Raw genomic sequence first — 69,026 nt, 5'->3', positions numbered from 1 at the left:
GCAGAGAGCCAGGCCCAGCCCCAGGGGCCCAGCAGGGAGCCCCCCCCCCTCAGCCCCAGGAGAGGAGGGGGCGCAGGCATTACAGTTACAGGTCATTTTGTAAACAAGGGCCCCCAGAAACATCCTCATCTCCTTCAGACACATCTCTCAGGGCTTCCTAGAGAGAGATCTTCTTTTTTTTGGGGGGGGGGAGAGAAGCCATGTTTTTAATAAATAAATAAATAACCTGCCTCTCACTGGATCAAAGTACAGAACAAATAATAGGAATAATAAATGTTACACTGTTATTGTTATTATAATATTATGGTAATATCACTCATTGATTCTCTGAACTTCCAATAGACATTCAAAATCTGGGGAGTTTCACCCTTCCTTCGCTGCCACCCCGACAAAAGGTGCCTTTTCAAAAGGTGACCCTACCCAAAATATCAAGGCCATCCCTCCAAAGAACACCAGAGCCATGGATAACGCTTCCTTCCTTCCTTCCTTCTCTGGGGAAGGAGGCTCCTTGACCCTGGCCAGTCTTTCATGGCTTCTTCTCCAGAGATCCTTCTGGCTCCAACCACTGAGCAGATCAGTGTCTTCAACTCTCCTGTCAATGTATGGTGACCCCATGAATGGCGTGAGGTTTTCTTAGGCGAGGAAGATTCAGACATGGTTTTGCCAGTTTCTGCCTCTGAAATAAAGCCTACAGCACCAGGTATTCATTGGTGGTCACCCATCTAAGCACAAACCAGGGCTGACCATGTTTAGCACCCAAAATCAGACGAGATCTGGTGCCTTTAGAGTATTTGACCATTATACAGAACCCCTTAATTGAACATTCTGGTGCACACGGACGTCTAAGTCAGTCAGGGTTTGATAGTTCAGAAGAAAAGACCATGAAAGATGAAAATACATTTTACTCTGACCACAGATAATTCAGGCTGAAGACAGAAATACTGAGCTTTCCAAGATTTGGTCTACATCCTTAGATGCATAGAGCGAAGTAGACCACATCTACAAAAACTCATGCTACAATGTCTTTCACGCCGTTAGTCTCCAAGGTGCTCCAAGATCCCATACTGATATTTCAGCCTAATACCACCATGGAGTTTATCACATGGAAAGCAAATTGGTAAAATCCAGTGCAGAAATGGGATTTTATAATCCAGGTACGTATTGTTTGTCAAATGTGTTGGCATGAAAGAGAAATAATATGAAAATAACCCAAATGGAAAGCTCTTTTGTACTTAAATGCGGGGTTATTCAACTTTCTGTTCAGGTTAACCCCAAACGTCATCTGAAAAACAAATGCAGGTTGTTTCAGTTTAAATTTAGTTTCTGCACAGGATTCATCCCATGTGATAAACTCCATATGGCTGCATCCGCAGTGCAGAAATAATCTGGTTTGACACCCCTTGAACTGCCATGGGCCAGTGCTATAGAATTCTGGGAATGGTGGTTTGGTGCCACAACAAACTACCATTCCTAGAATACCATAGCACTGACCCATGGCAGTTCAAGTGGTGTCAAACCAGATTATTTCTGCACTGCGGATGCAGCTCTAGTCTGAATTATAAAGCATGCCGTTGGATGATCTCTTCCATTACCAGGGGCCCATTCACACAGCATATTTGCTGCACTGTTATTCCACTTTAACTGCCATGGTTCTGTCCCTAAGGAGTCTTGGACTTGATAGTTGAGGGAAGGACATGTAGGATTCCCAGCAAGAGAGTTCTTGTATCTCAACCTGATTACAAATTCCAGAATTCCACAGGACAGGGCCGTGGCAGTTAAAATGGAATTGTTGTCGTGTGCCTTCAAGTCGTTTCTGATTTATGGCAACCCAAATATAAACCTATCATGGGGTATTTGTGGCGAGATTTGTTCAGAGGAGATTTGCCATTGCCCTCCCCTGAGGCTGAGAGTGTGTGACATGCCTAAGATCACCCAATGGGTTTCCATGGCCAAGCTGGGATTCAAACCCTGGTCTCCAGAGTCATAGTCCAGTGCTCAAACAAATACACCAGTCTGACAATACTATTATAGTCTTATAACTGTGTAGTGTAAATGAGCCCCAGTGTTGAAGTAAAAGTCATCTTGCTGTCCAGTCTGTTTTGAGTATAAATGGATTGCTGTCAGATTGATCAGATTTGCACATTTTTGAAACTTCACAAAGGAATATTTCAATTTGAAGTAAAACTTACATAGTAGGGGTAGCAAAGCCATTTTTCAGCCTAAGGGAAGGACAAGATGGAACCTCTTCTGCCATTTCTAGTCCAATATGTTACCCAGAATCCCAACAGATTGGCATGAACATAAAGAAAGACGTTCCTGCTATTGGGTCCTACAGTCTGTACAAGTTGAGTCTTCCTTATCTGAAATACTTAGGACCAGTGATTTAGATTTGGTAGTTTTTCAAATTTTGGAATAATTTGGAGTATCTATAATAAGATATAGGAGCCAGCATGGCATAGTGTTGAGTGTTGTACAATGGACTTTATGGCACTGGCGGGGGGGGAGGATTTTAAGCAGGCATTTTCCTGTTTAAACCCAGACAGTCGCACAATCGCAATGAAGATTTTCACATGACGTCATGATTAAAGAGGACTTATGCCAGGAAGAACCGGGATTTCCCTGTGAATGATTTGTTGCTGGAGCATTCCTAATTCTTCCCAGGATAAGTCCTTGCTAAATGTGATGTGTGTGGAAAATCTTTGCTGCGATTGCGTGACTGTCCTGGGAAAATGCCTGTTTAAACCCCCAATTTTTCCCCATGGGATAAAGTCCTATGACTCTGGAGGCCAGGGTTCGATTCCCAGCTCGGTCATGAAACCCATTGGGCTAGTCACATGCTCTCAGCCTCAAAGGAAGTCAATGGCAAACCTCCTCTAAACAAATCTTACTAAGAAAACCCCATCGTATGTTTGCTTTAGAGTCGCCGTAAATTGGAAATGACTTGAAGGCACACAACTGCAAATGAGGTATGTTGGAGATAGCCTAAACACCAAATCTATTTATTTTTTCATATAGCTTTATATATAGCTTAAAGGTCATTTTATACATATTATTTTTGATAATTTTGTGCATGAAACAAAGTTTATGTACCTTAAATTATCATAAAGGAACTGTGTCGCTATCTCAGCCACCCATGTGGATAATTTTGGATTCTGGAATATTTTGGAATTCCGGGTAAGAGAGACTCAATCTGTATTGGACAAACAAGACCAAGACGGAGAAAGAGATAAGGAAGGAATGGAAGAACTTGCAGACGGTGGGTGGAGAACAACAGGCAATGGGAAATTAGGCAATACAGATAGTGGGATGGGAAAGTACACAGGTCTGAGGTGTGGGGATTTGTAAGAACAGGGCTTAGTAAACAGAGAGGAGGAGGCTGTAGTAGGTGTCACCAGCCTGGCAGAAGGCACAGAGCTGGGTGTGGGAAGAGAGAGAGAGAGAGAGAGGGCAGGCAGCAGATGAACCTTTTCACGAACAGAACTGAGTGAAAGGGGAGGGAGGGAGGTGATCCAAAAGTAGAAGCATCATCATAAAGGGCGGGGACATTGTGTTTTTGTGGTGTATTTTGTGCTATCAGTACTTCCAGACCAGCTATCACTTGTCTCCTCTATGAGTAAATGCATTGAAATGTCAAAGTAATGAAAATATTCCTCCAGCTTGCAGGAAAGGGGGCTTGGTGAAAATACTCAGTAACAAGTCTTGGGAGAGATCCTGAATTTGGACGGATTCATAGAATGAGGTGGCCAAATGGCAACCCAGACCTTCTAACACTTAAATTTAAGCAGAGTCATAAAACTGGAGTGGCAAAAACATGGCTGCTTCCACTTATTCCTTTGGTGGGCTTTTTGTTCCCCACTCCTGTTCATTTGCCCAACTTCAGATAGGCACAGGAGGGGGGCAAGCGTGGAGAAGAAGAGGTGAATGCCAGTGCAACTACTTCATTTCTCTTCTTCTTGTTGTTGTTGCTTTTGTTGTTATTCCACATTTTTCCAAGTTTCGGACTCAAGGTGGTTTAGAACATAGATTAAAATCCCCATATACAAAAGTTAGAAAGTTATTAAACTATCAAATGATTGCACCTTTCTCCTCAGGTTGGATAACAATTTTAAAAAATTAGATTAAAAACAAAATCTTTTTAAAATATATTTTAAAAAAACCAAATGAATTACAATACCAATAAAAAGAAATACTGTACATTTTAAATTTTAGATGTGTAGGTTTTTAAATGCTAGTGGATAGTTTTAAGCCTCTTCGTTTTATGTTTAGATTTAAGGTTTTTTTATTGTACTGAGTTTTAATTTTAATTTAATTTAAAATTTTAACTTTTAGAGACACTATCTGGAAATCCTTTGTGGACTGAATACACTGTATTTTATTTTAAAAAATATATAAAACAAGACATAAGCATTTGTAATCCCTTCAGCAATACAGAAGCGTACATTGCAAGGGACCTGTGTAAGAGAGAAGGATAGGAAATAATGGGCTAACTTATGGTAAGACACTCTTAGCAGGGAGCTACAGAGGCTAGGAGCAGCCACTGAGAAGGCTGTTTTTTGAGGAGGAGTGTGTTAGACTCTGGCAGCTTTCTCTGTGTTTCCACAAGCTTGCAATACTCTTTTATTGTTAGTTTACTTTTGGGGGGGGAGGTCTTCCTTATTTTGAGAAGAGGGTATCCTCTTTTCACTGTTCCAGTACAGTTTAAGTTCCCCTTATCCAGAATTCTCAAATCCAAAATACTCCAAAATCCAAAATGGTCCACACAGATGGCAAAGATAGCGACACCTTTGCTTTCTGATAGTTCAGTGCACACAAACTTTGTTTTATGCACAACATTATCTAAAATATTGTGTATAACATTACCTTCAAGCTATGTTTATAAGGTGTACATGAAACATAAATGAGGTTCATGTTTAGTCCAATTCTGCGTGGTCTGATGGTTTGAGTGTTGGACTCTGGAGACTAGGATTCAATCCCCAGCTTGGCCATGAAACCTGCTGAGTGATCTTGAGCATGTCACATGCTGTCAGCCTCAGTGAAAGGCATTGCAAACTTCCCCTGAACAAATCTTGCCAAGAAACCCCCATGATAGGGACACTATAGGGTTACCATAAATCAGAAGCGACTTGAAGACACATAACAACAACCATCTATATCCAAGATATCCTGTTATGTATATACAAATATTCCAAGATATAAAAAATCCAAAACATTTCTGGTCCTAAGCATTTCGGACAAGGGGGACTCAGCCCGTAATCTTCCATTCAAAGAAGCTGATTAGGTTTACATGTGCTCATCCAGTACGTTAAGAACTTCCAGCTCATTCACAGGGTCTCTTCTAACAACAACAACAACAATACATCTAATTGTTTTGCACTTTATTATAACCACTTTACATTCCATGGCTTTTCTGACATTGCACCTTGTTGAACATGCTGACAACTGTGCTTTGTAGCTTGTCATACACTTCATGTTAACTGGCACTTGGGTCATATTTGTTGCATTTTATAATACTGCATGCTGCATCATGACTGTGTTGCACTGTATTGCCTTGTGCACAACAACCATTCGCATTGGAAGCTGCCTTCGGATGAAATGTGCAACAGCACTTGGGATGCACACTTTATTCTTTGCCTCATGTTGAAAGCTCAGTTTTGTTAGTTTCCTTTTCCTTTTGGCCTATGAAATTTATATTATGTCCTACATAGCTGGAAGAGCATGGAGGACAGGATTTGCATGGAAATCCAATGGACTATTTTACTAGAGGAAACACACACACACACACACACACACACCAGGGAGAGGGTTGTGTCTGGAATTTTGGCAAGGTCTATAAACTAACAAAATGGCAAAGAAAACAAAGGGGAAAATCCACATGGACATTTGCAGTGAATAACCTTGCTCTGCTCTGTATTACACCATGTGTGACGAGCAATGCTGTCATTCAGTACACAGTATTGTGCAGTGCCGTCTTAAAAATGTGGATGTTAGTCCTGTGCACATATTTATTTTATTCATGTGTATCTCATTCAGGGATTCCAAAACAATCACATCCGTCAATGCAACACGTCTGGACCTGTTAGATTTCAGCAAGGTTAACGCATTATGTCCTTTCACATAACTTAGAACTCCCATTTAGGCACTGTGAACACACTGTGACTGCATCCACACTGCAGAAATAATCCAGTTTGACACTACTGTATTTTAACTGCCATGGCTCAATGCTGTGGAATGCTGGGAACTGTAGTTTATTGTGGTACCAGAGCTCCCTGTCAGAGAAAGCTAAATGTCTCACAAAATTACAGTTTCCAGCATTCCATAGTACTGTATTGAGACATGGCAGTTAAAGTTATGTCAAAGTGGATTATTTCTGTTCTGTGGACAGCTCCTGAGAGATACTTTACTGTAACGACACAGCAGACTGAACTCTTAAGATATAGAAGACAAGCAACAGCCACTGTCATGTGATAGTTTTTGCTTTGCAGTGTATGTTTCTTTTGGTGTTATGTTGTGCTCTTGTAATAATAAAGTAAACTTGCCTAGTCTGAGTATATATGGTTTTCCTGAAGATTTTCTGTTTATCTGTTTCAGGTATTATATTACAGTGAATGCTCAACATTTGGTAAGTGAGGCTACTTCTATGTGAATGTTGACATTCCCAGATGAATTTCTGCAGATGCTCCCAAACTCAAGAGATACACTGGTGAGTACTGACAGTCAGCTACATGTGATTTTAATTGTTCATTATTGGATGTTCAACAAGTAGGAAAATGTATGACCAGAGAATTAGAGGTAAAGAAATGTGATATGTGTTCCAAAGCAGGAATAAGGAACCTGAGAGTCTCTAAATATTGTTGGACTGTGTTTAGTCCCATTGTCCCTGGTCATTAATCCTGCTGGATGGGGCTGATGGGAGATACAACAGCACCTAGAGGGGCACAGATTTTAAACTCCTCTTCTAGACTAAAGCATTCAACTCCTTTATGCCAGGGACTTCCTCTGAAAAATTATTAAATACCTCCAAAGATCATTCATTTCAGTGTTTCTCATACATTATGGCAAGATCATGTCCATTATCACCTGTTACTACTTCATTGTATGTGTAGCCATTCAATTTTTATTGGGATGCTGGAGTATGTATCCTTTTTCTAAAGAAGGATTGGATACCTTGAGTGGGCCCATGGGGCTCTTTTCCACCTCCTGGGCCCATCACAGGCTACACCAGCCTAGCACTAAAATTGGAAATGACCCATAGTCCACTTCTAGTTTCAAAAAAACTTTTAAAAGCTTTAAAAAAAAACACAGAGAGAAACATAGCATGGTACACAGAATCTGTGTTCCTTGGTTTAAATGGAGAAGTTAACTTTCTGGAGCACAATGTTTAACCAATATATATACATATACATAAACATTGAAACCCATCCACACTTGCCATTAAATATAATTGCCTATATAGTATTATTAATCTTGAGTAGAACCATTGAATCAATGGGGTATACCCATGTGTTCACTCCCCATTCAGCAACTGATTCAGAGGCTCTACTTTAGACAGGGCTAACCAAAAGGGTGCAAGCTAATGTATTTTCCACATCCTCATGATGGCACAGCAAGGTCTTGGGAGACTCTTACACTGTGAGGCAGTGGCGTCACTAAGGTTGACATCACCCGGTGTGGTAACACATGTTGTCACTCTCCCACTGACCTCCTCTCATGCCACACCATTCAGAATCCTTCGTAATGCTTTTTGTACTGATGTTACTCATAAATCAGAATTCCCATATATCACTGAATAGAATGGTAATAGTTGTGATGTAAACAACTAGCAAAGTGAAAATTATATCTTTAAATTACAATGTCATACACACAGACTAAATGAATTTACATGTACATAGTTTCATGTGGTTAAAGTGAAAATCTGGTAGGATATGGTTTTTTACAGATTTTTTTTTAAAAAAATAAAATTAAAAATGTTAAAGAATTTTTAAAAAAAAATTTTTTTAATGAGAGTCTCTCCTTTCTCCTCCCACTGAGCATCACCCCACTCACACCATCTCTTCAGTGTTTTAAAGGGATGCCAGTGAACACCACAGTCTGCTCTGCCAAAAGTCAGATGTTTGGGGAGCAATGGTGCCATGCCCCTTATGGTGTCACCTGGTGTGACCCACACACTCCACACACACCCTGGTGACACTCCAGCTGTGAGGTGTAGTTGGGCTTAGCTGCAGCAGTGACCATGTACTTTGTTATTATTGTATTCCAGCTGAGTGAGCTCAGAGGCACGCATGTACCACCCCTGCCTAGAACTGCTATTCCATTCATTTCAGTGGAGAAAATCAATTTATGTGCATATTCCTTTGCACACACAGAATGTGCATCTAAAAACTAGAAAACTAGAAAAAATGTGTCAAAATACTGTAAAACAAAATTTCCTATTGTGTCTTTGCACAATGGGATGCCTTTTTCTTTGCAAGAAAGGAATAAGGAGTTGGAGAAAACACAAGCAGACGCTTTGGTTTGCAAGAGCAACAGCTACAGCCAAAAAAACCCCAGCAGCAGCCCAGTTGTTCTTTGCAAGAGTGAGTGAGACAGGACCCAGTGCTCCAGCAAAGCACTGTTCGTGGTGCTGAAATCTTGCCACAAGGGCAATTCCTGGAAACGCTTCACAGAGGACACCAAGCCTCAGCTCAGCACTCAGCTCTCTAAAAAAACTAAAAGCACTCCCAATCCAGAAAAAGGACGGCACTTTTCTAACCAACTAATAAAACAAAGAGAATGACACAGAGGGGATTCCCCACACCCTTCTTTCTTAGAAAAGCACTTAGAGCAGATTGTGCTCCAATAAACATCTTCAGGGTGGTTTGAAACATGGTGTGTGGGTGGATTTCCCTCTACTCTTTCAAAGAGCATTTAAGAAGCAGAGATGATTATAATCCCCTGTAATGATTGTGAATCTCTTAATCCTTGGACTAAAAAATGTTTTTAAAAAAATCCAAAGTGACATAAACACTCTAAGGTAGGCTTGGAAATAAGTCTACTAAAGTTAAGCTGTCAGCAAAACTCACTCATAACTAAAAGCCACTAGGTTACTTACTCACATATTTGAATATAAATCAGTCATTGTGTAAAGAAGGAAATGCCCAAAATCTAAGTGATAGTTCTTTGCATGGTCACCTAAAACAGTGCTTCTCTGGCAGTTTGATGTCAGGGGGCAGCAATTTTTTGCCAATATGATGAAGACCACTATCATATTTCTGGCCATTAGTTGCAACTATTTATTTCATTCTTGGAATACCTCCAGAGACTGACACTGGTCCATGAACCACCACTGACCTAGGTGTCATTAATGTGTACCACAGGTAACTAAATTCTATGCATGTTTTCCTGGGTAAGGGTCTCATTCAGCTTCATGGCCCACTTCTGAGCAAGGACTGCAGTGTAAGTGGCTTTTTAAAAGTCTGTCTTGAAAAAGAAGCCTAATTTCATTATTTCATTAATAGTAACCTATCTGAACTCTCTCACTCTTGTTTTGATCAGGGCGGGCAAAGTATAACCTGCACCCTTACCAACAGGGAATTCCATGATTTGGGGGTCACACATTCCAGGATAACTGAATGCAGCTGAAAGGGATCTTCGTATTTAGGCAGCGTTATATAGGCGAAGGCATTCCTTTAGATAACCTAACCCCAAGCCACTTAAGGCTTTAAAACCAGAACTTTGAATTGATCCAGAAACCTATTCATAGCTAAATATAGACTACTTATACATTGTTGTGATCATGAGCATGCATTCTTGCTTTTGTAAATGTAAAACTAATTGGTATCTCATGGAGATTGTCATTAAAATGTGAAGGAAATTGGACCACACAAGCCTTAAGTAAGCTGTGGCAATTAAAGCTGTGTCAAACTGTATTAATTCTGCAAGATTACTGTATTAAGTCTGTAGATGCACCTTACTTACTTCGGGACTAAAAATTTGGGGAATGGAGGAAAATTCCATACAGGGCCAGAATTCTTGTTTTAGGACAATGTTCCCCCCCCCCTTACACCCCAAAAGTTTTTCTCTCCCCCCTCCCCTTACACCCCAAGAGTTCCCATCCCAGGGAAACCCACCTAGCTCCAACAGTAAACATGATTTTAGATAGCACATGTCTTTTCAGAAAGAACTTGGGTGAGATTTGAAGCGTGCTCTGAGTTGGTCTAGTAGTTCTCTTTTGCATTTTGTGTTTCAGTTAATTCAATCCTTCCTTGTTGATCTGTTGTTGTTTTAACTTTGATGGCACTGTTGTTTTTGTTGCTTTATTTCCATTTTAAATTATACGACATCACTTGGTTGTAAAGTGATCAGATTTCCCTCAAAGAGCAGGAGACATTGTTAGGAGGATGGACAGTCATATAAAGCTGCAATGGGGTAAAAGCAGGGGTTGGCAACCTGCGGCCCGCAGGCCGGATGCGGCCCGGCGAGGCCTTGGGACCGGCCCCAGCCCGGTCCTGCCGCCTATTGCCGCCAGGGCCTTTGGCCTCTCGCGCACAGGGGCAAGGGGGGCAATTGTCTATAGACGCCTCAGAAACATACATTTATATTAACATTTTTAAAAAATCAGCAATTTTTTTTGCGTGTCCTCCACTTTTTTAAAAAAAGTGTCCACCATTTGAAAATGTTGTCCTACATTTGTCCCGGTTTATTTATTTATTTATTTAAAAATTTTAAATTGTTTAATTATTTATTTTTGGGCTTCGGCCCCCCAGTTGTCTGAGGGACAGCAACCCGGCCCCCGGCTCAAAAAGGTTGCCTACCCTTGGGTAAAAGGAAAAGATGGATTAGCAGTTCCAAATGTGAATGACAAAGGCTGAGTAAGCCCTCTAAAACCCCTTCCCCAAAGCGAATACTCTCCAAACACAAAGAAGATGGATGCATTTCCCTGCATTCCCCAAGTGTCCAGATCAATCACATAGGAAACACAGTTGGGATCACCCGACACAGTACAAACAAGGTATTCTTGAAGGATCCTGTCCAGTCCCATCCTAAACATGTCACCCTGACATGCTTGCCTAGAGAAAAAAACATCAGGCCAGGAAACCTGGGAGCTTGAAATGGTGCTGCAAAGTCAGAGGTACTGCTCAACTTTAGCTAAAGAGAAGGTCTTGAATGAGACAGCTGGGGCCTTATTGCTTGTCTTTCAAGGAGAGCCACTCCAATTAGATTTTTGCCAAGGCCTTCCTAATGCTTGATATCCATCTAGCACTTTCAGAAGACAATCAAGGTAATGGACAAGGAAAGGAGTTTGGCCAGAGCTGTAATCTAAGTCATTTCTCTGGAGAGAAGAGAAGATCCTTGAGTCTTTAACCCTTTTGAGGAAAGTCTCTGCACAACTAATCTTTCATTAATTCCATCTGAGATTCTGCCTAACCTTGAAGCTTTTTAATATATTCCTTTTGATCCCCCCTAAACCTATGGGGAGATAGAATAGTGCTTTTAAATTTCAGATTGATGTCAGGACGCATGCAACATTTAAACAGCATACCTCCAAACTGACTTGAAGCAGCTTTATTTTGGCCTGTCTGTTTGAGCCCTAAGTTAGCCTCCTCTCTGTTCTTTTCTTTCTACCAAGCAAAGACTTGTTATTCAAGCAGGCGTTTGGCTGTTAACTGGTTCTTGCATGACAGTCGTTATTGTTTTACGTGGGTGAGGTATTTTTATCCTAATTGCTATGCTTTAAAAATTTAAAAACTGATTTTTAAAAGAACTGCTCTTTTTTTAAAAAAAACAAACTTTTAGTGTATATCATTTTTTTTCTGTCACTGTTTGGTTTTGTTTTTTAAAATAACACAATTTTCACACACACAACACAAAGTATTTTAAAAGATGGGCAGAGGAGAACAATTTTTCTAAAACTCTACCCATCTTTGCTATAGGTCTGCCTAACTGCTTGTTCTGACCTTACCCACTTCTTTACCAATACCCCCCCCCAAATTAAGTAAAGGTTAACGTTCAGGTTTTCCCCTTTGACAATGGGCGCTGCTCATCTCTGTTACTACACCAAAGAGCCAGCATTTTCAAAGACAACTCTGTGGTCATGTGGCCAGCATGAGAGCACAGAACACTGTTACATTCCCACTGAAGTGGTACCTATTTATCTATGTCCATTGGCATGCTTTTGAACTGCTAGGTTGGCAGAAGCTGGGATTAGTAATGGGAACTCAACCCATCATCTAGCACTGGGGCCTCAAACTGTCAACAAAGTCAGCGTCTTGACTGCTTGAACCATTGTATTCCCCCCCCCCATTACTTCCAATAAAATGTGGTCTTGACAAAAAAATCTGAATTTAGCATTTTAAATTTTTTTAATTCGTTTTACAAATTACCATGATACACTTCATTAAATCCTAGTCCATCACTCAAACCACTGTACTTCACTGATTCTCCTAAGAAGCTGTATTGTATGACAAAAACTGAGGTCTTCTTTTATCTACAAAGAAGTTGCTGTCACACATCCACGTGTGACAAAGGAAGAGAATGAAAATCCAGGTCATGGTTTACAAAGGCAATAAATGTTCTGCAATTTCCATTCTTGCCTGTTACAAAATAAGACTACAATGAGGGAAACTCAGGTTCAGTCCTCACTCAGTTCCAGAGCTCATTGGTGTCCTGTTATGCCTTCCCAAACTGACCTGTCTCACAGGGTTGTTGTTGAAACTGGAGCAGGGGAATAGAACAATGCACCATCATCCCAAGTTCTTTGGAGGAAGAATGACATTAGAACAAGTGACCCACAGTGGCAGCAGAGGAAATGCAGACAGGCATGGTGGTAAAGAAATGGCAACAGGTAAGGGTTTTTTGAAAATTCATATTATTTATTTATTTATTTATTTAGGTATTTATACCCCACCCTTCAGCCCTAATGGCTCTCAGAGCGGCTTACAATTATTATTTTTAATCAGACAGTTCCCTGCCCTCAGGCTTACAATCTAAAAGACACAAAACAAAAGGAGAAGGGAATGGTGGAGGGAAAGGAGAAGGGAAATATTAACCTCATTATGTCCCAACTCTGGTACGGGATGTACTGGACATCATCCAGACATGATGATTCCAGTACAGGGCGGGCAGGTAGGCAGGAGAAGGGGAATGGGCCTTTTGGCCCATGCAGACAAGGCCTTATTTTCACACTTGTATACCATGATGGCTACTGTCGTCAGTGGTTTTGAAACAAGATGAAATACAGCTGGCCTTCCATATCTGTGGCTCTGACATTTGCAGATTTGATTATCTGCAGATTTGATTACTATGTTCTCTCTAGGAATCTCTAGGTCCTCTAGTGCAATTCTGCCAGAAGTTGACCATACAGTTGCACTGGAGGACCTAGAAATCACTCTAGAAAACATTTCTCTAGGCATCTGTAGGTCCTCCAGCATGACTCTATAGTCAACTTCTGGCAGATGTTGGCCACAGCATTGCACTGGATGGCCTAGAGATTCCTAGAGAGGTGTTCTCATGGGTAAAAATATTAGTGGCTTTTTATTTGCCATTTTCCTATTTTCATGGGGGCCCTGTGCACCTAATCCCAGCAATTGTGGAGAGCCCACTGTATATTTGTTGAGGAAAATTAGTCTAGAAGAGGTGTAGCTATTTGGAAAGGACAACATGAAGGAAATCCCCTCCGGACATGAATTCTGCCTCCTAATGATATTTTCCTCCAATCTCCATGTTTCTAGCATTCCATAGAGTGAGACAACTGGAAGTCAACTCTTACATTTGCTGTGTTACCATTCCTTTGGTAACTTTGCCTACCCTTTTTCTTTGGATGACCAAACTATAGTTTTAATGCTCCAGCAAAGCGAAGTTACTGCAATGCCAGAGATACGAGGAGCAGAATTCTTATATAGAGGAAGAGGTAACATACCACCATTTGCCTCCCCATGGCTAAACCCCTGCAAACAACTGACTCATAATGATTGAAATGATTGGTCTGTCCAGACTGAGGATGGGCAACCTTTTTCTTCCAAGGACTGCATTCATTTAGGAGTTATCTGTCTCAAGCCTCTTACCAGTGGTAGGTAGTGCTGAAAGCAGCGGAAGGTGGTGGTAAAGCCAATTTTAATTCCTCTTTCTTCACCCCATTTCTCTTTTCTTTTCTTTTTTTTAACTGTCTTCTGTCTTTCTCCCTCGCCTTCACCATGCAACAGACAGAGAGACAAATTATTCCCGCCAGAGATCCCAACAGATCTTGCTCAGAGGGCTTTTAAAATTGGGCAACCATTGTCAATACTTGATCTAAGCCAATATTTTTTTCTCCTTTTCCCTATCCCATCCCTTTCTCCTTTGGTGTCATATCATTTTAGAGTATAAGCCTGAGAGCAGAAACTGTCATGTCTTGTTCTTATTGATATGTATTCTGTTCTAAGATCCTTTCCAGTGGCTGAGTGGGTCAGAAATGTTACAGAGAAAAAATAAACAACACGCTACCTACTGATCCTTTTTCTTCTGGGTTACATCTTTAAGAGCTAAGACCAAGTGTTAGCAGAAGTCTGATACATGTTGCAGCTCATGCATATGCAAAACTTTTAGTCAAGGAGGCAAAATAATGACCCAAACTGAGATGTTCTGCACTGAATGCAGAATTTTACCATCAGGTTATGGACAATAGATACCAAGGTTCCCAAAACTCTGATTTGTTGTTGTTGTGTGACTTCATGTCATTTATGGTCACTCTAAGGTGTTTTCTTGGAGAGATTTGTTCAGAGGAGATTTGCCTGAGGCTGAGGGGGTGTTACTACCCCAAAGTCATCCAGTGGGTTTCCACGGTCAAGTGGGGATTGGAACCCTGGTCTCCCAGAGTCATAGTCCAATACTCAAACTACACCATGCTGGCTCTTGACTCTCATATTGGACCCAAATGCTGATTTACTAGAAAATCTATTTTTAAACCCAGCTTCAAATATATTCTGATTTGTTCTCAGTTCTCCATTGTTCATTCTTTCTCCAGACCATGAGAATTCATTTATCCATCCTCCTAGAGATGGATGAGAATTTCATTCCATTTGTTATATGATAAGAATTTATCAAACAATTGCAAATTTATTCATGAACTTAAAATGTTGGTTTTTTTAAAAAATCAAGTGTGCAAGAAAGTTAAACTGGTTGATTCACCCATCGCTCACATACAGCTGAGTGCTCAGCTCTTAACATCTGGGTTTGAATCCCAATGTATTCAGCTATGTTTGTAAAGCTGAGTTAGAGTTGCCACCTTTTTTTCTGACAGGTTCCACATGTTTTAACCGCTATAGGGCTACATACATTCCATGCTGGGAATAGCTCTGTCTATTTAATTTGGCAAATGTAGATGGATGAAAATTTCACTGAGTTAATTTTTGATAGGAATTTAGAGAAATATGCAAATTTCTTCTTCAAGGAAGCAGAAGGCATTTCAGATTTAAAAAATGATTACAGGGAAAATTAAAGTTGGCAGACACGCCTATATTTTCATCCCTTTCTCAATTATGATTATAGCCATAACTTCTTCCTGTGTAGTTTTCATTCTCCTCTGAAGATCTCAGGAATTTTCACAATTGGTCTTGCGTGGCATTAGCCACAATGGCTCCCTTGATCACGAATCACAGAATCATAGAATCCTAGAGTTGAAAGAGACCGCAAGGGCCATCCAGTCCAACCCCATTCTGCCATGCAGGGACGCTCAATCAAAGCATCCCCAACAGATGGCCATCCAGCCTCTGCTTAAAGACCTCCCAAGAAAGAGACTCCACTACTCTCCTAATGTTTAGGTGGAATCTCTTTTCCTGTAGCTTGCATCTAAAAGGAACAGTTTGGGAGGTTAATGGAGCAAGGATTTCAGCAAGGAACTAGTGGCCTGATGAATGCTTTTAAGATGGCCATCTATATGGAAAAGACAGCTTGTTGTTGTTGTTGTGTGCCTTCAAGTCATTTCTGATGTATGGCAATCCTAAGGCAATCTATCATGAGGTTTTCTTGACAAGATTTGTTCAAAGAAGGTTTGTCATTGCCTTCCCCTGGAGCTGGAGCGTATGACTTGTCCAAGGTCATCCAGTGGGTTTCATGGCCAAGCTGGGAATTGAACCCTGGTCTCCATAATCATAGTCCAACACTCAAACCACCACACTATGCTGGTCTTGCTTGGAAAATAAATGCATGGAGACACAAATATAATCTGACTGAAGATATGAGAACTGCCTTCCTTTGGAAGTTTAAGCAGAGAACTAGGGAAGGGGAGCTAGCCAGTGATTCTTTGGAATATGGAGTCTCCCTTGTTTCTGCCGTGGATTCTCATCCCTTTCTTTTCTCAAAGACTGTTTCCAACTATGGTTTTCTGGAATCTAATAACATAGGTTTTTGTAATATTGCGAGCTTATACAGATTCCCACAGAAGTCCATGATGGCTTGGTCACTGTCTCATCTGGCCAATTGATAGGAGGTTTTCTTTAAAAAAAGAAATACTAAGCCTAACATTTATTGTGATGGTGGTGTGCCTTCAAATCATTTCCAATATATGGCAAACCTATCACAAGATTTTCTTGCCATCCTCAGGCTGAGAGTATGTGACTTGCTCAAGGTCACCCACTGTGTCTCCATGGCTGAGTGGAAATTTGAACCTTGGTGTCCTGGAGTCCTAGTGCAGCACTTAACCCACTACACCACACCGTCTCTCTAGCCTTAAATGGATTATAATTAAACTATTTTAGCAATAAGCTAAATCCTAAAACCAGAGTGATTTTTAAAACTCATTGCTATTTGGCTACATTCAGAACCCTTGCCACTGGTGGGTTCTGTGTGAATGACGTGATGGATCCATTCCAGGTTACAATCCAAATGTTAAAGAAGCCATCCAAGGGGCTGAATCCCACCCTCAAAATAGGTTCAGCCCCTTGGATGGCTTTGAACTAAACCTCAAGAGGAATGCAGTGACCTGCTGGTGTGAGAGCCACCAGGGGCCACTCTATCAGATACTATTGTATTTAGCTAAAGACAGGTTATGATGCTTGGCCTTGAATGGTTTCTGTGGTGGAAATGTTCATTACCAGATGAAGGTAGTGCATGAAGACCTTTCTTCCCCTCTACATTTGCTGCCTTCCAAGTTGCACTGAGCTTCGTCTTACTTGGGGTTAGGAATCAAGGAGAACAGCAGCGTCCTCATCTCTGTTCTATATCCCATCTATCCACCTCTTGTTTGAACATCTGCCAAAAATAAGTCAGAAATATTCTAAATTTGTTATGATGGCACAAAGGCAATGATTACATTCCCTAGCCCTCTGGTTCCCCTGGAGGAACAGTGTCCATCATTGTCAGTGGCAGGATACTGTTGGCCTTGGGGGAGTGGATTCACATCTTCTTACATAACCCTCCTAGAACAAACACAATGACAGCATGCCTCCACTTTGGGTGATATCCAAGTTCCCAAAAGATCTCCAAACATCTTTGGATGGAATACTGATAAATTTAGGGCAATCATTATCAGCAGATAAAGCCACCTCTGGAAAGAAACAGGATTGCTCCTTAACAGCTACGTGGAAACAATGGAAGCTATAAAAACAATGTCCTTTGCTTTGTTTCGAAGAGGGGGAACCACATTCACCTGATATTTATCAGGTGCTAAATATCATTTTCCACAGAAAGAGACTATGTGGGATCTTGAACCACAAATGAAGTACGCTGGTGGAACAAGCCAAGGATATGTGGTTAGCAATGTGTGTGTGTATTCAGAAGTAGCTCTGGTTGACCATACGGCAAAATGCAACGAAATTCTAAATCCACAAAAGAGCGATACCTTTATGCTGAAGATTAATCATACAAGCTTTCAAATTTTTACTGCCTCTTCATCAGGCAAAGATGTTAAAAATCATACAGGAGAAAAAAAAGTTAAGATGTTAAAGTCACAGGACTACATTCTGTCTCAGATGTTGTTGGCTAAGATGGTACTGTGGGATTTCAGTGCAGGCAGAGGCTAGTCCATATGAGGACCAGGGTCAAAGAACAATGAAAGATAGATAATAAAATTTGAAAATGACCTGTACTAACATCTGCACAAAACTCATCACTGGGAAGCTGTATTCAGTTCGCTGGGGCACAGTGTGGAACAAGTCTGAATTAAAGCCTTTACCAGAGTCTGAAATAAACTGCTGTGGTTAAAAAAAATGGATACCATTATCTGATTATGTGAATGTTCATCTTCTCTCTTGGTAGAAGGGACATTAGTACCTTGGAAGCTTGGTGGTGTCCATCTCCATGCCACACCCTGCTGTGTTCCCACCCATAAATAGTTTGAAACTTATTTTTTTAAAAGGCACCAAATGGCACCCATGCCTTCTTCCGACTCAGCTCTTGTTTTTTAAAAATATGTTTCCTATGCCTACAATGGCCTGGGGGAGAGTATAAAAACATTGCAAAAATTATCTTGATTCTTTCCAGCTGGTGCAGACAGTCATTATTAAGCAAAATTTAGCAAAAGAAAATAAAGAAAAAGCTTTTTAAAAAATCTGGGAATGCTGACGGGTTTTAAATTGTTCTGTTGTAAAGCAAAGAGAGGGCCATATGAGTAGTACAAAAGTGATGTGAGATTAAATTTGTGAGTAAGCGAATGCTATTTTGAAATAACGGAGGCAATTCCAGACTCTGCTCAGGTTTCATCTATAAAGTATACTGTGAGCTGTGTTTCTTATTCCATGAGATGATAGGATTTTCGCTTAGGACCTCTTTAAGTGGGAGACAGTTTCATTTTTAGTAACATGGAGCATGTTGGGGAGAGACTGTCAACTGGATTGGAACAGAGCAATGGGGAAAGGGTGTTTAATGTTAGTTGTTGTTTTGTGGTTCTGTGTCTTCAAGTCATTCTGATTTATAATATCATGGGGTTTTCTTCGGGGGGAGGGGGGTTGTCATTGCCATCCTATGAGGCTGAGAGTGTAACTTGCTCAAGGTTTTAAAATCATAGAATTGGAAGAGACCACAAGGGCCATCCAGTCCACCATCCCCCTGCCATGCAGGAATATACAATCAAAGCAGCCCCGACAGATGGCTATCTAGCCTCTGCGTAAAAACCTCCAAAGAAGGAGATTCCACCACTCTCTGAGGGAAGATGTTCCACTGTCAAACAGCTTTTACTGTCAGAAAGTTCTTCCTAATGTTGAATTTTATCTCTTTTCCCGTAGTTTGAATCCATTGCTCCATGTATTAGTCTCTGGAGAGGATAGCTTTCTCCATCTTCAATATCATATCCCTCGAAATGTTTAAACATGGTTATCATGTCACCCCTTAACCTTCTCTTCTCCAGGCTAAACGTACTCAGTTCTCTAAGTCACTCATGGTAAGGCATGGTTTCCAGACCTTTCACTGTTTTGGTCGCCCTCCTGTAAACACGCTCCAGCTTGTCAACATACTTTTTGAATTGTGGTGTCTAAGATTGGACACAATATTCCAGGTGAGGTCTGACCAAAGCAGAATAGAATGGCACTATTAGTTGCCTCAGTCTAGACACTACACTCCTCTTGGTGCAACCTAGGGATCATATTGGCTTTTTTAGCTGCTGCATCACATTGTTGGCTCATGTTCAGCTTCTCCACACTGTTCTTTCATCCATTGGAGTGGAGAAGTATTTCCCTCTCCCACAATTGACAAATAGCAGACAGGGAGGGAATTTTGAGGAAGGATTCTCCCACAACTGTTGCTTCAATCCAGTTGGTAGCCTCTCTCCCTCCATTTAATTAAAAAAGAAAATGCCAAATAAGCTGCTTAGGCTCTCTTCCACACTACAGCATTATGGTGTTTTGATTCTATATTAATTGCTATGTCAACATCCTGTGGAATCCTGGGGGCTTGCAGATTGGTCAGAGGCAACAGAGGAGATCCTAGGTCTGTGATGGCGAACCTATGGCATGCGTGCCACGGGTGGTGCGCGACACCATTTCGCCAGGCACAGGGTGAGGGAGAAGGCAGAAGAGGCACACGCGTGCCCGTTTTACCTCCTGTCTGCTATTTTCAGGCCTCCCTGAAAAACGCACTCAGCACGAGCCAGAGGCTCGTGCATCTGGCTCCTCCTCCCACCCTTCTTCCTCCCCGCCGGCTTCCCTTTCCTCCACATGAATGGGCCCCTTGGAGTCCATTCAGGCGGAGGAAAGGACCGAGGAGGAGAGGGCGCAGGCGCCTCCTCCTGCTCCCCGCAGGGCTTTGCCAGACCTGAGGTGCCCTTTGGAGGACACCACAGGTCTGGTGAAGCCCCTCAGAGAGGAGCAGAGGCCATGGGCTTCCTCCTCTTCCTCCCCGCGGAGCTTTGCCAGACCTGAGATGTCCTTCAGAGAACACCTCAGGTCTGGCAAAGCCCTGAGGAAAGGAGCTGGGGCCACGGACCTCCTCCTCCTCCTCCCCGCGAAGCTTCGCCAGACCTGAGGTATCCTTTGGAGGACACCTCAGGACTAGCAAAGCCCTGAGGAAAGGAGCAGGGGCTGTGGGCTTCTTCCTCCCCGTGGGGCTTTGCCAGACCTGAGGTGTCCTTTGAAAGGCACCTCAGGTCTGGCAAAAGCCCCTCAGAGAGGTCTGGCAAAGCCCTGAGGAGAGGAGCAAGGGCTGCGGGCCCGTTGCTTCTGCCTCCCACAGGCCTTTACTGGTCCCCAGCTGTCTCTGAGAGACAACTGGAGGCCAAGGGAAGGGCAGGAGGAGCAGGCGCACGCCTGTCACCCCTCCCCCAATTTCCCTCGACTTCTAACTGTCTCTCAGAGACAGCTGGAGGCCGGGAAAGAGCGTGGAGGAAAGCCCTGTCTCAGAGGCCCTGTCCCGGAGGGTGGAAACCCCACCCCTGGAGGTTGGAAACCACGCCTCTGGCACACAGCACCACCCCCAGATGGCAGAAGCTCCACCCCCAGCATGGCGAACTGAAAAGGTTCGCCAGCATTATCCTAGGTAGAGGTCTCTCAGATCCCAAGGTTCCATAGGATGGAATAATGGCCAAGTGGAATCATAGCACTATCATTATGTAGTGGAAAAGGGCTCCATGTCATGTATAGCTTGGGCCCTGTCAGCTACATAACCCACAAAATGTAATCCTTGAAGCTTGTCTTCTCGTAGTTTACTGCCACCCTACAGAAATAAAGCACTTTGAAACCACTTTAACTTCCATGGCTCAATGCTATGGGGTTCTGTGATTTGTAGTTTGGTGGGGCATCAGATCTCTCTGACAAGAAAGGATAAATACTCACAAAACTACATATTCCAGAATTCTGCAGCATTGATCCATGGCAGACTCACCAGTGATGCTTTGATGGTAGAGAGAGGCTGATTTGTTTGGGCTTGCCCCCACAATGCAATTATTCTTTTAAGATAATGGTGCTGCAGTTTTGCCCATCCAAATGTTTGGGACTGCCGTTCCCAGCATTCCTGCCACTGGCCATGTTGCCTGCTGGGACTTCATGTCCAAAACAACTGGAGGACCAAAATTTCACAGCCACTCTTAAATCACATAGTGCCTTTGGCAGCAAATATGGAGGGGATATGCCTCCAGAGCACCAGCCTCCCCCTTATTCTCAGGAGGGGGCTGTTCCTTTATGAATTATCTCACCCAAATGTCTAATTAAACAAGCTGTGCCAGGAGACAGACTATGCATTTCAAGGCGCTTGCCTATAGAATGACTGCGCCATTCTCTCCTGTGGTGTGTGTATACTTTGTTGTTTTAATGCACTATTATCTTTGGTCAAACAAATTCCACAGGCTTATGTAAAACAAACAAAACATTTTTTTAAAAACATCCCTCAACCTTGAAAGATGACAGGCTAATATAATTAATCTGCACATCACTGGCAACATAGCTCTGTCATACCCTCTTCAGCATTTGAAAAGGCTGTTGTCTGTCTCAGGGTGCATCTTCACTGCAGAAATAATCTGGTTTGACAAAGCGGTGTCAAACCGGATTATTTCTGCAGTGAGGACACAGCCTCAGGCCCCAATCGACCAGACTCATTTGTAAAATGGGAACATGGATGGTTGGAGGTGAGCTAACCTCTCTTGCATAGCATGGCTGCCATGAGATAAAGCAAGCCCATGAGGGCCCAGGACTGTGTATCACAGCCTTCTGTCTACGTTATTATGAGGCAATTTGCCCTGGACATCTGGACCATCCATGGCATTTTGGTGATTGCGTCAGACTAGGGGTCCTTTCACACCACACAAATATAATGCTATATTCCACTTGAACAGCTGTGATTTATAGGCCTGTTACAGACTGCCAAAATAAAGCTGCTTTGGGCCTCTCTGGAGGTATGCTGTTTAAATGATGCATGCATCCTAAGAATCCGGAAGCTGCACTCCAATGCTTAGGAATGGAGTGTGGCTTTGGCACGACCTCTCGACTCTTAGAACCCATGCATCATTTAAATAGCACACCTCCAAAGAGGCCCGAAGCAACTTTATTTTGGCAGTCTGTAACAGGCCAAAGTTTGATCACAGGCACCAGAGCAGCTCCCTGGCTGAGAATTCTCAAGGCCTCTCCCTCAACTTCACATCCCAGGATTCCATGGGATGTTGCCATGGCAGTTGAACTGGCATCGTAACACTATAATTGCATGTTCTGAATGGGCCTCAGGATATGACATCTAGACACCCCAAGGCTGTTTTGGCACTGCAGAAATAATTCAGTTGGACATCACTTTTAACTGCCGTGGCTCACTGCTATGGAACATTGGGAATTATAGTTTTGTGAGACATTTAGCCTTCCCTGTCAGAGAGCTCAGGTACCACAACAAACTAGAAAAACCACAATTCCATAGCACGGAGCCATGGCAGTTTAAAGTGATGTCAAACTGGATTATTTATTAGTGCAGATACAATCTATCTAAATATTCATTGTACTACAGCTGGACACTTGACTTTTTCCTGTTTTATTTTTTGATTGCTGGGGCAGGATCTCCTTCTCCTTGTTCCTGGGGCAAAGCACCTCTCCCTGGGCATAAAAACACAACAATTTCCTACTCTTTGATGACATTCCACATCAACAGTCTAATGAAATCACCTCACTGCTTAATGGGAGGGCCAGCCCATTTGGGTTAATAAAATCTATGCCCAATCAATAATAAAATCACTAAAATGGGAGCCCTGTGTGGATTTGTCTGTTTTGTGCTTTGCTTGCTTTGTGATGGTGTTACCATCCAAGGTTTTGTAAACTCTGGGGGCCAAATTTTCTCACATATAGCCAAACCTGTCATGGTCTACACCATCTCAAGAAAACAAAATGGAAATCTACCCCCAGTTTTGTAAAAGCTCCGTTTGGTAGAAAGCTGTGCAGGAGATTCACTTTATTTCAAAGTGGAAACCTTGCTCCAGGAGGTTTCCAGGAGCAGCAGTTCTTTATCTGACTAAAAATTAAAAATCAATAGGGGCATCCAAGGTAGTCCACGACCTACAAAAACAGCCTGCTGGGCCCATGCACCTCGCAGGCAGTGTGATTTTGACCCCGGATATAACACAACTCAGCTGCATCCTCTGCAGTGCCTGCTTTGTGTTCAGTGGCTGCTGGAATAGCAGGAGGTCCAGCTGAGCACTAGGGGGACATCTTGCTTTGTGAAGTATCTGTCTGACCTCAGGTGAAATGGATGGAATTAAAGAGGGCGAGGTTGCACAACTAGCAATGCAGAAGAAATCCCAGATGATACAAGAGGATGCACATCCCCTTGTACATAACACAGGGCCAGCCCTACTCTTAAACAGAGCAAAGTGACCACCTGCAGGCTTTGGATTCCATGAAAAGTGCAGAAGTTCCCTGTACTTTTAACAGATGTTTAAAAGAGGGGATTTCAGCAGGTGTTGCTTGTCACACCACTAGGTAAGAAGTAACACCTACTTAAATTCCCTCTGCAACCAACTGAACTGAATCTAGAAACTTCAGAGGCAAATTGGTCTTGGATTTGGTCATCTCCCCCCATGTCACACGCTGCAGTAGTAAGGGAAGGTACGTTGAAAATGAAACACAAATGGTACTTGATTCCCATACAGATTTCAAGGATTACAAAGAACACTTTACCAAAGCATTGCAGGAGATGTACAACCCCAGGGTCATGTGCTCACATGTGGCTGGGAATGTCCTAAAATAAAAGCATTCTGGAATGATGTTTTAAAACAGATCTCTCATATTACTAACCAATCTGTTGGTTTCTGCCAGGGTCCTTTATTGTTGAACATTTTAAATATTATTAAACAAAGGCAATATCCATTTGAAATAGGTACAGACATTTAATCTCATTTCTAATAGCAGCAGCCAGAATGGAAATTATGCAATGCTGGAAGACTGAAAATCTCAAGTTGGAAAGCTGGCGGAGAAGGGTGTGGGACCTTTGGTTGATGGACAAACTCTCATGCAACATTCAGTCCTGTACTAATTATAAGAAAAACACCACTTTCCAAGATAACTTGTCTGTGTTGATGATATAAACACTAATATACATCAACTGAAACCCCTGGCTTCTCGTGATGACTGTTGAAAAGACATGTTGAATCTTGACCACCTCGTTCCAAGTTCATGTCCAGAGACAACTACCTGTTAATAAGCGTTTTACATGATTGTACACTCCTGCAACTGCGGCAATCTAAATATAATGGTTGGCTGACTTTTCCTATAGAGCAGTGGTCCGCAAACTGTGCCCTTTAAGAGAGTTTGGACTTCAGCTCCCAAAAGCCTCAACCATGTTGGTCAATAATCTGGGATTCTGGGAGCTAAAGTCTAAAATCCCTTAAAGAGCAGGGATTTCACACCCAAAAGCTTTGCATTGTTTGTACTGTTTATCGGTATGGATTTTGTTTTTGTGCAAGGAGAGAAACTCCAGGCATTTCCTCAACCCAGGAAACAAACAAGCAAACAAAAATCATCTGCCTATGAATAGTGTCATTTTGCTTCGGCCAAACAAATAAAGCAAAAACGGCAATTAATTGGGCATATGATTATCACACACAATTGCACAAATAAAGTGATATCGGAAATGCATTGTCGTTGAAATCCCAATAGTAAAAAGGTGTGCGTTAATGCTTCTTTGTGACCACTTTAATGGCGGGTTTTGTGTGACGTCGTGTGAAATCGTTTCACGTAATTACACAATTTTCCTAGGATATTCACAAGATAAACTCCCAATCTCCTTTGTGTGATAAACTTGAGAGCCAAAGCCATTTTGTCTATCCATTTGCACCAAGACCATCATCTGCCATGTTGTCTCAGCTGAGCCCTATCTTGAGGAAAATGTTATGAGCAACACCTGCTGACATTCCCTTTGCTGTGCTGTGTGTTGTGTGCCTTCAGGTAGTTTCCAATTTATGATGATCCTAGGGCAGCCCTATCGTAGGGTTTTCTTGGCAAGATTTGTTCAGAGGAGGTTTGCCATTGCCTTCCCCTGAGGCTGAGAGCTTGTGGCTTACCAAAGATCATCCAGTGGGTATCCTGGATGAGCAGGGATTCAAACACTGGTCTCCAGAGTCATAGTCCAATACTCAAATTATTATGGCGGGTTGCTACACAACCATTAAAGGCACAGGAGCCCTCTGCAGTTTTCACTCTGGAAATCTATTAACCTACTCAGTTGAGAGCAGGATCTTTTGACCTCTACCTTTTCTTTACTGATAGCCTTACCTAGTGTAAAGTTTGTCCATGTGCAGCAGCAGTTCAGTTACACAAATTCTTTACCTCAAGGCAAAATCATAGTTGGGACATGTATTTTTCGAAAGCATTTGCACTGAAGTATGTGTGTTCTTTTAGCACAGGGTGAGTACTCTGTGGCTTGGGAAATTACTTTTATGAGTGTAAATTGTGTAATTTCTTATAGAGACCCTGCTTCCAGCAACTCATGGCTGTTTGTTACTCCCAAAATTGTTTATTTATTTGATTTATATTCCACCTTTCTCTCACAAATAGTGTACAAGGCACCTTACAATAATCCAAAAAGATGCCACTAAAATATTAATTTACAAAAGTTAAAAAGGAATGCAATGTCTGTATTAAAACAGTTAAAAACTTTAAAACATATTCAAAACATAATTTCAATAAAAAATTAAAACTTCACACCACTTACACACATACTACAGTCCACATTTAGAATTAGAATTCAGAGATCAAAACCCTGCCTAAATAAAAACATCCAGAAAACTTATCCAGGGGTGACTTTGGGGGCAGCAATGTTGGCCAGATGGCAAAATACAGTATCATTCAAAATCAACAAAATTGGACCAATCCAAAATGCACACTATACATGTTACAAGCATTCAAAGCTCCACTGGTGTGTAGGGTATGCTAACACTATCCACCTGGCAATAGCATTGTCTAGCCCACATTTTATTAGCTGTTTTGCAAGAATATCATGGGAACATTATCAAAGGCCTTCCTGAAATCAAATTATGCTAAATCAAAAGCATCCCCTTCATTTACCAAGCTTGTAACTTTCAGAAACAGAGATAAGATTAGTCTGGCATGACTTGTTTTTTATGTCAGGCTGACTGCACAGTAATTATTGGCGTTCTCTTTTTTCACCTTGTTGAAGATGGGGGGACATTTGCCCTCCTCCAGTCTGGTGGGACCTCTGCCAGGAATTCTCAAAGAAGTGGTTCTGAGATTACTTCTGCCAGTTCTATTAATATCCTTGGATACAGTTCATATGGCCCTGGAGACTTGAATTGAGGCCCAAGACAGACGGGAGGGATGGGGGCGTGTCCGCGGTGATTCTAGGGTTAAAGAGCATGCAGCAACCGCACACTCCCGAACCCTAGTCTGTATGGACGACACCATCATGGCAGCCTCCCATCCATACGGGGCTGCCATGATGATGCAAGCGCGGCGCTGCATCTGCATGTTTGGGCGCTGCGCTTGCATCATTGACGTGACACAGTGCACAATGATGCATTGGTGGCGGTGCCCACGTGCACCAGAAAGAACCCACACTATTTGGTTTCTGCAGGCTCCCTCTGCTGGGAAAACAAGCAGCTCCAGACCACTCCTTTAGGATGGTCTGTCGAGACCCTAATTTAGAGTAGTATTCCTGTACTACCTCTTTACCTATTCCATTTCCCCTACTGTATCATCTGCTCCATTTTTCCCAGGTTGAGCATTGTTCTCTTTTTTGGAGAAGACCAAGGCAAAGAAGGTGTTAAGTAGTTCTACCTTTTCTCTGTTCCCTGTTAGCTTTTCACCGTTTTCTCCACGCTGCAGCCCTACCATTTCGTATGGATGTAACAAAAAAAAAAAATTTCTTTAAACACCTCCATTTCCCCTCATCATTGGAACTGGTTGTAATTGTGCCTGTAATATTTCACTTTTAAGAAATCCCCACGCATCAGTTCTCTTTGAGAGAGAACTCTCTTCTCTTCTCTTTTAGTACCCTGATTATAGGATCAACCCCCCCCCCCCCTTATTTCCCCAAGTTTACTGAAATCAGTTCTCATAAAGTCTAAAATGTGTCTATGCTTAGCTTCTCTTTTCCACTGTATAACAAACTCCAGGTGAACACAGTCATTCCCACCTAAGAATCCTGCCACTTCCATTAACTAATAATAAATAATAAAGTTTTTATTTGTACCCCGCTCCTTCCCAAGATCAGGACGGCTTCCAATCAGACAATTAAAACAAAATAAATACATATACATAAAACAACCAAATACAATAAAAACAGGCTAAAATGCCCCATTAGCCCAACCTCTTGGCCACGAAAGAGGAGGGAGGCCCACAGGATTTTTAGTCGGGGAATGCCTGTTGGAACAGGAAGGTTTTCAGGTCCTTCCTGAATTGAACCGGGGTGGTAGTCGAGCGGAGCTCAGTGGGCAGCGTATTCCAAAGGGCTGGGGCAGCGGTGGAAAATGTCCTCCGTGTGGTGGAGGATAATCTAGCCCCAGGCACCTTCAGTAATTGCTGCCCAGACGTTCTGAGGATGCGAGGCGGAATGTACGGGGAGAGGCGGTCCTTTAGGTATCCTGGGCCTAAGCCATTTAGGGCTTTATAGGTAATCACCAACGCCTTATATTGAGCCCGGAAGCGGATGGGCAGCCAATGGAGATCTTTCAATACCGGTGTTATGTGGCTGGTCCTGGAAACGCCAGTGACCAGCCGGGCTGCCATGTTCTGCACCATTTGCAGCTTCCGAGTTTGGTATATGGGTTGCCCCATGTAGAGTACATTGCAGAAATCCAATCTCGAGGTTACCAGAGCATGTACAACAGTTTCTAGGTCCCTCTGGGCCAGGTATGGGCAAACTACAGGCCCAAACAGACAGGCCAAAATAAAGCTGCTTTGGATCACTCTGGAGGTATGCTGTTTAAATGACACATGCACCTTAACAGGCCAGAAGCTGTGCCAAAGCTGCGTTCTAGTCCTTAGGACTGGAACGTGGCTTTGATGTGGCTTCCAGCCTCTTAGGACGCATGCAGCATTTAAACAGCATACCTCCAAAGTGACCTGAAGCAGCTTTATTTTGACCTGTCTGTTCAGATCTCAAACAGTTGATCCCCTTGTTGCCTCTTCCACTTGCTGGGCAATTAAATTGTCTGCAAGGGGAATACGGAATTTGTTGGACCTTTCATTTTTGGCAGAATTTGATTTCCAGCAAATGTCAGTTGAAATCACCCATCCTCACCCATGTGTGGTCATCTGTTCCAAGAAGTTATCATCCAAGTCCTCAGTCTGGCTTGGGGCTCTGTAGTAAATCCCCACAGTGATATCACTGTTGTTTCTCTGCCCCTTAATTTTTACCTAGATTCTCTCAACCTGGCTTCCAGGATTTAAGTAATGGATATCTTCACAGATGTAAATATCCCTGACACATCTGCCAGACTTTCTGTCCCCAAATAAGGCAGGAGGCAGGTTGTGAAGGGGAAACTGAGGCCACTAAGCAAAGATTTTCTGCATATGGTAGACTAAGGAGTTTCTATGTACTATGGTTCTGAAGTTTTGTTTAAGAGAATGTGGGCCATGCCTACTGAAAACGTAGCAGTGAATTCAGTGGCTGGAAAAGATTTAAAATAGTTAGGAAAAAAATCTGCTGTGCCCTACATAGCTGCTTGCTCCCCATGCCTTGACTAGCAAAACCAGAGTAAAAACTATTCAGCAAAATAAAATTTGCAGAATAAATTATGCAGAACCAACATGCAAATTTGTTGAATATGGGTTGCCAAGTGCCACTTTAGTCCATAGAGAATTTGAATAGCCTAAGTACAGAATTATCTCATACAGTATATGCATTCACACACACATACAAAACACAAAAACACACACATCTATATGGCTCACATTGCATACACATAGGCCTAACCAGACTGTACCAGTATCAGCTCATGCACTATTAGCTAGCTCCCTGTCCCCACACTAGCTATAAACTTAGTAACAGGTTTTCACTTTTCTCCATACCAATCCTTTCCTTCTCTGCCCTAATGTCTTTCCTAGTTCTCTCATATTTCTGGCAGTGAACAAAAATGAAGAAATACTGTGCAGAATTGGCTGTCTGCATGCTATCAATCAGGTGACATCTCTCCAGAAAACACATCTCTTTGAAACATGCCCTGGAAAAAAAAGCCATTAGATATAATTATCTGAAAATGTTTTTAAAATGCAAAGACACACAGCATTATTTAGCAAGAAAATCTCTGCTTAGAGGCCTCTCCCTTTCACAACCTGCCTCCTGCCTTATCTGGGACAGAAGCCTATTCCCAGAAGACTGGCAGAGCTCAGATTATCTCCCACAGAAACACGCATTGCTGAGTCAGGCCCACCGGGGTTTCATGCTTCTGGTAGAAAAAGAACTGGAGGGGACCTCAATGCAGATGCACAAACTGGTAAACCACCCCCGTCAGCAGGTGCGTCAGTTGGGAATCCTGGACTGAGACCAGGCACCTGAAATGAACTAATGGTGCAACAAGCTGCCTGGTGCTTATTTGTTGTGGTGGGAAGGAGCAGCAGGAACAGTCGGTCACGAGAACAACATTCCCAATGCCTATAAAACCAGAAACTTCTCTGCCAGAGAGCAGAATTGAAAATACAGTTTTCAAGATGCTTTCTGGGTACGTAGATGATATAGGAGAGAAAACATTAATACACATACACATATACATATGTACAATGGGCTTTTCTTATCTGCAGGCTTGCCATCTGCAGATTTGAACTTCTACAGACAGCAAGCCCCATTCATAGGAAGATGTAAACAGTGGGTCTCCAGAAGGATTATATTGGAAGTGGTTGTTTAGCTTATATGATAAGATGACCATGGTCCAAAACACACTGCAGAAATAATCCAGTTTGAGACCGCTTTAACTGCCCTGGCTCAGTGCTAGGGAATCATAGGAACTGTAGTTTATTGTGGCACTGGAGCTGTCTAACAGAGAAGGCTAAATGTCTCAAAAAACTACAGTTCCCAAAATTCCCTAACATCGAGCCAGGGCAGTAAAGCACTCAAACTGGATTATTTCTGCAGTGTGTTTTGGACCCATGTTGGTGGTTTTAACCAAGCTGGTTAAAACAAAAGTGTATAGTTCATAGAGTTCAAAATGATTTTTCCAAATGGGGAAATGGGCATTACAATGGTCAATACAAATCAGTGTAAGCATATGTAAAGTTGATGTATAAAGAGGCAAAAAGTTTAAACTTCACATATACCCTGGTGATGTCCAAACAGATGGCATCTAACTAGAAAAGAGATATGGTTTTCACCATATGTTAACACCATATGTGGCTCCTGTGACAAAAACCCCCACACGTTCCATACAGGGATAATTAGGAAAATAACTTTGTAAACCTTGCTTCTTACAGAATGCCTTTGTACAAATCTATGTTGCCATCAAGCTTGGAATGTGGTATAAAATTCTTCTGGCCACTGTAGTAATACCACATGTGGCAAGTTTAAAATGGCAGCTTCTCAAATTCAGCCAAAGGACATTGGGAGAGGCACTACAGTAGGCAATACCCCCCATGAAAACTCAGTATCTGATAAGTTCTGCTATTAATAAACATATATAGGCCCTCCAACATTTCACAGATGAAAAGGAGAACATGGAAGGGTCAAGCAACATCAGAGTGGGGTCAATATGAAGAACATTATAAATGGGGAAGAACACACAAGCTAGGAGAGACCACAGCAGTTTGCTTTTGCCTAAGCCTACTGGGAAGGCCAAGGTTCCACTGTCTGTTGGGTTAACTGAGTCCAAACTACTGTTGCACTTTGAAGTAATTAAAGCAATTTGAAGTAATTAAAGCAATATGAGGGTAAAGAGGGAGTGTGAAGGGGGGGCGAGAAATTGGGACATTTTTAAAGCAGGTGAAAAAGTGGAAAAACAAAAGATGAATCTGGACTGTCCCTTCCAAATTGGAACAATTAGAGTGTATGCATTGTTGTTTCCAAGTCATTTTTGACTTATGGTGACCCATAGGGTTTTCTTAGCATGTTTCTTCAGAGAGAGTTTGCCACTGCCATCCTCTGAGGCTGAGAGCATGTTACTGAGATCATGAGGTCACTTAGTGGGCTTTTATGCTCAAGTGGCAATTGTAACCTGATATCCATAGTCCTAGTCCCACACTCAAGCCACTACAACACATTGGCACTGTCTCTCTCTCTCTCTCTCTCTCACACACACACACAGAATTGGCCATTGGTATTCGCTGGGGTTTGGTTCCAGGACCCCTGTGGATACCAAAATCTGTGGATGCTCAAGTCCCGTTAAATAGTAAAGTGGTGTCCCTTATATAAAATGGCAAAATCAAGTGTTGCTTTTTGGAATGTATATATATTTAAAATATTTTCAAGCCATGGATGGTTGCATCTGTGGATAAAAAATCCAACAGATATGGAAGGCTGACTGTATATCCATCACAATGTCATGCAAAACTATAACCAGGGGGCTGTGCTTGAAAAGTGATTCAAAGTCTCTTCCCACTCTTAAATTCTGTGACTAAGGAGGGCTAAAAAAGTCAGACTGGTTGAGCAAGTTTAGCTTGGCGGCTAGCCTCCATTGTTAGTGAAACTGCAGGCTGATATATTTAATGGCTCTTCTTATCAATGGCCAGGATAGGGATTCATGAGACCAGAAAACAAAAGGGCAGACTGGCATTTTTTGAAGGTAGACACAAAAGAGATTTAGAAAGCTGAATCTGGACTCTGAAAAAGCTGACATCATTCTGGGTGCCAGATGTTCTCAATACGCAAAGCTGGATGCTGTAATATTATCTATACTTAACCTGTATACAGTATTTGTAAATAAACACAAACACTACAAATTGCCACAAACATTTAATGACTTCATTCCACAGAAGAACAAATTTGAGTGAACATCGCACAGTAGATTTTCACGACTCTGAGATCTGAGGCACCTATAATAAAATTTCTAGAAAAATTTCACAGTAAGACTTTGATGAGGCCAGGCAATAAAACAATGGCTTTATCAGGAACAAAGTAAGTGTACAGTAGGAGAAAAACCTAAAGGAAGATGAAAAAGAGTACAGGTAAGGAGAGGGACATGTTCTAGTTAATATCATGATGTTGTTGTATGAGAACATTAGTTACACAAAGGCACACCGGGAAAAGAAGCAAATTAAGAATATCGCTTCTGCAACACAAAAACTGGCAGTTTCCATTAAGGAAGAAATAGGCATAAAGAAAAACATGGTGGTTTTATTAACAACATCAGAGATTAATTTTAGAAAACACACAAAGGTTGCCTATAGAGTCAACAGCATCCAAATTGAGCAGTATAACCCAGAAATAGATGTTTTGGATGTTATTGCCTCTTAAAACCCAGTTTATCTAAGATGGTAACATAAATGGATGGCTTTTATTGCTTTCCATCCCATCTAGTTCTAGAATTCATATTCTTGGGTGGCTACATTTGTGTTTTTCAAAGTAGTTATCTTTTAAGGCCAATAACTGCATGTCTCAGCATTTTATACTCTCAAATTAAGGTGAAATCTTTTGACACCTCCCACCCCATCAGTCTTTACAAACACATAATTACTACTAAGACCAACTGAAAGCAATACTAAGACCAATATGGCCAGCAGCAATGCTGGCTGGGAAATGCTGGCTGGTATAATACAGTGGACCCTTGTTATACGCTGGGGTTTGGTTCCAAGATCCCCCGTGTATAACAAAATCCGTGTATGCTCAAGTCCCATTAAATATAATGACATAGCAAAATGGTGCCCCTAATAAAAAATGGAAAATCAAGGTAAATTTATACTTTTTTGGAACATTTTCAAACTGTGTATGCTTGAATCCGTGTATAAGAAGGGCCGACTGTATTTGACAGTCTATGCTTGCAGGTTTACAGTACTAACAAAAGAAAGATGTGTAAGAAGAAAATGACAATTGAAATAACTGTGTCCTCAACACCAGATGGATGGAACTAGGTTGATCTTCTATTACCATGATGTTTAAGGAGGATGGTATAGCCTTGCAATGCCTTTTTATATGTACAGGAGCACTTAAAAATACTTCTTGCAGTTTTAAGTGACAATCAGTTCTGGAAATCTACCAGCTAATGTTCAAGGTCCCTTTCCCCGTATTTTAGTTAGGAGGGTATGTCTCTACACAACTTAATGTGTCTCTGTGTTTCTCTGCAATATGGTGAAGGTCATAAATTGGAAACCTTTGGAGATAGAATATGGCCCCCGCTTGTCCATTATCTATCCAGCGTCATCTAGGGGGGCCTGAGACAGAGCGCCCTCCCTCCCTAAACTGTCATCTTTCGGCCGTTGAGGGAGGGAGCGGCCGGCCCACGTCATCAGGGGCTGGCCTGAAGACAGAGCGCCTCCCTCCATAACTGTCATCTTTCGGCCGTTGAGGAGAGAGCGGCGGCCCAGCGTCATCAGGGGCTGGCCTGAAGACAGAGCGCCCTCCCTCCTAACTGTCATCTTTCGGCCGTTGAGGGAGAGAGCGGGCCGGCCCAGCGTCATCAGGGGCTGCCTGAAGACGAGCGCCTCCCTCCATAACTGTCATCTTTCGGCCGTTGAGGGAGAGAGCGGGCGGCCCAGCGTCATCAGGGGCTGGCCTGAAGACAGAGCGCCCTCCCTCCATAACTGTCATCTTTCGGCCGTTGAGGGAGGGAGCGGGCGGCCCAGCGTCATCAGGGGCTGGCCTGAAGACAGAGCGCCCTCCTCCATAATGTCATCTTTCGGCCGTTGAGGGAGGGAGCGGGCCGGCCCAGCGTCATCAGGGGCTGGCCTGAGACAGAGCGCCCTCCCTCCATAACTGTCATCTTTCGGCCGTTGAGGGAGGAGCGGGCGGCCCAGCGTCATCAGGGCTGGCCTGAAGACAGAGCGCCCTCCCTCCATAACTGTCATCTTTCGGCCGTTGAGGGAGAGAGCGGGCCGGCCCAGCGTCATCAGGGGCTGGCCTGAAGACAGAGCGCCCTCCCTCCATAACTGTTCATCTTTCGGCCGTTGAGGGGAGAGCGGGCCGGCCAGCGGTCATCAGGGGCTGGCCTGAAGACAGAGCGCCCTCCCTCCATACTGTCAACTTTCGGCCGTTGGGGAAGAGCGGGCCGGCCCGCGTCATCAGGGGCTGGCCTGAAGACAGAGCGCCCTCCCTCCATAACTGTCATCTTTCGGCTTGAGGGAGGAGCGGGCCGGCCCGAGTCTACAGGGGCTGGCCTGAAGACAGAGCGCCTCCCTCACATAATGTCATCTTTCGGCCGTTGAGGGAGGACGGCGGCCCAGCGTCATCAGGGGCTGGCTGAAGACAGGAGCCCTCCTCCCTAACTGTCATCTTTCGGCCGTTGAGGAGGGAGCGGGCCGGCCCAGCGTCATCAGGGGGGCCTGAAGACAGAGCGCCCTCCCTCCATAACTGTCATCTTTCGGCCGTTGAGGGGGAGCGGGCCGCCCAGCGTCATCAGGGCTGGCCTGAAGACAGGACCCTCCCTCCATAACTGTCATCTTTCGGCCGTTGAGGGGAGAGACGGGCCGGCCCAGCGTCATCAGGGGCTGGCCTGAAGACAGACGCCCTCCCTCCATAACTGTCATCTTTCGGCCGTTGGGGAGAGAGCGGGCCGGCCAGCGTCATCACGGGGCTGGCCTGAAGACAGAGCGCCCTCCCTCCATAACTGTCATCTTTCGGCCGTTGAGGGAGGGCGGGCCGGCCCAGCGTCATCAGGGGCTGGCCTGAAGACAGAGCGCCCTCCTCCATAACTGTCATCTTTCGGCCGTTGAGGGAGAGAGCGGGCCGGCCCAGCGTCCTCAGGGGCTGGCCTGAAGCAGACGCCCTCCCTCCATAACTGTCATCTTTCGGCCGTTGAGGGAGAGAGCGGGCCGGCCCAGCGTCATCGGCTGGCCTGAAGACAGGCGCCCTCCCTCCATAACTGTCATCTTTCGGCCGTTGAGGGAGAGAGCGGGCCGGCCAGCGTCATCAGGGCTGGCCTGAAGACAGAGCGCCCTCCCTCCATAACTGTCATTTTCGGCCGTTGAGGGAGAGAGCGGGCGGCCCAGCGTCATCAGGGGCTGGCCTGAAGACAAGCGCCCCCCTCCATAACTGTCATCTTTGCCGTTGAGGGAGAGAACGGCCGGCCCAGCGTCTCAGGGCTGCCTGAAATACAGTGTATCTTAATTGTAGATTTTCTTGTACTGTTATATATTTTCTTGTACACGGCTATGATCTATTTGGAATAGCGGTTATAAAATAAAACATATTATTATATTATATTATTATCCAAACCCACTTGGACAAGTCACACAGTTGCAGCCTTAGAAACCCCTGTGAGAGGGTCACTTAGGGTTGCCATTAGACAGGACTTGAAGACACACAACACCACCATCTTTTAATAGTGGCGTTTCAGAAACCATGTACCGGGGCTGCTTTTCACAGACGCCCAGTGGGCTCTTCCCTTATGCGAGGGATCCATTCCGGACCCCCCCCCCCCCAGCATAAGGGAAACACGTATGGTGGAGCCCATTAAAAATAATGGGGCTCATGCCTGTGGTGCAGTGCGATGTGAACGCCAGGGCAACATTGTTCTTCCAGCATGCACCATTGTTTTTCTGGCGCAGCTTTCAGCATATGCTGAAAACCACATATGATCGGGTGCACCGTTAAGAAAAGCTGGACTAAACAAATTCATTTTCATTGCTGTTGTTAGCTGCTCTTGTTTGACCTTGATTCATGGCAACTCTATGGATGAGACATCTCCAAGTCCCTGCCCTCCACTGCTCGCTTAGGCTCTGCAGATTCAGGACTGACTGAATATGTCCATCTAGTATGCAGTCTTCCTCTCTTTCTACTTCCCTCCACCTTTCCTAGCATTATTGTCTTTCTCAATGGTCATGCCTTCTCCTGATGTGCCTAATTGCAACAGCCTCCGTTTTGTAATGTTGGCTTCCAGGGAAATTTCAGGCCTGATGTTTTCAAGGACCCATTTGCTTGTCTTCCTGGCCATCCATGGTATCCTCAGCACTCTTCTCCCGCACCGCATCTCAAAAGAATTAATTTTCTTCCTCTCTCGCATCCATACATGTAATAGGGAAAACAATGGCTGGATGATTCTGGCTTTGTGCTCAGTGTTATTTTACTCTTTAGGTCTTGTCTAGTTCTTTCATGGCTTCCCTTTCCCATTTCTAGTTCTCTATTTCTTGACAGCAGTTTCCTTTTGTTTGATCCAAGGCAATGGTGTGGACTACGACTCTGGGCACAGGGTTCAAATCCCACCTGGCCATGAAACCCTTGGGGAGTTGGAGGAAGGATCTCCCTGCCTCCGGCCAGGCAGGAAACATAAAACTGCCAAGAGAAACAGAGGCAAAAATACACTTTAGTACGCTAATATATTATTATTTATATTATATATCATTACTGTATTATAATTTTATATTATTTATTTATATTCATTATTATTGTATTTATTATATTTATTTTTTATTTATATTTAATTTTATATTCTTATTATATTTAATATTTTTATATTTTTATATTTATTTTTCTGCGGCCTGTTTTGGGCCTGGCTTTCTAGTGGAGGAGGAGGAGGCGGAGACAGGAGGCGGAAAGGGCTAGGGTAGTAACCATGCGGACGCACTTCCGCCGAGGGCGGCGGCGGCGGCGGCCACTCTAGCCGCGAGTCTCTCTGGTTTTTGCGGGTCTTCCGCCCCGCCCCCTTTTCCCCTTGGCGCGAGCGCCGCGCGGGAGAGAGGGAGAGCCGCAGAGGAGGCCCTTTTGGCAGCAGCAGCAGCAGCAGAGGTAGGTAAGGGCCTCGCTCGAGGCAGGGCCCGGCCATGCCTTGCCTTTGCTCCTGCTGGGGGGCTGGAGAGGGACCAAGGAGGGAGGAGGGGGAGTCTCAGTGTTGCACCCCACCAGAGGAAGGCATGGCTCCTGGGCCGGTTTTGGGGGAAGGGGGTTCAGGCAGCATTAGGAGGGAGAGTTGGGCCTGGAGAGAGAGAGAGAGAGAGATGGAAAGATAGGATAGCTAGCTAGGGACAAGTATTTTGCAATCGTATTCACTATTTATAATTATACGTGTGTGTTGTTTATATATTTATTTATTTATATATATATTAATCTTATACATTATATTATATGCTTATAATTTTATTTATTTTATTATAATTGCAGTTATTTAAATAATATAATATATGTTATATAATTATAATTACACATATATATTTTCATATTAATATTATATAATTATAGAATAATTTATTATTATTATTATTATTATATTATTATGATCAAGCTTTATTTATAAAGCGCTGTAAATTTACACAGCGCTGTTCGTACAGTCAATTAAAAGACAAAACAACCTGCCTGGGCCGGGTGTTAATTCTACGAAAACAATTAAGCAGGATACTATTATTAATACATCTCACATTCACGCATAAATATAGCAGACAACCAATGAGAACCACTGGATCCCAAGCGTGTAATGTGTGGGAACAGAGAGAGGAGAGAGAGAGGATGGAAGACAAGGTAGGTAGGTAGGTAGATAGATAATAGATCAAACGTTTTGCAACCATGGACATAACTTTGCAAAACCTGTGTGTCTATGTCTGTGTGTGTTTGCAAAGTTACTTTGCAATGGTTGCAACACTTGCTTCCTTCAAGGGCTGGTGGAGGAGGAGGAGGGGGGGGCTGGAAATGTGTGGGGGTGTTCTTCCCTTTCCTCCTTCCCTTCCTTCCTGCCTTGATGCTGGGAACCGACCCTGGGGCTTTGTTGGGGTGGGACTGGCCAGCCTCGTGTGGGGAAGGCGGGCACAGCTGGCACAAAGGGGCCAGAAGGAGGAGGAGCATGGAGTAAGGGCTGTGGAGGAGGGTCTTGCTTGAGGCCCCTGAACAAAACAGGGCCTCTTCTCCTTCTCCTCCTTGTTTTCCAGCTGGCGAAGGAGGTCTGGTCCTCCCCCCACATGGCCTTTCCCCAAACACTCTGGGACTACATTTCCCATCGTCCCAGCTGTTTTGGGGAGTTGTTATTCACATGCACCATCTTGGTTGGGGGGCTGCATCTGCCCTGCAGGAATAAGCCTGCCTGTGGCACCTTCTTGTCCACGCCCAGGAGTAATAACCCAGCTTGACACCACCATGGTTCAATGCTGCGGAACTCTGGGACTTGTGTTGTTGTGGCACGAGAACTCTCTGACAGAGAAGGCTGAAAGTCTCACAAAACTATGGTCCAAAACACACTGCAGGATAACCCAGTTTGAGGCCGCTTTAACTTCCCTGGCTCAATGCTAGGGAATTCTGGGAACTGTGGCGTTTTTGGACTCTCACGCCTTCTCTGTCAGAATGCTCTGGTGCCACAGCAAACTGCAGTTCCCAAAACTCCATAGCATTGAGCCGGGCAGTTTAAGCAGTCTCATGCTGGTTATTTCTGCAGTGTGTTTTGGACCATAGTTTTGTGGAGACTTTTAGCCTTCTCTGTCAGAGAGCTCTGGGCACAACAAATGACAAGTCCCAGAATTCCATAGCATTCAGCCAGGGCAGTTAAAGCAGTATTAAACTGGATTATTTCTGCAGTCGGTTGCAGTCTTTACTGCCCTGGCTCAGTGGGAACTGTAGTTTTGTGAGGCATTTAGCCTTTCGGTCTAAGAGGCCAAGGAACCCTACAAATTACAAATCCCAGAATGCCGTAGCACGAGCCATGGAAGATGATTTGAATGCTTTTAAAATTCTTATTGTAACGTTTTTAAAATGTTTTCATTCTGTTAGCAGCCGTGATGATGAAGGAAGTTAAAATAGTGTCAAACTGGATTATTCTGCGCAACCCCTTGGGGAAGGCTCCTTGTTATATAGATCTGTTAATTTATGGATTCCAGCCCTGTTCTTGTTACTACAACAGGCAAATATGTTGCCAGAATTTTTATGCAAAGTGCTCAATGTATTGGCGAAAGATATCCAAGGTACTGGCCATCAGGACTTGTCAAAGACCAACAGGACATATCACACTACTCTGCTGTAGCTCTATGAATCTATATATACTCTTATGATTTTTTATACTATGGGTTATGTATTTTTAACTGTGTTTTAACATGCTGTACTCCGCCTTGGGAGAGGCAGGAAGGATTTATTATTATTATTTATTATTATTATTATTATTATATCAGCTTGAAGTGATATGGCTGCCTCCTGTGGATCCTGGGATTTGCAGTGAGGGAGGGGCATTTAGAAATCCCAGCCAAAGGGCTCTTAGGCCTCACTAGACTGCATACGCACACAACTTGAACATGTGTCATCAGTGTGATGCAGCAGCAGCAGCTAGAAAGCCAATTGATCCTAGGCTGCATCACAGGAGTATAGTGCCTTGTCAGGGGAAGTAATAGTATTACTCTATTTTGTTTAGTCAGGCCTCACCTGAATCTGTGTCCAGTATTCACCTGGACACCACAGTTCAAAAAAGATGTTGAGAAGCTGGGTGTGTGCAGAGGAGGGTGACAAAATGGTGGAGCTTCTGGAAATCCTGCCTTATGAGAAGAGACTTAGGGAGCTGGCTATGTTTAGTCTGGAGGATAGGCAGTTTAGAGGTGATATGACGCCCTCTTTAAGCATTTGAAAGGATTCATTTGAGAATGGAGCAGCTTGTTTTGTGCAGCTCCAGAGAATGGGACCAGGCAATGGATACAAGCTCCAGGAAAAGATTCCCACCTCACTTTAGGAGGAACTTCCTGACAGAAGGCTATTCGACAGTAGAACACATCCCTCGGAGTGTAGTGGAGTCTCCTTCTTGGAGGTCTTTAAACAGCAGGCTGGATGGCCATCTATCGGGGATGCTTTGATTGTGAGTTCCCGCATGGCAGATGGGATGGACTGGATGGCTCTTCTTGGGGTCTCTTCCAACTCTGTTCTTTATTCTAAAAATTCCAGAATTCCACAGGAGGGAACCATCATGTTCAAATGAATAATTGTACTATAACAGTGTAATGTGATATTGACCCAGGGATCCTTTTACATGCAGAATTATAGCTCTGTGATTCCTCTTTAACTGCCATGGCAACATTGGGTGAATTCTGGATTTGGCAGTTGAAGGAGTGGCCTTTAGAGCCAATGAGCTCTAGTGCCTACTTAAACTACAAATCACTGGGTTTCCACAGGAGATGGAGCCATGACAGTTAAAGTGGAATCGTAATATTATAATTGTGTAGCATGAAAGAACTCCAGAGTAGTTGGATTTGAGAGGTTGGTGCATTCACAGAACAGAAAGACAAATCTTAGTTACTGGTGGATGTGTGTTAGTGCCTTCAAGTCATTTCTGACTTATGGTGACCCTAAAATAAATCGATCATGGGATTGTCTTGGCAAGATTTGTCAGAGGAGGTTTGCCATTGCCTTTCCCTGTCCCTGGGAGCATGTGGTTTGCCCAGGTTACCCACTGAGTTTCCATGGCTGAGCAGGATTTGAACTCTGGCCCCGAGTCAAACCACTATGCCATACTGGCTCACTCTGGGCCTTGTGACAAAGGGAACAAGATTCAACACACAAAATGATGCTCTTGTACCCAGGTTTCTTTATCCCCCTCATTTCCTGTACTTGCTAATCCTTGTGTCATGACTTGGAATTCTCATTTTATCTGTAAGATTGAACTACGGGGAGAGGCAAACACACCGTTCCACACCCCTGTGATCATGACACAGCATCCAGGCGACAGAAGTGTGCGTGTTTGAAATCCAGAGCGTTGAGAGTGTGGGATTGTGGCAGTGGGCCCAGCCTATGCAAGCTCACCAACTTTCCCCAACGTTACTGAGCATTGCTGCACATACGCAGCCTACTGAAGCTCTCTGTTTTTATGGGTGCACATGTTTATCCATACTTAGGAGATGCATGCAGACAGTTTTCTGAACATGGGTAGCCGAGGGCCATGAAATCCACTGGGTGACCTTGGGCAATCACACACTCTAGCCTTAAGAGGATGACAATGGCAAACTCTTTTGACCAATCTGCCATGAAAACCCCACGATATGTTCTTAGGGTCGTCATAAATCAGAACGACTTGAAAGCACACAAAAAACATCAGCAACTGCAGTCCTATATCACTGTGTGTCTGGTAACGTCAGGAGCTGCACGCACTGTTCAAGTCACATGCCCCATTTATGCTAGTGCAAAAAATAAGCGTTGTGGATCACTGTGGGCATGTGTACACATTTGCACTTATAGAAGGACTAGTTGCACCCTCTGGGTAAAAGAGAGTTTGACTGAAAATCTTTCAGGACTTGGATTTGGGCCCTGCACTTCTAGTGCTTTATGCGTGTTTTACCAAGTGCTGTTGGTCCAAATCACACGACAGAAACAATCCAGTTTGAGGCTGCTTTAATTGCCCTGGCTATAACTAGGGAATTCTGGGAACTGTTCTGTGAGATATTTAGCCACCTCTGTCGGAGAGCTCTGGTACCACATAAATTACAATTCCCAGGATTCCCTAGCACTGAGCCAGGACAGTTCAAGCAGTCTCAGACTGGATTATTTCTGTAGTGTATTTGGACTGTTAACACAAGGGGAAATTTTACACCAGTTGAAATTCCCTATTCTACATGACTGTTAAAAGCAGGGCTGGGGAGTAAGGAGTAAGATTTTTGTAGAAGTAGGAATAAGGAGTAATAACATTCTTGTTATATTGTATATGCAAACACAAAAAAACAATTTTATTATATTGCACTGGAGAAGGGATTGGGAGGAAAAGAGTTTCTCTCCCTCTCACACACACCCTGGGGCTTTTCCCCAGGTCTGGGGAGTAGGAGTAAAGGAGTAAGAGATTTTTACAGAAGGAGGAAGATTAAGGAAAAAATGTTTTACTTCGGAGTAGGACAAGGAATAACCCTAAAATCACCAGTACTCCCCAGACCTGGTTAAAAGCATAGCTGCAGTGCTGTCTCTTTTGTCCCCAGGTGCCTTAGTCTGCATAGGCCAAGATTCATACTAAGAGACTTTGAAAAATTCAAGGCCAACACTAGCCATTAAGCCAGACTGTCTGTCTTATACAGGAAAGAAGGTCCTCCAAACTCATCTCCTAACAAGGGAGCCAAGCTTCTCTCTATTAATTTCCCTGTGCAGGTGGGGAAGCAAAAGATTATGAGGTTGATAACTAAGAAATGGGGTGGGGAGGGGAGCATTGATGCTGTTCGGGTATATATTATTGGGGTATGAAGGGGCCGTGACTCTGGAGATCAGAGTTTGAATTCCGTCTCAACCATGTAAATTCACTGGGTGACCTTGAGCAAGTCATACTCTCAGCCCCAAGGGAAGGTAATGTCAAACTTCCTCTGCACAAATCTTACCAAAAAACCCCCAAGATATAGTCACCATAAGACATAAATGACTTGAAGCCACAGAACAATAAGAATAGTAGAAAACTGCAGCTTGCAAAATAGGAGAAACTTACTTTTTTGTACTACATGGCCCAGGATCCTCCAGACAACATGGGGATTCTGGCAATCATAATCCAAGAAGGTAAATTTTCCAAGTTCTGCCTAGAAAGAATAGGAAGATTTATTTAAGAACAAGGAAAAATGTTGTAAGGTTTAGAATATATGGAAGGATATATAGGCAGGGTTGTTGACTGTTTGGCTAACTCTGTTCCTTTCCTTTGATCTCTTAGAGCCTACAAAGGCCCCTTTAAGCATACTGCCAGGATGGCCATGGGGACACGGGAACAGTATGAGCCTGTGGCTGAAATTGGCATTGGCGCTTATGGCACCGTCTTCAAGGCCCGGGACCTTCAGAGTGGCAAATTTGTAGCCCTTAAGAATGTGCGGGTGCAGAATAGCGAGAATGGGTTGCCGCACTCAACGGTCCGTGAGGTGGCCCTGCTGAAACGACTGGAAAACTTTGACCACCCCAACGTTGTGCGGTGAGGATGTGACCAGTGACAGCAGACTTTCCGGGTGCTGTGTGGGACACATGAGCGGCATGTTCTGTGGGGATTGAGGGTTCCCTGAAACCACATCCTGCAAGCTAAGAGACCTGCCTCTTAATCTGAAATGTGTAGAGACAGATTGTGTCCAAGTCAAATGTTGTTTTAGTAGTTATAATTCTCAGAATTAGCCAGCCAGCATTGGTGTAGAGCAGATTCACAAAGGGTAATTCTCAACTAGCTTAGGTATAAAATAGGGATGGGAATCATACACCTTTCCAGATGTGTGTTTTCACTGAAACCCCCAGGGTTCCTGACCATTGGCCATGTTGACTAGCAGTGCTCAGAGTTGCAGTCCAAAAATATCTAAATGGCTGGATGACTTCCATCCAAACTGTTAAGGGAAAACATGCATATGATGGAGTTAAATGACAACTAATACAAAAAGCAGTCTTCTGTGATTCAGTTTGAGCATATGTGCATGCAAAATAAGCCCCATGACCCTTCAGAGCAGCAGAAATTGGTGATTAATGTGGTTATCCCAGCATTACGGAGGCAATTAACAGGATGCAAAAGGAAATGGTTGTCCCTGTTGAGGCACAGATGAAAAGAACTGAACTGGTGTAGTTTCCCTTTTAAAATTCCTTTGTTCAAAGGTGGCCACCATAAGGGCGCAAACAGTGTTTTTGTTTACTATGTGGCGTTAACAATTGAGGTCTGGCATTGAATATGGGGTCAGGTGCCATGGTTTTTGATTTTTTTATGGCCAAGCTGGGAATCAAACCCTGATCTCCAGAGTCATAGTCCAACATTCAAACCAGTATGCCATGCTGGCTTACTATGGTTATCATAAGTCAAGAGGGACTTGAAGGCACACAGCAACCATTAAGATTTGGTTCAAATAAAGCCCTGGGTTGAGGGAATGAACTTTTCTTCTGAAGGCAAGGAGGAGCTTCCTTACCTAGGCTAAGTCCATTCTAATGTTTGAGCAACCTTATTTAGCAATGGGAATAGTAGAAGTATAACATTCTGTTCATTGAAATAGGACAACAACCCCTCCACACACACATAGAGCCAGAGATGCTCCACATTTGTGCTGGACTGCAACTCCCATCACTGTAGTCAATATGGCCAGTGGGTGATGAGAGTTGTAGTCCACTATAGAAGTTGGGTAACTGCAGGTTGGGAGATGAGGTTGAAATAGAATACTTGGCACTCATTGGTGTCTGAAGTTTCTGAAGCTGGGCTGTTGAAGTGGCTGTTTTGCCTGAGTGCCTTTTAAGAAAGTGATATTGGTAGAGGAGTGGGCAAAGATCTTCATGAGTGGCTCAGTTGAGAGAAGATGGCTCCCATGGGAAGGATATGGAGGGCCTTTGATTGTGGACCAGTGCCCTGTGAAGTGTTTTGACTTCAATTTCTAAATAATTTCTGAAGAAATGGAAAGGTTTTTTAATCATAAACTGCTTTGAGTCTCAATCTGGTAAAAATGCATCATCATCATCATCATGGAAAGATTAAAAAATAAATAAATACACACCCTTAGGAACCAGCTTCCTTCCTACCACACATGCATTACACACAGATGCACAGATACAGCATTATATATCATCATCTTTATTTATATCCTGCCTTTTTTTGAAGCTGGCACTCGAAGTAGCTTGTGTATTAAAAAAAAGAAGAATATAGCTTAAAATGTACAAAAAAGTCAACATTAAAATAGAACCAAACTGTTCGCAATATTAAAACTATGTAAAACATTTAATTAAAAATAATAAAAGCAGATAAGAATGGCACAGCATCATCTTAGAAGTACTGTCTTTAAAAAAAACTTGAGTTCTAAAAACGTGTGCATATATGTGCATATGATGAATATGTATAAAAATGCACACAGAATCATGTTTGTATTTGATCTGTCTCTATGTGTGCTGCCACTTCAGTTCCACTCATTTTCCATGAGGCTGTTATGGGCAACCTTTAGCTCTGTAAGTGTGGCCAGTGATAAAGAGCTATGGAGATAGAATTCAGAGATGTAGCTGTGTTAGTCTGGAATATGAGTATGCAAAAGGATCTTGTAGTACTCTTTGAGACTAATTGAGTGCTAGAGACTAATTGACAATAACAAGAGCGTGCCAGAGGATAAACGGACATAAATCAGACACTAGAAATGGAAATACAGTCATCCCTCCATATTTGCGGATTTGATTATTCACGGATTTCATTAATATGTTCCCTCTAGGACAGTCTAGTTGACTCTGTGGTCAACTTTAACTAAAAGTTGCATTGAAAGACCATTTGTAGCTACTCCAGTGCCATTCTGTAGTCAGTGTATGTTGGACATTGACCACAGAGTTGCACTGGAGGACCTAGAGATTCCTAGAGAGGTGTTCTCTCAGGTAAAAACAGTGTTTTTGTTATTTGCGGTTTTTCCATATTCATGGGAGTCTTGTTCCCCTAACCCTAGCGAATATGGAGAGACAACTGTACACAAAAACCTGTTGTAGAACACTTCATCTCTGACCTCAGGACAGTGGTCTTTGAACACATGTCATTTCAGATTCCCGGCCTACACACACCACTTTCCCAAACTGCCTCCACCATTCATATGGTCATCCACCCCCCTGGCCTCAGGCAACATCTTTCTTCTTGCCTTTGTCCCTTTACAACTATAGAAATGAACTTGCCAACATACGCGTGCAAGTTTTGCATTTCTATTGCTGTTCATACAATCTGACAGTAAAGGTCCTTTCTGGGCACCAGTTCACTCCAGGCATCTGAGGAAGTAGACTTAGGCCTGAAACAGATGGACCAAAAGTTCCCGCATCAGCCCAATCTCAGGGTGTAGCGTTCAGATGACACATGCCCCCCCCCCCACCGATCAGGCTGAAGTTGCACTGCAATTGCCTAAAGCAGCCCAAACCTGACACAAAAAGGAGTGCAAAAGAAGTGCTCCTTGCCATCCATCCATTGCCAACTGGCGGTGGCTGGCCTTGGGACTGCGGCGTCTGTGCACTGCAGTCCTGCGTTGATCAGGGCTGCTCCTTTTGTCCTGTCTGCTTGCGACCTTATTCTATGAAAGTTTATGTTAGTCTCAAAGGTGCTGCAAGATCCTTTTGCATTCTATAATGGATTGTGATCTAAAATATCTGGAGGAACCTGTTTTAGGTTGAGTTGCTGCAAGCCTGGTGAAGAGGAGATGGTTGCATTAGGAAGTGGTGGGGGAGAGGGCAGTCTTAGTGCAGCTATAAGAGTCTGTAGGAGGAGAAAGCCTTTGAACTGGTAGCCACATGTGCCTTTGGCTTGTGGATTTTGTGTGTGTCAGGCAATATGCATAATTCTACTTTGGAAAAAGGTCTGTGAAAGTACAATTTTAGCATATACTTACTGGTGAATGAGCCCCACTGAATACAGTCAACATGCATCCAGTTGCAGTAAGGACCAGGCATGGAGCAGCTGAGCGTGTATTTGGGAAAACCACCTGATGCCTCCTGGACTTGCTACTCCTCCTGGTTTTCAGGTTTTCCTCTGCCTCAGTAGCTTCATTTGGGCCTGAGCAGGGTCTTAGCCTCCAGAATGCAGACAAAACTAGTTTAAGCTTCCTCACAGTTATTTAAAACAAAGGAAAATATATTTGTGTGAGCTCAGCAAGGGAACCTTGTTTTGATCCTAGAGTGGGAAACTAGAGATCTAGGGAGAAAAAGATCAGGGCCACAGGCTCCTACAGTGGAATCCTAACAGCTACAAGATAGAAGCCATTAGGAAGTTAATGCCCTCCCTTTCATGATCCTCCACCCTGAAAAATATGAGGTTTGGCCCTAGAGCTCTCTCCCAACACCCATGGCAACGGGAAAGATAGTGTGATGTTCAGGTCCTGATTGAGTTAGAAGCACAAACTGGAGAATGGAGGGGTGGGAAGTAGATCATTTTTCCTCACAGCTGTCCACACCTAGTGCAGCTCTGTCCATGCATGCCTGCAGACCTGGACTTTGGAAAAAGTGGGTAATATTCCACATAGTATTGTACATGTAGAGCCAGTGTGGTGTACAACTTAAGAATACTGGGCTGAGATGTGGGAGAGCCATGTTTTAGTCTCCATTGATCTAAAAAACTCACATGTTTACTTTAAACCGCTCTCAGTTTTTCTCTGTAATCTGCCTCATGGGATTACTGTGAAGATTAAGTGCAGAAGATGTATTCCACATTGAGCATGTTGGAGGAAAGGCAGGCTATAAATGCACTAATAAATACATAGAGCAGGGTGAATATGTGCACTTCCAGAGGTTATTGGACCCCTTCAGCCTTAGCTAGGATAATCAGTTGTGAGGGATGATGGGCACTGAAGTTCAGCATGTACCCCATTCCTGCCATACATTGATTTATTTCAGAACACACTTCCACTTATTTCTTTTTCACTGTTTACCTGCCAGCAGCACATCTGCCTGCATTTCCACCAGCTACTTGACCTAGCTAATCAAAAGCAGTAGGAAACTAGTTGCAGGTTGGGTTGAACATGCCTATTGTCATCTAAAGAGTCAGAAAAGTTGCAAAGGGACACCATTAGGAGATATAGTCAGAAAGAGTTCTAGGACCAAATCAGGAGTCTGGAGAAGTTTACCGACATGAAGGCTGGAGAATGAATCAGGCTGTTTTTTTCCACTTAATTTTCTGTTATGTCTCCTGACAAAGGAACAGTTTGAAGACTTGGTTCAGTATGAAGGTTTACAACTCTTACAGTGTTTGTTTTTAAGATATGGTGCACAGTAGAAACTGTAGGTGAATTATGGGAAGTTTCAAGCCAAAGCAGATAGGAATAAGAAGTGTCATAGGGATGAGAATGGGGAGATTGTATGAGGAGTGGAATGTCCATCCAGTGAAAGTAGAATCATGATGGAGCAATGTTGACACTGGGGCCCCATGCATAATCTTTGTAGATGGGAAAGCATAAATCTGAAACTCTCAATTAAATGGTTCTAATGATTTGGATCAGAGTAGTAGGGACCAGGGTTCAATTCCCAGCTTTGCCATGAAACCCACTGGGTGACCTTGGGCAAGTGATAGGCTCTCCGTCTCTGGGAAGGCAATGGCAAACTTCTTCTTCTGCTTACCTGAGGTGTCTTTTAACAGAGTTAGTGGGTGGCTAGTCCTCTGGATTTTGTACTGCAATACCCATTAGCCCTCACTCTTGGCTATGGTGGCTAAGGCTAATTGGGGTTGCAATCCAGCAACATTTGGAGGCCCACATATTCCCCAGACCTTCAATAACATTCCCAGTCTAGTTTCCCACTTGCCGTGTTAAGATAAGTGCCTGATCAAACTCTGACAAGTTTGTTTTAAGCATGTTTAAAACTTGTTTTAAAACTTTAAACTCCTGGTTTTAGTAATCCCAATTGTTCCTCTGCCTCTATCCTTGTATCTCTGGAACACATGCTATGCACTTTTCTCTTCTGTGCATTATAGGCTAATGGATGTTTGCACAATGACACGGACAGAGCGTGAGACCAAAGTAACGTTGGTCTTTGAGCACGTGGATCAAGATCTGAAAGCATTTTTGGAAAAAACTCCACCTCCTGGTTTACCAGCAGATGTGATTAAGGTAAATATCCCCAGTGTCATCATGGATTATAGTTGGGGAGGTACCCTTTTTCTGGGCAGGCATCCTAATATAGACTGCATGAGGATTTCCAAACACTGGTATTGATGCTGCACCCCCCCCCCCCTTTTTTTTTTAATTTTTATTATTATTTTTTTATCTATGTCTAGGATATGATGCATCAGTTCTTGAGTGGCTTGGAGTTCCTGCATTCAAACTGCATCGTACATCGTGACCTTAAGCCAGAAAATATCTTGGTGACCAGTTCTGGTCAAGTCAAGCTAGCTGATTTTGGCCTTGCTCGGATATACAGCTGCCAGATGGCTCTGACACCTCTAGTGAGTTAACAGGTCTTGAGTTTAATAAAAAGTCAATTTTTGGTTCCTGCTTTTAGCGTAGCTGAATTGGGAGATTGACTAGGGCAGGAGTAAAATCATGCAACCCTCCAAGTTTCCTCAGATTGCAAGTATCAGCTATCCCAGCAGTATAGTCAGTACTGGGCTTTTCAGTTGAACAATCTCTTAAGAAACATATATTTCCATCATTCAGAGTGTCCTCGGCTGAGTGGGAAACTTTTCCCCTCCTTTTGACCCTAGTGCAGTGGAGAGGGAGATACCAGAAGATTTACAGTATGTTTTATCTAAGAGGGTTGCTGTCTGTCTGTCTAGAAAGCTTAGTTGTAGATAACAAGGTTGTGCTGGTTCCTAAACAAGTTAGCTGGGTCACTCACTGAGAAGGGGAAGTCAAATGTGCTGGATAAGCATTATTGCAAGGAAAAACATCAGAAGCTTGTGATCTACAGCTTTGTAGGGCTGGACCCACTTCTAGCAACTGTTTTGAGAAATAAGCATCTCGGTAAGTCCAGAGATCAAGCTTCCTGCCTTAGGGTGGGGATCTTCATTATCCTTGTGCTTCATGGAACAAAGTAGACATAACAGCTGTGCATTGTACCTGCACTGATGGCTTCAATCTTTCCTGCTGCAGGTTGTCACCCTCTGGTACCGTGCTCCAGAAGTGCTGCTCCAGTCAGCCTACGCTACCCCTGTGGACTTGTGGAGTGTTGGCTGCATCTTTGCAGAGATGTTTAGAAGAAAGTGAGTATGATAGGAAGGCCGTGGTGGTAGTGATGCTTCTCTCATCATGCCCATGAACCCTAGAAAGCATGGCCACTGGGAGGTGTAGTTTAGCCTTTGATAGGCCATCAGCTCCCTATTCCTACTACAGCACTTGTGTAAGTAGCATTATTGTCCATAGCAGCTAGAGACAGAGATACTCTACTCCAAGGACACTTTCTACTCACATATTCATTCCTGTGAATTTTTTACTTTATGGTATGTTTGCACAAAATCACATTATTTAACTATTTGTAGAAATAAGAAAGAGATGTGTTTACAATCTTCTGTATAGAAGGTATGTTAAATTTTTAAATACACTTTCACTTTCCTTTTTGACCTCTTAAATGGGATCCACTTGAAGAACAGGCAGTGAGGAAGGGCCAGTATGGGTGGAGTAGTTGGAGAACATTAAGATTAGGAGGTCAGACAAGTGCCAAGACATGGTGAATATCTTCAGGTGCCACAAGAAGCCAGATTTCCTCTTGGATCTTGACTTGTTCCCAAGGAAGATGCTAGTATTCATTCATTGCTCTGCAACTGGTTCATCCTCTTGGTACCACCAATTGCTATTCTTTGGTTTTTTCCTTGTTTACTTGCCATTACTGGTTAGTTTCCCTGGCTTGTTAGGAGGAAGAAAGCCAGAGAATTGGAGCTGCTGACTTCCACACCGAACAGTAAACCAGAGAACACCAAGCATCAGGACCGCCCAACTGCAGAATGAATATCTGTGACTTGTTTATCAGTTCTTCCTGGCTCTAAGTGGAGAGCAGTTGAGCCACGGGCACAGGCTAGGAATCTTTCTCACTACACAGTTGCAGCACTGTAATTCCTCTTTAACTGCCATGGCAACAACCTCTGGAAGCCTGGGGTTTCCAATTCAGGTGGAAAGAAACCTCAGTTTAGGATCCTCAGCCAGGGAGCTCTTCTGGTGTCCCTGACCAAACTACAGATGCATAGGACCCAGTCGTGACAGTGAAAGTGGAACCATAGGGCTATAATTCTGTAGTGTAAAGTGGTCCCAGAGTTCATTATTTGTTTTTCCTGACTGCTCCCAGTATATAGGCCTAGGCATTCAGTTTCCCACTCCAGGATGGTCAGATCCTTCAAATTTTGAGTCTCCCAACACTTCTGGCCAGGAGAGCCAGTTGTAATCCAGCATCATTGTGTGCAAGTTGTAATCCAGTATCATTCAGTGGGCTGTGGGCTTCTCACCCCTACCCAGTGCCTGGCAAGATGCCAGCACTGGCACTCTTGCTTTCCAGCCACATATTTCCAAACTGCAGCTAAGAGCATGATCTTGTGAATAGACCATTCCTGGAGCACATGCTGCTTGCAGGATACCGCCACACAGCTGGGAGACAATAGATTAGGGTTGGGCCTGTCCAAGCCCTCTGTCTTGCTTATCAGTCAGGCTTAAGGGCTGATAGGCAGGGAGGTGCTGGTGACCTAATCTGCAGAATATGATGTGGCAGCAATTGATGCTGAGTCTATCTTGGGGGGCAGACAGGAACTAGGAGTTAGGATTAGAGATGCAGTGAGGCTGAGGTCACTCTGTGTCTCCCCCACACCTTGCAAATATAAACCAGACATCCCTGGGTTTATTGTTTGGGCTTCTGTTGACAAGAACAGATGTTCTAAACATGATGGGGGAAAATAAAGGATTCCTCATTGTTTGTTAGATACGTGGAGAGAAATCAGAACATTGGCTCTGAATGGGTAGTGCAGTCTATGAGTTTCAGAGAGTAATTTTTTTCAAGCTGTGAGGGAATCCACAAAGTTGTCTCTCATGATCAGATGCATCTCCCTATTTTGAACTCCTGAAAGTAAAAGAGCTACAAATGGGGTGGGGGGTGCTTCACAAGTTAACAAATTCCTACTTTTTTTGGCACAAGCACCTTAAATGTGCAACATGTGTGTAGATCAGGAATCATATGGTCCTCTAAATGACATTGATTGTAGCTCCCATCGGCCTAGATAGAGTGGCCAGTAGTGACTAATCCTGGTAATTGCACTCTGACAACTTCTGGATGGCAGGACAATTCCCACCCCTTGTGTTTATGTTCTTGTGTTCATTCTGTTGCATACTTCTGTCCTGTGCTTATTCAAAGCTTCATGCCATGAGAAATTGCTGTCTATCAAAACATGGATTTTCCACAGGGATCTTGTAGCATCTTTGAGACTGACTGAAAGAAGCTGTAGCATAAGCTGAGTTGGGAGATCAAATGAGTTGAGGAATTGATTAGAAGGTTGTAACATAAGCTGAATTGGGAAATCTGTGTTGCATCTGAGGAGGTAGACCTAGTCTACAAAAGTTTAGCTATAAATTATTTCACACAGTTATATTCAAAGATGCTACAAGATCGCTTTGCATACTGATATTCCAGAATAACATGGCAGTCTCTGAATTCCACCTGAGTGGATTACTCATGTATTTCTCAAGAGAATAAGCCTTCTTATTGTCCCTGATTCTCAGTGTCTATTAACATGATCTGGTGTTCAGTTTCATGTTAATTTACAGCCATAGGCAGGTTTACTCAGTGTGACGTGGAAGTCACTACTGGGTTAAAACTTGAATTGCAAGAGCAGCAGAGTCTTCTTATTGTGTGCCTTTCAAGTCATTTCGGGCTTACAGCGAACCTAAGGCAAACCTATGTTTTCTGAGGCTGAGTGTGTGTCTCACCCCAGATCACCCCATGGGTTTCCAAGGCCTAGAAGGGAATCGTACCCTGATTTCTAGAGTCGTAGTCTTAACACTCAAACCATTGCGCCATGCTATATCTTGGCACAGTCTGCCGCTATGCAAATGTATGTGGGAATTAAGAATTGGGTCTCTAAAGTGATATTTAAACTAAAGATAGTACAGTGCGCCTGGGTTATACATGGGCATGCTATATGTTGACTTGAGTGTATGCGCTGAAGCCGCGGGGAGTGTTCCGGACACCCCCACCCCCACGTAAGGGTAACTTCATGTATGCATGAGCCCCATTCATTTGAATGGGGCTAGTGTGCATGGCGGCGCATGGGGCGCCCCATGCACTGCCACACTCATGAGCCCCATTCAAATGAGTGAGGCTCGTGCATACGTGAAATTAGCCTTACGCGGGGGGGGGGGGGGGTCCGGAACGGATCCCCCGCATAAGGCAAGGGTCCACTGTACCTGGGACTGCTTCCATTTGAAAGCCTAGCAATGAGGTTTTGTGCAGCTGCTCTGTCTGCTCAAATCTGGCAGGGGGTGCTGTGTAATAGGAAGTAGCTCTCAGAAAGATGGGTGCCAACTTTCAAGACATTTCTACAAGAACTCTTCCTGTGCTTCTGATTCACCAGCTTAGCAGACAAATGTGGAAAGGTGGGGAGAATTGGGAAGGGAGGGGTGCTTGATTGTATGTGTGCAGGAGGAAGAGAGAGAACACACATAGACACTACAAAATGGTGTACATTCTTGCTTTGTTGACTTGGCCATACAGAGTTGATGGTCCAGGCTTCCCAGTGTTTATAGGGTAGTCACACAGATTGAGACTTTTGTGGGTATGAGAATTTCTGGGCTTGGAAAACATGCTCTAAGAACAGACATATTTTTGTCGGTGCTTTCCTACTGTTTCCAACTTATGGGTTTTCTGGAGCTGAGAGTGTATGACTCGCCCAAGGTCATCCAGTGAGTTTCCATGGTTGAGTGGGGAATCAAACCCCAATCTTCAGAGTCTTACTTAGGAGTATTGGGGGACTTGGACTCTGAAGATTGGGGTTTGAGTCCCCACTCAACCATGGAAACTCACTGGATAATCTTGGCAAGTCACAGACTCTCAACTCCAGAAAACCCAGTGATACATTTGCCTTAGGGTTGTCATAAGTCAGAAACAATGTGAAGACACACAACAAAAATATACTGGCTCAGACATCTCATCTATATCCATTAGAATGACTTTTTTGCCAGTCTGTCGTTAGTTACCTCAAGTAATTTTGTTCTAGCTCTGGATCTGAGTACAGATGCCAGGCCTTGGCCTTTGTATCTTGACAAAAGAAACCTGCCCCATGGCTTGTGGTTTTAGCTTCACAGAGTGCAGCTGAGGAACTTCTCTGCCTTGTGTGAATCCAGTTCTGCCACAGGCAGTTACTTGTAATAATGGAAGCATGGCCACTCATGAAATATGTTGCTTGTGTGGGCCTTTAAAACAGTGCTCTTAGTTTTGATAGTTGTTTCCCTTCACTGAGACTTCATTAGCTCAGAATTTTGTTTCTATGTGTGTAAGAAAGAGAACCAATGTGCTGTAGTGATTTAAGCATTGGATTACAACTCTGGAGAGCAGGGTTCGAATCTCTAGTCAACTATGGAAATCCACTGGGTGACTTTAGGCCTGTCACACACACTAAGCCCCAGAAAACCTTGTGATAAATTCACCATAAGTTGGAAACAAGTCCCACTCTCTCAGCCTTAGAAGGAAACAAACCTCCTCTGAACAAATCTTGCTAAGAAAATGCTATGATATGTTCGCCTAAGGTTGGAAAAATTTGGAGGCACACAGCAATAAAGATATTGGCAAGGTTGCTAAGTTTGCTAAAATCATGGCAATTTTTAGTGTATTAGTATAAATTATGTCCCACTTTTCCTTCAGTGTATTCATGGTCAGATACATAGCTCTCTTCCTCTGCACTTTATCCCCACAACAGACTTTTGAGGTAGAACAGACTGAGGGATAGTGACTCTCCCAAACTCACCGAGTTTTCATAGCATTGTGGGGACCTGGAATTGTCAGTCCCAGTGCTTTAAGTTTGTGGCCTTACTTGAGTGTGGTGAACTGATGGGGCATTCACTATATTGCAGTAAGTCCAATTCTTTATTGTGGTCCAAAGACACAGTAATACTCACAAAAATTAAAATTAGAAGCACAAGGGACCATTAATCAAGTATGGTACTAAGTGACTTCTGGTGGGGATGTATTTAGACTGACCAGTGGGATGAGGAAGTGGACTACCCTGGACCAGTAGTCCCATTAATGTCTTCTTTCTGTCCTCCCCACTGTTTACTAATCCCAGGCATCCAGGGTCTGGTTTGGTCCACACAGCTTCTGTAGAGAATTCAAAGCCTGTCTATACAGTGACATTTAAAATGTTCCTCATAGTTCAGTGGAGTGAGTCACAGCTGCCTTGAAAGATTGGGCACAGCTGGGATACAGCCTCACATTACCATACCTCTTTCAGAAAGAGCATACCCTGAAGTCTTACATCTGGACTCAAACAAGATGGTGACAGAGACTGTGATATGGAAATAATGGTCTAGGCTTAGAGGCACAGAGTTTACAATGTTCTATATCCCAGTAACCCACAATTCCCTATGTCCTCTCTGCAGGCCTCTCTTCTGTGGCAACTCTGAAGCTGATCAGCTGGGAAAGATCTTTGAGTAAGTCCTGCCTTCACCACCTCACTTTCTTTTGAGAAATTTTGCTTGGTTGGGTTTTCTTGCTCCAGACAGTATGTGTTGCCAAGCCCTCAAGAAATGGGAAGTCTCTTTCAATGAGAGTTAGATCATCCTGATTACTCAGTACAATCCAGAGGGGCTTGCCTGTCTCAGCACTTCATGAGAGGGCCAAGCAAGGCCTGTGGCTTGTTCTGGGAGTCTGGAAACAGGGAAGATGATGTGGCTGTGTAATCTCCGTTCATTGACCTTTCTGACAAAACGGAACTGTTTGACTGGAAGCTAAAGGGGGCTTGTCTTCTATTAACCATAGCAATTTAGAAAAAACTTGCAAAGGGAGATGAGGCCCTTGTTTGTTTTTGTTCACCGATCAGCATGGTTTTTGCATTAATTCTGATCTAGGATAATGTGCGAATTGGATGTTCAAGTTCAAGAATGGAGGAAATGTGACCTACTGGCCACATGCAGCTCTCAGTTCCTACACTTGTGGCCCCCAAAGTCGTTTTGGAGACTCCTGGATGTGTGTGTGCACATGCACCTTCATGTTGCCTGTTGACATATGGCTACTCTGAATTTCAAAGGTTTTTCTTAGCTAAAGAATGCACACAGGTAGTTTTACCAGTTCCTTCCATATATACACCATTCTTAAAAACATTGTCTATGCCTAATTGGGGGAAAATTTTAACCAGAAAACACGCCAAAACCACCCATAAATATAGTAGTTCAACTCATTGCCCATGAAGACTTAAACACACCAGAAATCTTCAGGAAATTGTGGCTGGACTTGATATCACATCCCTGCTGGGATCCCAAAGCTGGCAATGTTGCTTCCTCAACTCCATGTCTGGCTGGTGTATCCTCCAGCCCTTGGCAACAGCTCTGCTGAATGGTGGGGCACTGGCACATCTGCATCCCCAGCTCTCCATATGGCTGCGGAGGATCCTGTCCTTCCCTCTTCTCTGACCCTCTTGATTCTCTGGCCTGCACTTCTGCTCTGGCCTCTTCCTCCTCCCTTTTGCTATTTCTGCTTCCTCTTTAACCCACCCCCTGGCTTCTTTCAACAATTTGAACTGCTGTAAACTGGTTCATGGACACCACTGCATGGCATGACTTTAGGAATGTGTGACCCCTGTGATGAGAGGGTGTCACAGAGACACGAATAAATGAAGAGGGGTATATGGGAGAAAGACTTTCGCTGAAAAGCAGTACCTTTGTTTAGAGCAGCCACATCCACAGATGGGTTAGCCATGAAGAGGAATATGGGAAAGAGTTTGAGAATGCACGTTTCAGCAACGTACTTGAGATTTTTGATAGCCCAAAAGTAATTATTTTGCAAGAATATTTGGTAACCACCACATAATGAAATTTCTGCATTTCCTATGGCTTTTCAGGAAAAAAAAAAGGAGCCCTGGTGGCACAGTGGTTAAATGCCTGTACTGCAGCCATTCACTCAAAACCACAAGGGCCTGTTACAGACAGCCAAAATAAAGCTGCTTCGAGTCACAGTGGAGGTATGGTGTTTCAATGATGCATGCATCCTAAGAGTCCAGAAGCCACACCAAAGCCATGCTCCAGTCCTTAGGCTGGAGTGTGGCTTGGTGGACTCTGGCCTCTTTAGAACACATGCATCATTGAAACCCATACCTGCACTGTGACTCGAAGCAGCTTTATTTGGCTGTCTGTAACAGGCCAAGGTGCGAGTTCAAGACCGCTCGACTCAGGCTTGCATCCTTCCGAGGTCGCTAAAATGAGTACCCAGACTGTTGGGGGCAAATTAGCTTACTTGCTAATTAGCTTACTTGCTGTTCACCGCTATGATCTTTGGAATAGCGGTATATAAATTAAAAAAACCAACAAAACAAAACAAATCCTGAGAACACGGGCTTCATGCTAGAAGAAATTGCCTCATGTAATTCAGAAACTGGCATGCCATTGTGGTGAGAGCTAGGGTGTTTTCTAGGGTTTGTAGTGCCCAGCAGTGAGGAAGTGCTGTCTCAAAACTATTCACCCCAAACTGATCTGTGTTTTCATCTTGACTCTTAGTTTGATTGGGCTCCCATCTGAGGAGGACTGGCCTTTGGATGTGTCCCTGCCGCGCTGTGCCTTTGCCCCCCGCTCTTCACAGTCTGTTGAGAAGTTTGTGCCAGAAATAGACCCTCTGGGAGCCCAGCTGCTTTTGGTAAGTTCCAGGAAGGTGGGTGGGAATAGGCGATGGGGGGGGGTCTCTCAGGGCAATTAAGAGCATCCTCTTCACACGAAAGCAACCCTGGATTGAATCTCAAGTCAGCTATAGATTTGTTGCAACTCCCTGCCGTAGGGGATGGTTTTTAAGGGAAAACTCAGTAAGGCAGTTCAAGCAGTTAACATTTGTGCAACATCTTTCCCCAAGTAGTAGTGGTAGGAGCCTCCCTTGTATGTTTTTACAGGACAAACAGCAGTGTGTGGCACTGGAATGGCCGTCTCAAAGCAGTGTTGGTATTAACGACTGGCAAGAAAGCAGGACAGGGACCCTACCCAAGCCAACATCTACGTAGCCTGGTGGAGGAGCATAAGTCTCTGCCAGTATACTTGTGTTGGGGGCAGGGCAATTTCTTCCTCTTTGGGCTCATTCCCACTTACATTTAAACCAATTTGCGATTCGCCTTTGCTCCGTGTTGGTAAATCGATCCCAAAAGGTTCGTCGTTCCCACTATGAAAGCTGATCTTTTCATTATCCCTTTGTAATTGCTTCTTTTTTGGAATGATTGTCCCCACTAGTTTGTGCCGCTTCAAAATGCATGTCAATCATCAGTGATGTAAGTGGCAGCCTGGCTTGGGAACTGTGTGTGTGTGTGTGTGTGTGATATACATTGATAGAATATTCAATTCATTGGTTTTGCAGTTACTTGCCTCACTAATGAACTGCCATCAAATCGCATATGTAATTGCAAGATCAGTGAATCGAATCTTCTATCAATTAAAAAAATGATAGAAGATTTGATTCATTGGTTTTGCAACTACTTGCCTCACTGATTGTAGCTGCAAAATCAATGAATCAAATCTTCATATATATTTTTTAAATCATGGGCCCATAGGTCACACCACAAGCACAAAGGCAGCGCTCAGGGGGTGGATCTACCAAAAACTGAGGAGGGGTGGTAAACACCCCTTTTGCCATTAGTCCCTCCTTTCCAGAATGATGCGATAAAGATCTGTTGTTACCACTACTGAAACACTTAGTAATCTATTCTTTCCAAAAGAACTGCTAGGAAACTAGTGTCTGAAAAAACTGGTTTTTTTTGTGTTTGCCTCACTTTATCAATCAAAGTAGGATTGGAACCAGTTTCAAATGGGAACGATGGTCATATAACCTGATCAGTGGTTCGCTTTAAATGATAGTGGGAATGCACCCTTTTTTCCTTCCACAGGTGCACAACAGCACTATGGGGGTTTCCCTGACACAACTCTATTACCCTCAGCCATTGATGGGCTGCTGCAGAGCTCTTGTGCATCCTGGGAAGCAAAATCAACCTCTGCCCCCAAAACAAAGCTGTTCCTTCTTCCTCAGGTGCACAAGGCATGCTCTGGCAGCTGGTCAATGGTTGGAGAGTACACTTGGATATCTCCTTGTGCATCTGCACAAAAAGTACCAACAATGGCATACGTGTGTGTGTGTGGGTATGTTATTGTCAACATATGTCACCAGTATTCTAGCCTCAATCTCGTCTAGTCATGCATGTCATTAATTTCTGAATACACTCTGCAGCTTAGCCTGAACAAATAAAACCATTCCCAGATTATATCACTTTGGTTTATGGAGGGGGCTGGTGGTGGGGAGATTTTCATGATTAAATGCCCTCTGGTATGTTTGAAGAGAAACTCGTGCATACAGAAAACTAAATGGCTCTAGATTCAGCTTCTTTGTGCCTTGTTTGTCTTTATACATTCATTGAGTGGACATTAAGTTTCAAATACATGGAACAGCTCTCTTTCTCTGTCCCTGCCGCCCATTGTAGTCTGAGGTGATGGTACAGTTCAGTAAGAGTTTTGCTATGTGATGCTTTCTTTAGTCTAAATCAGATTTTACATTCCAGTTAGTCAGCCTGTTGGATCAGTGAAACTTAGAAAAGAGTTTATTTACCAAACTCTCATTGCTGCAGTGGGCCTACTTTAGTTAGGGCTAACAGTTGGATTTATCTTCTTGCCTTGGATGCCTGTGTAGAAGTACTGGCATGTACAGATCTTTTTAAAACTGAATTTTAAAAATATAATTGCAGAGGAAAAAAGGGAGAGCAAGAATATAAGAATATGAGGATGTTTGCTCTTTCTCTCTAAATTATATAAAGTCCAATATTTTTAAAGGATATACAGTTATAAAGATGAATAGGGTGCCATAGATGAATGGGAGCTCTTAGCTTGCTTTGTCTCCACATGGTAGAGTCATTGTCTTGTAGGACTCCCACATTTTCTGTGCATTTCTCTGTGGAGGTAAAAAGGCATTGAGCATTGATGACAAGCTCTCTTGGAACTCTGTGTCTGTGTGACTGTTTGTTGTTTCCACATATTCAATAAAAGGTCTGGGCAACCTGGGCCAAGAATGGGTGAAGATGGGAGCAATGTATATTGTTCACTTTGTATTCCAGTTTGGGTTTTACATAACTCCAAACCAGGCTGGGAAACTGTGGCCCTCTAGTTGTTTTGGTGCTACAGTTCCTGGTAGGCCCTAGAATCTAGGCTAGCCAATGGTTAGGGTTTATGGGGAATGCAGTCCAAAATGTATATAGAGGGCCAGAGTCACACACACCTGCTTTATACCATCTCTCATTCAGTTATGGCTTGGAATCTGGCCTTCAGGTAAAAGTGTGTGTGAGAGATTAGCAGAATGTATTTCATTTGTTTATATTTTATGTCTCTGTCTCTCTCTAGGAAATGCTGACATTCAATCCCTTGAAGCGAATCTCTGCTTTCAAAGCACTGCATCACCAGTACTTTCAGGACAGGAGTGCAGGTGAAGGGTAACAACCCCACCAATCCCTGGTGCAGGGAGAGAAAAGACTCTGCAAAAGACTTTGTGTGTATGAGGATCATTTGCACCCCAACGAGAGGCCGCAGCAAGACCAGCCTTCACACCCTCCTGGCTGTGCTGGGATTGTGGGGGTGGGGGGAAGTGTTGCCAACATGTGTGGGGAAAATTAAAGAGTGCATGTTGCAGGAAGTGCAACACTGAAATCTTTCCCACCCTGGAAGTGCTAGGACACTAGTGGTGTCTTTGAGCCACCATTCACACACATTCAATGTTCCTGGGTTGATCCCCAGTGATGTTGTTGAAGGTCAGTTTGTGTTTGAGAGCCCTGTTTGAGGCATCTCATTCAGTCGTCTGTGGGTTCCTTGCCAAAGGTATTTCTTTAATAACATTTTTTTAAAGTAATTTTTTTATTATAACAGTTTACACTCAATAATGTTGCTGCCTTATCACATACCTGTGGCTAACAGTTTGACACTAAAGCCTTGCCTTGACTCGTTACAGACATCCTGTGAAAAGTAAAGAATATTTTTGTATAAGCATTCACAATCCATTATTATTTTTTGTTCCTAATTACAAAGACACTGGTCAGGACAGACCTATGTTACTGAGTACCTTGGCATAGGATTGCTGCTGAGGTGATCAACTGTATCTCTTTTGAATCCAGTAATTGATGTGAAACCTTATTCTTACAGAGACACACAAATCCTTTCAGAAATTATGAAATTTCAATAAAGAACGTGGGTAAGACCAAAGCTTGGCTTTCCCCATCTCTTAAAAATGTCTCCTGTTATGTTTAGTATGATGAATGACAGAAAAATCATAGAGCAAGTGGATAGGAAGAACAGATTGCTTCTATGCAGTGCATCATCCAGAACCTAAGAAATGTGTTTGCAGTCTGGGGGTTCTCCTTGACTCATCACTCCTGATGTCGAACAAGGTAAATGCGACAGTCAGGAGCGCCTGTTATCAGCTTCAGCTGATACGCCAACTGCGCCCTTTTCTGGAAGTAAGGGATCTGGAGACAGTTGTGCACGCACTGGTAACCTCACGTCTAGACTTCTGTAATGTGCTCTACATGGGGCTACCCTCGTGCTTGGTCCGGAAACTGCAACTAGTACAGAATATGGCAGCCAGAGTAATTTCTGGAACATCCAGGAGGGACCATATTACCCCAGTTCTAAAGTCCCTCCACTGGCTGCCCATTAGCTTCCGGACCCAGTACAAGGTGTTGGTTATCACCTTTAAAGCCCTAAATGGCTTGGGTCCAAGCTATCTCCGGGACCGCCTTCTCCCCTACAATCCTCCCCACGCACTCTGCTCCTCTGGGAGAGGCCTACTTCAGCCACAAAAATCTAGGCTTTCGACTACCTCCCAGAGGGCATTTTCCATCGTTGCCCCCAGACTGTGGAACGACCTGCCAGATGAGATCCGTCTACTTACATCCTTGGACAGCTTTAAAAAGGCTGTTAAGATGGATCTCTTCCGGCAGGCCTTCCCAGAATAGAAAACCCGGCCTTAGAAAAATGTCTGCAAAAGATACTGCTGCTCCCACTGATTGTTTGTTGGTATGATGTTGTTGACCTTCTGGTCTGTTTTTAACTTGTATGTTTGTTGTTGTTTTTTGTTCTGTTTTTTAAATATTGCATTGGATTTAATACTTTTTTTAAGGAGGGGAGGGTACCAGGGATTTTATATGTTTTGTATTTTTAACTTTGTTAGCCACCCCGATTGTTCTCAGAGGGGCGGGATACAAATAAAATTTTTTATTATTATTATTAAATGAGCATTTTGGTTACAGCCCCACCCCTTCTCAATGTGATGACCAGCACGATTTCCACTTAATTCCTCAGTTCCCCAGGCGCCACAGCAACAACCAAAGTTCTAAGAGAAGCAGGACACTTGAGGGGAGGAAGGGTCGGGTTGTGTGAGTTTACAGGTGACCACTCAAAAGAGCCACAGTTACAGTAAACATCCAATTCACAATGGAAAAAGAAAAGGAACGAACATTGCCATTCTTAGATGCCCTGGTCATCCACAAACCAAACCACACAGTATACAGAAAACCTACACACAGACCTACACAAGAACTCCAATCATCACCCAGGACAAAAAAGCAGCACAATAAAAACACTGGTAGACTGGGCAAAAAGGATCTGTGAACCCCGCTTCTTGGAAGATGAATGGAAGCACCTAGACTGGGCTCTACAAGCTAATGGTTACTCCAGCTGATATGTCAGAAGGGCTGCCAGGCCCAGAAAAACCAATAGGTGTGAAGTCAAACAACCACTCAAAGAGAAGGTATTTTTTTACCATACATCAAAGGAGTCACAGACCAAATAGGGAAACTGGTGAGAAACATAACCACCAGATGATCTACAAAGTGACCAAGAAAATCCAGCAAATACTAGCTCAGCAAAGTACATGGAGACACTGCAGACTAGGTCAGCCAGAAAAATCAGCAGTAGCAGAACACACAAACTATCTGGGGCATAAAATGCTATTTGAAAACACTGAAATTCTGGACCATGCCAACAACTATAAAGTCAGAATGTACAGGGAAGCCAAAGAAATCCACAAACACCTGAACAACTTCAACAGGAAAGAAATAACCCTTAAAGTAAACAGTTTGGCTACCAGTCCTGAAAAATACCAAAATCAAGACCCAGCTCATGCAAACAAAAACCACCCTGGGTCAGGAGGATTTCCCAGCAGACAATGGATCACTAATTAAACAGACATTTTGAGGCCTTGCCATTCAACAACAGACCAACACACAGATTAACATGTAAATCACTTCCTCTCAACCAAGGGTCACACAGTGTGTATGTATCTCCCACTCTCTTCCATGCCAGCATTCTCTGAAGATGCCAGCCACAGATGCTGATGAAATATCGGGAATAAACTCTTCCAAAACAGCCGCATAGTCCAAAATCTATGGCTTCCAGCCATGAAAGCCTTCAACTTCGCAATCTTCCTGCAAGCTGCAGTAAAAGAGATTCCACCTCAACATTAGGAGGAACTTCCTGACAGTAAGGGTTGTTCGACAGTGGAAGATACTTCCTCAGAGAGTGGTGAATCTCCCTCCTTGGAAACAGAGACTGGATGGCCATCTGTCTGGTATACTTTGAGAGTTCCTGCATGGCAGGGGGTTGGACTAGATGGCCCTTGTGGTCTTTTCCAACACTATGATTCTATGATTTTAATCTCAACACAGATTTTTCAAAGTTGCCAACTAGGCTGAATGCAGGAAGGAGATGTAATGTGACCTGAATGTTGTTGATGAGATGAATGCAACAAGAAAGCAGTCATCTATATACAGGAAAGATATTGCATCCCTCATTCGATTCCAAACAGTCATGATAGCCACAGACATTGTAAAAACATGGGAAGCAGTACAAAGATAGGACATTAAATCAGTAGGCCTTTCTCTTAACAACAAAAAAGAAGAAGTAATTATGACATAGTCTGATTGAAATGTTAAAGCAGTAGTCTTTTAAATCAATCCCCTCTCCCTTTTGCATTACAGGAAGGAACCACCTCTGCTCCACATGGAAGTTAATGTCTCAGATTTACAATAAGGTGCAACCCCCCCCCCTTTTTTTTTTTTTTAATATGGTGAAATACTGGGAGAAACAACCTTAATGCAGATGATAGGTACAGGCTGTACTGCATGTTTCTGTAAAAGTGACATCATGTCCTTGATGAGTACTGTAGATGGAGAGCTATGTTTGAACCCCACTGAAGAACTCTATTGCATGACCCCTCTTCAAACAATGTCAAGCATCTGCAATGAAATTCAACAGCACTGGTTACCAGGTCCTAATACCTTTTCATAAAAAACTGTGACCTATATTTGTTGGCTCAAGAAGCAGTAGGCAGAGGAGTAGACCTGATTTGACAGTTACCTCTGCAACTATAGGAATTCTTAAAAGAAGAATGTTTAGCCCAAGATCAAAGCCTGGAGAACTGGGTTTGGGATTGGATATCAACCCTCTTTGCTGTGGAACGTATCTTGTGAGTATGCTCTAGCATCTCATCAGTGGCTGCATTATCCCTCTATGATAACTGTCATCCTTCAGACTGTGAGGGAGTGAACAGGCAGGCCCAGCTCCACCAGGGCTAGCCTGATGAAGAAGAGCCCTCCCTCCAGTCCATCTGCCTTGGTTCAGGCCTCAGAGGGAGAGAAGAACCACTGGACCTCATCCCCTTTCCCACCACCATTCTCTTCTCCTTTTGTGTCATGTCTTAGATTGTAAGCCTGATGGCAGAGAACTGTCTAATTAAAAATAATAATTGTAAGCCATTCTGATAGCCTTTAGGGCTGAAGGGTGGGGTATAAATACCACAAATACATAAATAAATAGGCCCTGCTTATCACAGGGCAGATCCTCTATGTTAGCTTTCACTCAGAGAGGCCAGAAGAACAGACAAAGGCATGGCAGCAGAAGGCTATAGAACCCGCCAAGGCCTTGCCACTACAGTCGGCAACAGGTAGAGCTGAGTGAGTCCACTGGGTTGCCAGCCAGTGTGCCTCTGATTGTAGGATCAGTGGCATCACCAGGGTTGGCGTCGCCTGGTACAGTAACTCATGTTACCACCACCACCACCCCATTAACCGCCTCCTATACTGCACCATACAGAATCTTTCTAATGTTTTGTACTAATGTTACTCATTCCCAAGAACTGAATGTAATGGTAATAGTTGCGACACAAAAAACCTAGCAGAATTAAAATTATACTTTTAAATTATAATATCATGTGCACAGCCTAAATGTATTTGCATATACATAGTTTCAATTGCTTCAAGTGAAAACTTGGTGAGAGCTGCCTGACCTCAAGTGCAAATGATGGGATCGCCAATGCTGTCTGAGTGAGTACAACACTGAGTCATATCGTGTTGAGAAGGTGGAAGCATCCAGTTACTGTAGTCTTGAGGTAAGAGTGCACGCAAGAGCCTTGGAGACATGGAGACGAATTGAGAATCTCAGCATCTGATGCTGCACCAATAAAAAAGACTTCTTGCGTGGGCTCTTTACATGATGGAATAGGAGGAGTCTGTAGGTAATTAAGAAGAATGTTGAAATGTTATGGAGATAGGTAGAAAGAAGGCCCTGTCCTGAACACACTTAGGTGGAACACGTTAAGAGAAGGACCCCTTAGGGAGTGAAATGGAAAAATAGGAATGAGGACAGAGACCACCAATATCATTTTTGTGCTTTTTCTAGCTGTTGTGCTCCTGGGTCTCAGCTGGAGGAGTATGTTGATGTCTACAGACCTGTCTGGAATAAGGGGACCACAGTCTGCTCAGTGAACCTGGAGATGGAATGATCTGTATCCTCTCAAGTCATTGTAGGTCTTGGTACTGAATCTTGTAACAATCTCTTCAGCATGAGTCTTACAGATGAACTTGAAGAGGCTCCTAACAATGTAGAACTCAGAGCAGCTGAAGAAGTAGAAAGATAAGAAATGCTGACTAAGAATACAGAGCAAGGTCAGCAGCCTAAAGCCCCCCCTCCCCCCCAAGGAAAGCCTTTAGCCAAGAAGACCTGTTCCAACACATGGGGTAAGGGAATGCCTGGCAATGTGAACAAGTCCCTACATTGTACTCCTCTCCCAAGCACAAGAGGCAACTGAAATGGCTGTCCTTTTTAGGTATCACTCCCACAGGAGGAACACCTCTTAAACAAGCTGGTAGGGGCCATCAAAACCTGTAGGGGGCAAGCAGAGGATGCCTGAAGATGAAGAGTCAGCTCAGTCCGTGTCACAGCTGAGAAGATGCCAAAGAACAATGCTAAAACGCTTAGGAGAGAGAAGTTGAAAGAACAGGCTGCTTACCTGTAACTAGTTTTTGGAGTGGTCATCTGTGAATTCACACAAACAGGTCTTCCTGAGACACCCTTGCCAGAGAATGAGATAATCGAACCCGAGTAATTGGTACCCACTGAAAGACAACCAATCAGGTCGGAGAAGGCACCACATCATGTGGAAGGTCATAGATGTGCTGATAAGGCACTTCGAATCCATGTGTGGCAGGAAGCAAATACCAACCAGTCTCTCTATCAAACACTAGTTCCACAGACTCTACGAGGTGGTTAAGCAATCCTTTGGGATGTGTGAAGAGGTCCTCACCCTGGAGACTGCTGGTGGGGGAGCCGGTAAATCCCGACATGGAGAGGCCAGTTGCATGGGAGATTCCACAGTCCCTCTGACACCAAGCCAACCTGTACCTCAACCATCTGGAAGGAGAAATCGGGGGAAAGCAGTTTCAAAACCAAGGCAGGCTCATGGCGCTCAGCATCTTGAGGAGCTAAAGATGTAGAGGCCTTCTGAGACTCGGGACGAGAGCTTTCCACAGATGAATGCTTAGTGTTTCTTCTTTTTCTTTTTGGACAGAATGATGGCCAGTAGTACCATATATACTCAACTATAAATTGAGCTCAATAATAATAAGAAGAATAAGTTTATTTATATTTCCTGCCTCTCCCACAGATCAAGGTAGGATTACATCATTAAAATGATACATAATACAAAATACAATCAATAAAAAACTAATACTGATGTATAAGTATAATGTATAAGTTAAGGTCACGTTTTGGGGCCAAAGTTATAGATTTTGCCATGACCTGTGGATGGATCGAGGGTAAAACTGGGAGGTTCCTTTAGAGTGTGTACGTGTGTGTACGGCAAGAGAGACTCTCACTGATGCTTTCTGCTTCATTGTTTCAGCTTTCGTTTTAGCCAGACGTGCAAGCGGGAGAGGACTCTTAAACAGCAATATCAATCATTCGGGACACTTTCTGCTTGGCAGAAGAGAGAAATAAACTGTTCTGCCAACCGCATGGGGAAATCTGAAAGAGCTGCTATCACATTACTATAGTGACCCATAAATAAGTCAACCTTATACTCGTCTATAAATCTAAAAATTTATGCCCATGTTTGATTGGCATGGGCATAAATTTAATAATTAAACATCTGAATGGGAGGAAATAATAGAAAAGGGCAAGAAAAAGAGGATTACTAAATATTATAAAATTATATTAACATGGGATACGGAGGAAGAAGTGATAAGAGAAAGCATGATTCGCTGGGCCCAAAATATAGGGAAAAATTTGGAATATCAGAATTGGGAAAACATTTGGAGAGGTACAAAATACACAGTTAACCAAGAGCTAAAAGAAAATACTTACAAAATGACGTATAGATGGCATTTGTCCCCACAAAAAATCGCATATATGTATAAAAATAATAATCCATATTGTTGGAAATGTGATAGTAAGATTGGAACTTACTACCACATGTGGTGGACATGCAAGAAGGCAAATCAATATTGGGTAGAGGTGTATAAGGTAATAACACTGGAATTGAAAATCCAAATGGCTTTTGTACCTGAAACATTCCTGTTAGGCATGTTAAATGATGAGCTGAATAAGAAATATGGGAAATTATTGTTTCATCTTTTATCCTGTGCAAGGAATTATCTACGCAAAACTATGGAAGACAAAACAAATTCCATCTATAGAACAATGGTTAAATAAAGTATTTGAGGTGGCAGAGATGGATAAGATGACATGTTGGATGAGAGAAAAGAGTGAAGAACAGGTTAAAAAAGAATGGGACCTTTTATATATTTTTTAAAAGGAAAGATGGAACAATGTTATTTTTTGCTAAAACAAAGGAAGAAATATAATAAAAGGTTACAGAGAGTTTATGTTGTAAAAAAGATAAGACAAACGCTTGAAAGTTTGTTTAAAAAGATGTAGCGCACAATTACATTAACGAACGTCATTTTTTACAAGTTGAACGAAAGTTTACTTAATGAATAATAAACAAAAGCTAGGCTAGTTAACTGAGAAATATCTGACCAGGAAACTATGTAAAATGGATTAATTTGTAAAGGAAAGTTAACCAATTAAGGTGAGGGGAACGTATAGCAAATGGTTAAGATAAAAAAACAAACAAACCAGGAATATAAGAAAAATATAAGTTGCAGGAAGTAGATCCTACGTGTTAAATGTTTTTTATGGTAACTCTCAAGAGAGACAATATATGTTAGTAAAGAAATTAGACAAACTAAGATACAGAAATCAGAAAAGACGTGTTAGAATATGAAGATATGAAGAAAGAGTAGGCAAATATGTAAACATTAGTGACGGGAATGAGTACTTTGTATGTATATATGTATGTAATTATGTTAAGTTTATATTTTGTTAATGTGAAGTTATGTATGTCTTGTGAAAAACTAACAAAAAGTAATAATAAAATAAATAAATAAATAAATAAATAAATAAATAAATAAATGTATGCCCAGAAATAAATTGGGGTCAATTTTGGGCAAAATTTTTTAGATTTATAGATGAGTATATATGGTAATCTCAGGCTGAAGGGATTGCACCGGAGCCAATGGGACTTCACCCCTAGCCACAGAGTCCTTCCTGGATGTTACCTCGACATCACGACTCCGTATTGAGCCCTTTTTCAGTCTCCAGTGCACCTTGTTAGGTTTCACACGGTGTTTCGAGACCAAGTCAGTACAGACATGATGCCAAGATTTCTTGGACTCAGCATGTCTGCCAGCCTCAGGATAGTATTCCTCAAGTGAGCGAGTGGATTTACCCATGGAGGCAAAACTTGGTGGGGCCAACACAGAA

General features: G+C 43.2%; 1 protein-coding gene across 4 annotated transcripts; it reads left to right on the top strand.

Annotated features, from left to right (window-relative positions):
- The first annotated feature begins 29,999 nt into the window (after positions 1-29,999).
- CDK4 (cyclin dependent kinase 4) lies at positions 30,000-61,156 on the top strand. Of its 4 annotated transcripts, none has more exons than XM_042448078.1 (8): positions 30,000-30,025; positions 43,007-43,258; positions 48,716-48,851; positions 49,019-49,186; positions 49,833-49,942; positions 55,308-55,358; positions 57,417-57,552; positions 60,279-61,156. In XM_042448078.1, the coding sequence occupies exons 1-8, from the start codon at positions 30,015-30,017 to the stop codon at positions 60,369-60,371; spliced, it is 957 nt and encodes a 318-aa protein (XP_042304012.1). In that variant the 5' UTR covers positions 30,000-30,014; the 3' UTR covers positions 60,372-61,156. The 4 variants fall into 4 exon arrangements, with proteins under 4 accessions (XP_042304012.1, XP_042304013.1, XP_042304014.1 ...); XM_042448079.1 differs by lacking the exon at positions 30,000-30,025 and adding an exon at positions 37,071-37,167; XM_042448080.1 differs by lacking the exon at positions 30,000-30,025 and adding an exon at positions 37,127-37,171.
- The last annotated feature ends 7,870 nt before the right edge of the window (positions 61,157-69,026 follow it).

This window comes from Sceloporus undulatus, chromosome 2 (genome assembly GCF_019175285.1).
Source record: "Sceloporus undulatus isolate JIND9_A2432 ecotype Alabama chromosome 2, SceUnd_v1.1, whole genome shotgun sequence".
In the NCBI taxonomy this organism is placed as follows: domain Eukaryota; kingdom Metazoa; phylum Chordata; class Lepidosauria; order Squamata; family Phrynosomatidae; genus Sceloporus; species Sceloporus undulatus.
The sequence above is the reverse complement of the archived record's forward strand: the minus strand, read 5'-3'. Positions and strand labels throughout refer to the sequence as shown.

What these genes read in the sequence shown, in the direction of transcription:
- CDK4 (XM_042448078.1), top strand. An exon ending in GACCACCCCAACGTTGTGCG is followed by an intron (nt 43,259 to 48,715) that starts GTGAGGATGTGA and finishes TGTGCATTATAG; the next exon opens with GCTAATGGATGTTTGCACAA. An exon ending in GCAGAGATGTTTAGAAGAAA is followed by an intron (nt 49,943 to 55,307) that starts GTGAGTATGATA and finishes TCCTCTCTGCAG; the next exon opens with GCCTCTCTTCTGTGGCAACT.